This window comes from Leguminivora glycinivorella, chromosome Z, assembly GCF_023078275.1.
Source record: "Leguminivora glycinivorella isolate SPB_JAAS2020 chromosome Z, LegGlyc_1.1, whole genome shotgun sequence".
Classification (NCBI taxonomy): domain Eukaryota; kingdom Metazoa; phylum Arthropoda; class Insecta; order Lepidoptera; family Tortricidae; genus Leguminivora; species Leguminivora glycinivorella.
This window is the reverse complement of record NC_062998.1, coordinates 3507612-3579700: the sequence shown is the minus strand read 5'-3', so window position 1 is coordinate 3579700 and position 72089 is coordinate 3507612. Positions and strand designations below refer to the sequence as shown.

At 40.0% G+C, this 72089-nt stretch overlaps 4 protein-coding genes and 1 long non-coding RNA gene across 6 annotated transcripts in view; 3 read left to right on the top strand and 2 right to left on the bottom strand.

Moving 5' to 3' along the window:
- LOC125241359 (nucleolar complex protein 4 homolog) overlaps positions 1 to 4500 on the top strand; it is an 18526-nt gene extending 14026 nt beyond the window's left edge. Inside the window, exons 8-11 of the mRNA XM_048149803.1 lie at positions 50 to 213; positions 1681 to 1768; positions 1860 to 1965; positions 2526 to 4500. Coding sequence (XP_048005760.1) covers positions 50 to 213; positions 1681 to 1768; positions 1860 to 1965; positions 2526 to 2660 — 493 coding nt within the window. The 3' untranslated portion in view covers positions 2661 to 4500. The remainder of the gene's footprint in view (positions 1 to 49; positions 214 to 1680; positions 1769 to 1859; positions 1966 to 2525) is intronic.
- Positions 4501 to 24722: 20222 nt separating this feature from the next.
- LOC125241622 lies at positions 24723 to 58733 on the bottom strand. Its single transcript, XM_048150185.1, is given in 8 exon segments — positions 24723 to 25336; positions 25339 to 25566; positions 32228 to 32323; positions 37744 to 37871; positions 39197 to 39274; positions 50357 to 50439; positions 50779 to 50930; positions 58193 to 58733. Coding segments are annotated over 7 exon segments (906 nt in total). The 5' UTR covers positions 50914 to 50930; positions 58193 to 58733; the 3' UTR covers positions 24723 to 25178.
- Positions 39903 to 40443, top strand: LOC125241623. The gene is made up of 2 exons (XR_007178753.1): positions 39903 to 40125; positions 40367 to 40443. It is a non-coding gene; the product is annotated as an uncharacterized LOC125241623 (long non-coding RNA).
- Positions 58734 to 58956: 223 nt separating the features above from the next.
- On the bottom strand, positions 58957 to 68969 carry LOC125241376 (folylpolyglutamate synthase, mitochondrial-like). 2 transcript variants are annotated; one of them, XM_048149834.1, is made up of 9 exons: positions 68677 to 68969; positions 67144 to 67224; positions 65315 to 65422; positions 64829 to 65008; positions 64174 to 64310; positions 63453 to 63540; positions 63210 to 63302; positions 62486 to 62913; positions 58957 to 59495 (listed from the first exon to the last, which is right to left on the bottom strand). In XM_048149834.1, the coding sequence occupies exons 1-9, from the start codon at positions 68764 to 68766 to the stop codon at positions 59114 to 59116; spliced, it is 1587 nt and encodes a 528-aa protein (XP_048005791.1). In that variant the 5' UTR covers positions 68767 to 68969; the 3' UTR covers positions 58957 to 59113. The 2 variants fall into 2 exon arrangements, with proteins under 2 accessions (XP_048005791.1, XP_048005792.1); XM_048149835.1 differs by having other exon boundaries at positions 62486 to 62898.
- Positions 59772 to 61954, top strand: LOC125241375 (putative RNA polymerase II subunit B1 CTD phosphatase RPAP2). The gene has a single exon (XM_048149833.1). The coding sequence runs from the start codon at positions 59956 to 59958 to the stop codon at positions 61657 to 61659; it is 1704 nt and encodes a 567-aa protein (XP_048005790.1). The 5' UTR covers positions 59772 to 59955; the 3' UTR covers positions 61660 to 61954.
- Positions 68970 to 72089: the final 3120 nt, after the last annotated feature.

The window sequence follows — 72089 nt, the reverse complement described above, 5'->3', positions numbered from 1 at the left end:
GATCTAGCCAAGCTAATCAAGCCAAATTCAAGTATTATAATTTTTCCAGTCGCGTCCCCGAGACAATGATAGCGTCGTTCGCCAAACGCCTCGCCCGCCTCGCGCTCGTCGCGTCTCCTGAAGACGCGCAGGAGCTGCTGCGCCTCATCGCGAACATGGTGCACCGCCACCCGGGGCTCAAGAGGATGCTCAAGAACGACCAGCCCGCTATACGTGAGTACCTTACATGCTAGAATAGTACGTACCGTCAACCAATTGGAACCCTAGGCCACTCTACAACCATGTCAAAATGACAAGCAGTAAGAGATTTCTTACAATCTGATTTGTAACGTCACTATGACATAGCTCTACAGTGGTCGGTGGCCTACAGTTCCAATTGGTTGACTGTACAGTTCTTAAGGAGAAACCATGATGAAACTGCTTGACTCATAGTGAAATATTATTATTCGGATTGCAAAGAAAGGTACATTTTTACATTTATGCTGATATGCTGGATTAAGAAAGTACTATTTATCGTGTCGCGGAGCCATATTAGTTACTTAGTTATGCGTTACATTCCCAATGTACTCGATATATTTAAATAGATAATCGTTTATAGACGTCAACCACGAGCCCACAAAAGATATATAAAATACAGGAAGACTTTATTATTAATGATGTTTCTTCTTTTTCAAGTCTTTCGCTTACCACTTGAAAATGGTAAGAATATATTATATTCTTTTTATGTAAAAAATTATAAATATATGTTCTGAAAGTTTATATCTTTTCAATGTACTTACAGATGTAGTGCATAATAGTTTTTCTTCGTCTTTTAAGAACTGTCAAAACGAATTTTAACGACTTGTTAATATGGAACTAATATGAAATCGAATTGAGTGACGTCACGGTCAACTCAGTTACTTTATTTCTTTCTACCTGACTTAATAAATAGAAATTGGATTAAGAATAACTTTCTGCCCATGTTTTTCTTATAATTATCTGATGCTTTATTTCGTGCATGGTATAATAGTATTTTATGCAACAGGCGTTTAAAGGAGGTCAAAAAAGACGAGTGGCGTGGGTAACAATTTGAGGCGAAGCCGAAAATTGTTATTGAGACGCCACGAGTATTTTTTGACTCAGTTAAACACCGTTGCATACAATACTTTTTCTACGACCATGCACTAGTTTTTAATAGTTTTCTTGAATAACTTTCGTGAAATTCACACTGTTTTACTCTATTTTGACTCAAAGGTTTGCACTGTCAGCTTGGCTGCCCAAAGCCTTCCCGCGCACGCCCGCAGTATCGTTATAAGGCGTTGCCATGGTTACAGAGCCAAACAATGCGTTTTCAGTTTTTTCGATACTGCGCGCATGCGCGGAAAGCCGGCGGACGCTGGCTTTGGGGAATAGACCTTTATGTAGGGTTTTAAAGATCTGTGCACGATCCTGTAAATGACGAATAACAGTTCGGGAGTAGAAAAAATATTTTATTTTAACTGCAGTCAAGTTCCCTATTCTCGGTAACGATCTTATTTGTCGTCAACGTCAGTACTCATTGTACGGAGACTGACTGAAATAGCATTACACGTCCGCGAGTTTCTGTAAAAATACGAAGGGGAAACATTTCGCGCTACATCTATACAATACCTCTATAACAGACGGTTTAGGTATGCCATACTAATGTCTTGTTTTTTTCAGTGCCCCAAGATCCGTTTGAGATGGAAGAGTCCCGGGCAAATGCTACTAACGCCATTCAATCCTCGCTTTGGGAGGTCGCTGCTTTAAAGTAATTATTCCTATTATTTACTTCTCGAATTAAATCATTGATAATATATTTTTTAATTTTTAATCGAATTATTTTGTTATTTTTTTTCTAGGCAACATTTCACGCCCGAAGTGTGCGCGAGCGCGGCAAAAGTGCTTGCTCTGGCCGACAGTGGGGCTAAACCGCCAGACCTACCGCCATCCTTCTCTGACGAAATTGTACGTATACAGGCCGCACGAATGGGACGAATGAGTGAATGAAAATGTCTAAGTATGTGTGTGACAGATTAACCAATAAAATGGTCTTGACAGTTACAACTGTATAGCGATTAGCGATACAGGTGTCACTAATACAATCAAAGTTCGTTCTTTCCATTCGTGCCAGCTTTCTGCCATGAAACGACTTGTACAGTCAAGGTGTTAAATATAGATGCGGATAAAGTGTCAAAAATATTTATACACGACTTTATTCCTTATTTTTGGCACATTAAACTAACTTGATGAGTTGTAAACATATTTAAATCGTGATATGTAAAAATAAAACGTAAATTAACTTTAAATTTTACGAATAAAGAGGATAGTCGTCAACTGAGCAAAGAAATAATAAAAAGAGGTTGTCTGGAAGAGATCGCTTTTTAGCGATAAGACCACCTGTTGATACTAACTTAGAAGTTGCTATGTAGGCTGACTATGTTGTTTCCTGTACTGAGGTGAGCAATAAAGACTGTTTGTATAGTATTGTATTTTAGCGGTTATTTTAACTAAGTTTTTCCCTACAGCAATTCACAGGCGAGCTCAAGAAGAGATTCAAGACTATAGAGATGAACTTCGTGTACGTACCGCCGACCCGTTACTGGGACAAGGAGGATTGGAAGATCAACACGTTCTGGCATTTGATACCGGACTTTAAGTAGATATATTAATGTGTGGAAACCCCCTATGTTCAACGAACGGTCCTATGGGCATGGGCGTCGCTGAGGCTAGCCGGTGATGAAATATAAAAGTGCGTCTACTTATTTTCAAAATGGGTTTTACTTCGAAAATGGTCTCTTTTTTACATAAATATACCACACCCGGAGCGTTAAGTATCTCACATGTATATGCTAAAGTATTTGTCGAAACCCGAATACTTTCTGTCATCGCGCAATTCTTACTTGACCTTTATAAACTTTAGTCACTATTTAATTACACAGTTTAGACAAGCAACAGATGAAAGGATTTAGTATAATCATTTGCAATGAAAAGGTACAGATTTACTGCGTTTCAACTTTGACTTGCAGTGTGAGATACGAGATTTTTTCAAAGTAGTTTTGTTTGCGAGCAGTATTTTTAAATCGCTCGCGGCATAATATATTTTCATGAGCTCATCTATGAGATCTAGTCAATTTTATTGTTCTTGTTCGGCCGAGGGCTAGCAGAGTTGTAACGTCCGTGCCTATGGGGGAAAAACGGGGTATAACTGCGAGACGACAGATATCAGGGAGAATATTGTTTAAGGCAAGTTTTTGGATTTTGAAGGATTTGATCTGGAATAATGTCTAAAAACAAAGAGAAAGAGACTCGCAATCTTGGATTCGTTGAGGCCAGCGGCTTAACAGGGACAGGGCTTTTAAAGTTTCTCAAGAGAGGTTTTGTCGAAATACGTAACTTTTAAACCAAGCGTACAGTCGTCTTCAAATATATCGAAGCTACCAAAGTTCAATTTATTGTCAAGACGTTAGTGTGCGTGTTCCAATATTGGCAATATTTGTGAGATATTTGGCAGCTCAGATGTATATGAAGGCGATGGAGGCTGTAGAAAAGTAGTGAATAAAAAAATAAGAAAAAAAATAATCGGTTGGTGGTATAAATCCAACACATGATTTACTAAATAAATGCACCTATACCCTGGTTTTGAGCATCAACTCAGCGAAGTAAAAGTTGCGAGACGGAGTAGAGAAACAATAATCGCCCATTCTATGTTTAAATTTACTTAGATTTTAAGGCAATGTTTAATGTCAAAGTATTCCTTCGTTGTTATTAAATGTTTACCGGATATAGGGTATTTTGATGTTATTATACGTATTGATGTTTCTTGTCTGTTAGTAACAATCAGTATCACAGTGTTTTTACCATTTCTTAATGTCAGATATTCCGAATATGGGACTCCTGTCATGATATTAAGGGTGATATTCGAAAGTTAACGAATACATTTCAATCTTTGTGTATTTAATTCTATTGCATAGAAATAATAAGTTCAATTATGTTCATGACATATTCAATTTTGAAATTGTGAAGTATTTTTGACTTATTTGTTGTTTCTAAACATTATAGTTACCAAACCGATTTCATCCTGCAGTTGTACAATGTACCAACTTACCTAGGTGATAAGAAGGCTCTAATTTCTTATTGTATAATAGTTTAATCATACGGCACAGTTATTTTTTTTCTGTTATCTACATTATAAGATCATTATGTAATGAAAATTAAACCTCAAATTCATATTCATAATTTAAAAATTTCATCCGGTAAAAGGCCTAGTCAAGATGCCTTTCTTGTATTATAAATGGGCATACTCATGGCCACAGACTAGCCGAAGCGAAGACGTGGCCTACGATGGAGCTCGCCCAGAAGGTGCCTATTCACCCTTGATTTGAAGGTTGCCGGGTTATATGGATGGACCTGTAATTATAAACGCCGGCAAGGAATCCCACTCCTTGCTGGCAGTGCGCATAAGAATATAAGAAGCAAAGTGCGTCCGTGCGGATTGGCTGATTATACATCTAAAGGCAAGGGATACACATGGCGGATACCATCCCCGAGCGCACAATATGATACATCCGGAGATGGTCCCCGCCAGGTGTAAAGACTATTTCAGTGCAGCACTTTTGTGCTGCGATGGGAACTAAGGTCATAGGCTATTGTTGTGCAAGTTGGATGGACTGGATAATGGTCTATGGGGGAGACTATCGGACACCTGCCATGACAACTAGTCTCAGGATTGTAAAAGACAGGCGGTGACTCGCCAACTCATTGAGTGGGCCCTGCAAAACGGCCGCACGCACGGTGCGACAACAGAGCAACACTTGAAGTGTGGCTGAAAGGTTGTCGAGAGGTGAGACTGCGGTAGCCAGATCCCGGTGATCCGTTCAGCAGGCCGCCGGCGTTATGACATTTTACACTTCCAACCTGGAGCATAGGTCCCGCTCTTGCGAATCCACTCTGGCCGGCCGGTTAAGGCAAGCGCAGAGGCGAGGGCTAGATGGAAGTGCCCTCTGGAATAGGGGTCCGCGGTGTCGCCACTCACCGTCAGCTCGCCACAAGCTGCCCCCGCGGGGTTATTATTATTATTATACTCTTTATTTATTTTCTTTCTTAGGTTAGGCTGTTTATAATATGAATATAAAAGTAAAATACAAAAACACATACAAAACAATATAAAACACATATAAACACATTATAAAAAACCTAACCTAGGGTGCCGCCAGCAGCGGGGCAGGGCCCAAGCTGCCGGTGGTTAGGGCTGCAGAGAGAGGAACCGTCGAACTATCCGTGCTGTGTCCAAGATCACCGCCTTCTGCATCTGGCCCTTGATCCAGCCACCTAGCGAGAGTCTCTTAAGATGTTGGTCGAGACTCTTCGCTATGAGACCGTTCGCTGAAACAACTATCGGAACAATGATCGTTGATTCAACATCCCACATGGCGGTTATCTCGTGAGCCAAGTCTAGGTACTTACTGGACTTGTCCTTCTCGGCTTTCACGAGATTCTCATCATGGGGGATGGTGATGTCAACGAGCACTGCCCGGCGTTGCAGTCGATCTATTATCACAATGTCAGGTTTATTGGCTACAATAGTCCTGTCAGTGATAATAGATCGATCCCAATAGAGCGTGGCACGACCATTTTCGAGAACTGGCGCGGGTAAGTACTTGTAGTACGGTACTTCGCGGTCCACAAGGCCGTATTGAAGAGCAAGTTGCTGGTGAATAATCCTGGCTACGAGATTATGTCTGTGCAAGTACTCGCCGTTAGCAAGATGAGAACAACCGGAAATAATATGCCTGAGTGACTCTCCGGGACGGCGGCATGCCCGACAAATGTCGACCGTACCATCCTTCAGGATATATTTCCGGTAGTTGTTCGTCATCATAACTTCGTCCGCAATTGCACAGGCAAAACCCTCGGTTTCTCCGAAGAGGTCCCCGAACCGTAACCAGTTCACCGATGCGAGCAGATCTACATCGGGTCCCGTGAGGGCCTTGTAGAACCGCCCGTGTAGCTGCTTGCTCTCCCATACCGCCTTGCGGTCCGCAGTACTTAGTACCACAGGTTTGCGCCAGTTCTGTTTCGCCAAGGAGAGCGGCGTGAGGTTTCCGTCCACCGCCACCACATCACGATGCATCCCGCACTCGTTGTTAAGGAAGTAATTCCTGAGATTGTACACCTCACGGTTGTGGAGATCTTTGGCGTTTAGGAAGCCTCGACCTCCGCACTTCCGTGGGATGTACAATCTCATAACAGACGAGCGCGGGTGTAACATACGGTGTGTGGTAAGCAGTGAGCGGACCCTCCGATCCAGGGCGTCCAGCTCAGTCTGGGTCCACCGTAGTATGCCAAAGGAGTATATGAGTAGAGGCATTACCCAGGCGTTAAAGGCGCGCACTTTGTTGCCTCCTGACAAAAGACTGTTAAGGACTTTTGTCAGCCGACTGAAAAAGCGCTCCTTCACCGACCGTCTAATGCCAACATCCTCAATACCCAACGACTGTGACATACCAAGGTACTTATAGGTTTCTGATTCAGAGATAGATCTGAACGACATCGTCTCAGAAAGTTGTAAATTTTCTGAATTTACAACCTCCCCCCGCTGCACATGCATGACCGCACACTTATCGACACCAAACTCCATTCTGATGGCGGTGCTGAAAACTTCTGTGGTTTTCAATAGCACCATCAGGTCTTGGGTGTTCGGTGCAAATAGAATAGAATAGAATAGAATAGAATAGAAATATTTATTTGCATGAATACGTTACAATAAGATCTTATAAGTAAAATATTTAGTCACAGTATCCCGTCGACATAACATCAACATGCAAATAAATATATAGTTTGAGGTCGTCCATGTACAGAAGGTGAGAGATGACTTCACCCTCTCTCCGAAGCCGGCAACCTAGCCCAGAATCCTTCAGCAGCTTGCTGAGGGGATTCAGAGCTAGGCAGAACCATAATGGACTCAAACTGTCACCCTGGAATATTCCTCGCTCAATCCTTATGAAGTCCTGCGGGCCAGGGGGGCCATCCCTGCCTCCTGGTTGACGAAGGACTGTGGTCCACTGCCTCATACATGCAGCCAGGAAAGATATTAAAGCTGCATCAAGTTTATACAGCTCCAATACCCTTCTCAGCCATGAATGAGGCACCGAATCATAGGCCTTCTTATAGTCAATCCAAGCGGCCGAAATGGCCCCCTTGTTCCGCCGAACTTGTTGGCAGATGGTCATGTCTATGAGGAGGAGCTCTTTAGTACCACGGGACCCAACCCTACATCCATTTTGAGCGGGAGCCAGAATGTTGTTAGCGACAATATGCGCGTTAATTTTTGCTCTCAAAATGGATGTAAGGAGCTTGTAAAGTGTAGGCAAGCACGTGATGGGTCTGTAGTTTTTTGCTTCCGTGGTACTACCGGACTTATAGAGCAGGAAAGTAACACCAGTTGTTAGGGAAGGTGGGAGAGAACCAAGATCGAGGGCTTGTTGAAATTGCGTTGCCAAACGCGAGTGCGAGCATCGAAACCATTTTAGCCAGAAGTTGTGCAATCCGTCCGGTCCAGGACTTTTCCAGTTCTGGGCCGTACGGGTAGCACAACTTACGTCGTCGGGGCTGATGGTGATAGCCCCCATAGGCTCGATGCTCTCGCACTCGCGTTCGACAACGGTCATCCACTCACCCTCCGTGTGTTCGACGGGCACCGACCAGATGCTACGCCAGAAATCAGACATGGCAGTAGCATCCGGCAGCCGCACGTCAGACACACGAGGGTCGGTTTCCTCCCACCTTCGGTATACTTTCCTTTGGTCGCTTTGAAAAAGACGATTCTGCTGGAATCGGTCCACACGCTTTCTGTAGCGGCGAATACGGCTTGCCCATGCATAGACTTTCTGCTTCAGGAAGTCGATGCGCTCTGTGACATTGGCCAAATAGTCGCGGGGCCTGATGTCCGTCCCCGCGAACGCCTGGTTCACAAAGCGCATTACTCGGGGGCGATTATTACCCCCTCTGAAGCAGATCAGCTTTGCAATGAGAGTCCTAAACGATTTGATACGACGCTCGATCCGTACTTGCCATGCAGGGACACCTTCGGCGGTCCTAGTTGCACGGTCAGCGTCCGGAAACTTGACTCGAGCAACACGGCACGCCGCGATGGCCCCGCAGTACATGATCGAGTGTGTATCATCTAGATCTTTACTAGTCCGCATATATGGATCTAGTAAAGCATTTAAGGCTCCTATTAGCGCTAGATTGCGTCTATTCATGGGCAGACGTGGTAATCGTGGCCTAGGATTGCTTGTGGAGCGATACTGCGTAATCGCCTCTTCCAAAGACCTCCTCAGTTGCTCATTGGCAGGCTCACTCTCGCTCTGACTCGCGAAGTCCCCGCCGTCGTTACCGGAATCAACCCGCGGCGCCTCCGGTGCCAGGTCGGGTTCGGGCACCGGGTCCGGCGACATGGTGGGCAAATCCCGCCCCGAGGCAGGGTCCGCGCGAGTAGCGAGAGCCTCCTGGCGGAGCCGATCAAGTGTGGCGTCATCCAACCACTTTATTATTATTATTATTATTATTATACCAATGGATATCGTTGGCGCCGTTGCAAACGAAAAGTCCCATTCACTTTCCCTTATTAATGTGACAGAGACATGTCATTTAGCTAATCATTCCGAAATAAATAACATGGTAAAATTGGTAAATAAAGGAATATAAAGTTATGTTAGCTTTGTTGTATATATTGTTTCTTTTTTTAAAGATTAAATACAATAATGTTAATGATGAGATGACGATAGCGATAGAAATGTGTGTGAGAAAAAGATAATGAAGAATGTTGCAACTCCGTACATTACGATTGTTTAGTTGTGGCGTGTCATAATAATTGTATCTATGGAGCTTTCGTTTCATGTTTATTTTTTATTGCATTAAAATTAAGTTAATTATTTTAGTTTATTTTTTTAATTTGTATACCTTATCCTTTATTTAATCCACACAGACAGAACAGCGTGACGAGACAACTGCTTTGCCCAGCTAATGGCCAATGTAGACTTGCCTTGTTCGAGGCAAACGCTCATTTCCATCGGCAGAGCGTAATTGCTCGGCCGAGGCAGGTCCACTTTGGCTATTTGCCTCGCGACGCTGCTCGTACTGTGTGGACCCGTCTGATTACTTTTCATGGGTGGTAGGACCTTGTGCCGGGTCCGTTCGGGTCGGTACCACCGTCTTACTCCACTTTAGCAGTGCCACTTTATGTCACTGCTAGGGTGCGACGTAAGATCGCCGCTCTCACTCGCACACTGAGGCGTTCCAGCTTAGTCCTCTATATTCCCGCCTGTTACCACTGAACCTCTATAACGAGTTTTTGACGTGACAGAACATGTTACTTAATAGCTTAAACTTGACGTCGAGTAACGTAATAAACAATCAATAACTAACGGTAGATAGAACAGTCACCGGCAATTTTCACACAAAAAGGAGACTGCAAAAATATCTGGCACAATCTTATTTCTAGAGCCATAAGAGCGGGTCACATATTTTATGCAGCTTCTTTTGTACGATATTGCCGGTAACTGAACCAGCCGGCCTAGCGAAAGTCACAACCGCTTACGCTTCGTATCCACAGCTAGCTCTCTTTATCGCTCTTCTGTAGTGGCGCGACAGAGCCAGACTGCGTTTCGATTCGATCGCCACGTATAGTCACCCGCAATAATATCGTACAATAACCTAACCACAAAATTAAAAATTTGAAAAAACCCCCGGCTGCGACCGAGGGGACCGATTTTCATGAAACATGGCTGAGAACACTCCCGACTAACTCAGCTTTCAGACAAAAAAAAACTAAATCAAAATCGGTTCATCCGTTCGAGAGCTACGATGCCACAGACAGACACACACAGACAGACAGACAGACACGTCAAACTTGTAACACCCCTTCGTTTTTGCGTCGGGGGTTAAAAAGGAGGCGGCAATAATATCTGACGCAGTCTTATTTCTAGAGCCGAAAAAGCGTGTAGATTTGCGGCTTTATTTTTGTGCGATATTGTCGGTGGTTATATCGTCAAGGATTGTCACTTCGGCTAGCCCGGGCGGTAATCGGGTTTTCTTATGTTAAGGGGCTGACAACACCCAATTGCGTAAAATTGATGTTACTTGTGCAGTTTTTTAAGACAAACTATTAGTCTTAGTAAGGCAAGTAAATTATATGTTATTATTCATTATATTTCAAAGAACATGGCCGTACTCGATACACGATTTAATAAAATCGGCTCGATAGAAAAAAATTGCAAAGATTGGTCTCGAGTTGGTCATTAAACGGTTGTGTGTCGTTCAATTATTCACTTAGTTGTCTTTACTTAATATTATAATAACAAATATCTAAAACACTATCGAAACATTTTGCACAAATAATGCATCTTTCTATTCTATTTTAATATTTTTCCGCATTTTTCGTACCTATTCGCCCTTTTTTAGTGACATCGCGCTCTCACTTACTCCCGTACGATTAGACAGTGTACGGTAGCGTCAAGGCCATTGGGGTGCTGTCAGCGTCTTAACTATGTAAGTTTGGCAAGCGACAATTTAATGCCACCATAAATGTAAATTTGCAAAGTTTAACCCCCTTATTCATAAACGTACTCTAAAATTATCAAGCCGATAATGGTCGTTTGTCCCTTTCTGACGTATTGGTGTGATAGAAAAGGACAAACGAATTTTATCGGCTTGATAACTTTAGAATACGTTTATGAATAAGGGGGTATAAATAAATAAATAAATATTATAGGACATTCTCACACAGATTGACTGAATCCCACGGTAAGCTCAAGAAGGCTTGTGTTGTGGGTACTCGGACAACGATATATATAATATATATATATAGAAAACATCCATGACTCAGGAACAAATATCTGTGCTCATCACACAAATAAATGCCCTTACCGGGATTCGAACCCGGGACCGCGGCGCAGCAGGCAGGGTCACTACCGACTGCGCCAGACCGGTCGTCAAATCGGTATGTTTATAGTGACGCTTTGCCAAATGTAAAGTCCGCATGCGAAGTAAAGCTATTAAGTGCATGGGAATGAAACCGAGCTGTTACTACTGGTTCTGTAGCCAAGAATACCTACAGTCGCCATCTGACGCTCCGTAGCGTATCGATTGGTGCGACAAGAGCCGTTGCATATCCTTTAAGAGCGTTATAACATTTCGGCGTCGGGCGAAATTAGGTATTTTACCCGCCGCGCGAGCCCAATATGCCGACCCTTTCTAGCACGTCTTATCACTCGCTCGCACTACAATAATGGACAAAACAATCTTGATCCTTTCTATGGAATTTTGATAACAACCACAATCTACTATCTCGATATAAACTTTTGATTTCTAATAAACATTATTTTGTACGAAAATACTAGAATGTAGCGCAAAATAATATCAATTATGTTAAAATTTATTTAAAAAATTAATTATAAAAGTAGATCCCATCCCAAATATTTGCTTTTGTTATATGATAAGTATTAAAGTAAAGTATATATTAATATGATGATAAAATAAGTCAAATACAATTCTAATTACTAGAATATAGCGCAAAATAAATCACAATTATGTTAAAATTTATTTAAAAAATTAATTATAAAAGTAGATCCCATCCCAAATATTTGCTTTTGTTATATGATAAGTATTAGAGTAAAGTATATATTAATATGATGATAAAATAAGTCAAATACAATTCTAATTACTTCAAGGTGGTGCTCAGGGTCTGATGATGGAGCCACATGGTGATCACCAATACCAATGAACAATATGACTATACAACTTCGTGTTTGGGCTCATTGGGTTCGTCTCAACAAGACCTTTGACAAGAGGTGGTACTCAGGGTCTGATGATGGAGAGAGAGAGATGGTGGTCACCAAAAAACCAACTCGCATATGTGAATAACATAAAAAACACGAAGTGGTTCAGTTACATGGGTTCATATTGGTACCGGTGACAACCATCTGGCTCCATCAGATCCTCCGTACCACCTCTTATCAAAGGTCTTATTGAGATGATCCTAATGAGCCTAAACACGATGTGTTTTAGTCAGAGTTGGGCATAATCAATTCCTTTTGGAATTAATTACACGATTACATTCCAGTAATCATGATTCCTTATTAATCGATTACTAGGATAATCAAAATTACTGTAATGCTGTATTATGATTACCTCTGTAATCCATTCCTTTGGAATCGGTATAATATAGATTCCTGACTTATATAAGACTAGAGTCTAATAGAGACTTAAGTAATCTGAATTCCACTTTACTTCGATTCCAGGCTTATTACTTTACTTTTATATGTCACTCAAATTGTTTTTGGTTTACATGTCATTCTAGCATTTTCAATTTCACATTTCAAGTGCATATACCACGAGTATAGGTTTTCGGGTGTGCTGATTTAAAAATTAATGACCGATTTGGAATCTGACATTGCTGACTGTCACTTTGACACAAAAGTCGTCATGGGTGTCGTAAAATAGGTTTTAGGGGGTGCTGATTCCAAAATTAATGACCAATGTGGAATCTGACATTGCTGACTGTCACTTTGACACAAAAGTCGTCATGGGTATCGTAAAATTGGTTTTAGGGGGTGCTGATTCCAAAATTAATGACCAATGTGGAATCTAACATTGCTGACTGCCACTTTGACACAAAAGTCATCATGGGTGTCGTAAAATAGGTTTTAGGGAGTGCTGATTCCAAAAATAATGACCAATGTGGAATCTAACATTGCTGACTGTCACTTTGACACAAAAGTCGTCATGGGTGTCGTTAAATAGGTTTCCGGAGGTGCTGATTTGAAAATTAATGACCGATTTGGAATCTTGACATTGCTGACTGTCACTTTGACACAAAAGTCGTCATAGGTGTCGTCAAAAAGGTTTCCGGGGGTGCTGATTCCAAAATTAACAACTATTTTGGAATCTCACAGTGCTAATTGTTATTTTGACACAAAAGTAATCATGGGTGTAGTCAAATAGTTTTTAGGGGGTACTGATTCCAAAATTAATGAAATGATTTAAAAAGTAATGACCGATTTGGAACCTGACATTGCACAGTACCCCTGGAAACCTATTTGACGACACCCATAACGACTTTTATGTCAAAGTGACAGTCAGCAATGTCAGATTCCAAATTGATCATTAATATTGAGATCAATCATTAATATTGAGATCAGTACCCATGACAACCTATTTGAAGACACCCATGATCACTTTTGTGTCAAAGTGACAGTCAACAGTGTCAGATTCCAAATTGGTCATTAGTTTTCAAACACCCTCGGATACCTATTTGACGACACCCATGACGACTTTTGTGTCAAAGTGACAGTCAGCAATGTCAGATTCCAAATTGGTCATTAATTTTGGAATCAGCACCCCTAAAACCTATTTTACGACACCCATGACGACTTTTGTGTCAGAGTGACAGTCAGCAATGTCAGATTGAACATTGGTCATTAATTTTGGAATCAGCACCCCCTAAAACCTATTTTACGACACCCATGACGACTTTTGTGTCAAAGTGACAGTCAGCAATGTCAGATTCCAAGTTGGTCATTAATTTTGGAATCAGCACCCCCTAAAACCTATTTTACGTCACCCATGACGACTTTTGTGTCAAAGTGACAGTCAGCAATGTCAGATTCCACATTGGTCATTAATTTTGGAATCAGCACCCCCTAAAACCTATTTTACGACACCCATGACGACTTTTGTGTCAAAGTGACAGTCAGCAATGTCAGATTGAACATTGGTCATTAATTTTGGAATCAGCACCCCCTAAAACCTATTTTACGACACCCATGACGACTTTTGTGTCAAAGTGGCAGTCAGCAATGTCAGATTCCACATTGGTCATTAATTTTGGAATCAGCACCCCCTAAAACCTATTTTACGACACCCATGACGACTTTTGTGTCAAAGTGACAGTCAGCAATGTCAGATTCCAAATTGGTCATTAATTTTGTAATCAGCACCCCCTAAAACCTATTTTACGACACCCATGACGACTTTTGTGTCAGAGTGACAGTCAGCAATGTCAGATTCCACATTGGTCATTAATTTTGGAATCAGCACCCCCTAAAACCTATTTTACGACACCCATGATGACTTTTGTGTCAAAGAAAGTAATCAAGTCAATAATTTCAGTTATTTTGAATCGACTATGATTACGAATTATTGGTAATAGTAATTATTGTATAGATGTTTAGTGATTCCTTTACATGTAAAGGTAATTTACCGTTTCACTTGATTACATTACAAGTAATCTGACACCCAGTAGTGGATTACAAAGTAAAATCAAGTAATCGTGTAATCCGGAATCGATTACGATTTCCCCATCTCTGGGTTTAGTTATATGGTTCATTGGTACTGGTGAGTCTGGTGACCACCATCTGGCTCCATCATCAGACCCTGAGTACCACCTCTTGTCAAAGGTCTTGTTGAGACGAACCCAACGAGCCTAAACACGAAGTAGTTTACTTACATGGTTCACTGGTACTGGTGACCACCTTCTGGCTCCATCATCAGATCCCGAGTACCATCTTGATGTGTCTTATCATCTTGACCGTATTGTAATTTTCACATATTTATCATCATAACGTTGTATACTTTAACATTCAAACATAACAAAATATTACAAAAGCAAATATTTACGGATCTAGGATCAAATTCGTTGGTCGCTGTTTACACACACACCATGCGAGGATAGCCCGTGTATAAACAAGGCGTCCGACCCACACAACGATAAATATTCTCGACGTTTGCGATCAAAACTCGGAGAGCGAAGTGACATACGTCTCACCTCTACGAGCTCCGGCGCGGCACTGAAATCGCAGGCGTCCGTCGCCGGTCAAATAGCGACAGGAAGGCTAGTTTTCAAAAAATTGGCAAAAAATCATTATATAATATTATAACGACAAATGGATAACAGCAATTTAAGCAGATTGTACAGATTATTTATATACTAAAATAACTTCGATAACATGTAGATTTTCGGAGAAATGATCACTTGTTTCGATGTATTTTCAAGACAAAATTGAGTTCGTTTTACTTTCAATTTCTCAATTTCAAAGGATTAAATGATAAATATTGTTTAATGGGCCTTAAGTACAAGATATTTGGAACTTAAATTTACCTCATTTATGAGAGTGAGCTTATCAAATTGTAGATAATAAGAGCTCCGAATTCTGTGCTTCACGCGGTTTTTCCTAAACGAGTATCAGAAAAACAATCATTACTAATTGAAAAAGCTTTTTTTTCCATATGTTTTTTAATTAACCGACAGTTAATAAGATGTTCTAACTGAAACAAGTACTTTCACTGTCTTTTAGTATGAGTAAAGTGTACAATTTTGTCGATAAAATTTGTGCATTTTACAATATATCGCCTTTTTTTGTCATAGCGCTCTGTAGTTCTTAATGGCAACCAATTAGTGGTAACAGGTAGGAATAATATTAATATGATACATATATCTGCCACTTTCGGAAAACTTGTTCTAATGTTTAATTTATAAATATTTAAATTGCTCTTAAAAATAAGGTACACTAGGGTAATTCCGAAAGTCGCCTAAAAATCACCATTATTTCCATCATATTAAAAAATGCACCTTACCTACTATTATCATTTGCTGTCAAACTCGTTTTTAAAATAAGTTTGTATTTTTTGCAGTGTTTAAATATTAAGTAATATTGAGTTCATTTAATTTTAGATCAAGTTTTGATTAGTACTTTGCTTGCCTACTTTGCTGAAACTTGTCACAGTGCTAAGAGTGATGGCTGATTTCCGCTTGAAGTTTTGAAGAACCATTTTGCTGATGACCATTTAGTAGACGACTTGGTTAGTTAAATGTTCCTTTGTTTATCCAACTGCGAAATGAATGGTTACTTGTGATTTTAATGGAACTGTTAGTCGCTGAGACTTGAAAACTTTGGTAGACAGTATTTAAATTGCATTTATCAGTGAAGAATCTTGAAAAACATCGCGAGGAAACCAAGCTAATCACAAGGTCTAGTTTCCCTCTGGGTTGGAAGGTCTCTTTCGTAAAAAATGCTTTCGCCAGCTCTTAGGACTAGTCGCTAAGCGAGGCCCCAGGTGTCTTTTTATCGAATACAGGAGGTTTAATAGTCTCTGAGAGCTGCAATCGCGTTTTTCTTCTCGGTTGAAGTTTGGATCTAAAAGATGATCTTTTAGGTTGAAACCTCGGTGTGCTATAGTTGCAGCTTAAGTGTTAAAGGATATGCTTGAGATATATTTTTGACAGTTTCTTACATATTTAACTTTCTAAGGGCCACTTGCACTAACGAAAATGGTGGGTTATCCATTTGCCCTAAACGTCTGCAATCGATGTCACTAGCTTAGAATAAATTGAATTTATTTAAATGTGGCTAATTCCTGCTTTGGGTGAGACTTGTACTCATGACCTCTGGATCTTTGGTGGAAAATTCCGTTGGCTTGCTTGAGGTCTTGGTGGCTCAGATGGCAAGAGCACTGGAATATTGACCCAGAGGTTGTATGTTTTAGGTCTCATCCAACGCAGGAATTTTCCACTTTTAAATTTAGTTTCTTACTACAGTAGAACCCGCTTAAAACGATTCTGAGGGGACCCAGCCAAAAAAGCGTATTATACGGGAAATCGTATTAAACGAGAAAAAATTGTGATTTTTCATCGTAAACTTTTAATAATATATGGTTACTTTTTCTTGGAGCTTTAATGTTTTTCTTCTTATTTTTGACATCACTGAACCAAAGATGGAACAAAGAACTCAGAGACAACACCGACACTCAACACCGCAGCAGTGATAATAAGCGAAGTGTATGTAGGTAGGTACGAACTATCGCACTAACCGCTGAGCTAGGATGACAAATTACAAATTAAGCTAGGAACACACTACGCGGACGTCCGTCGTAAATCGACCGCGGACGGGAATCTGGACAATGGAAATACACATAACCGTGCAAACTATCGGTCGACGGACGCGGACGTGGCCTTGAGCGCACGGACGTCCGATCGAAATCTGGCTCTCTGGATGTTTTGTTCCGTGCACACTGATAGGTCGCGGTCGCGGTCGATTTACGACGGACGTCCGCGTAGTGTGTTCCTAGCTTTAATCTTTACGGGTGGCGCATGGCGGTGTCGCCAGAATCGCGTAATTAGTACAGTACAATTAGTTCCGATTATTGTCACCCGCATAAATAAAGTTGTAAAGTAATGCAAGGTGAGTGGTTTTAGATGGTGTATTAAGCGGGGACGCGAGTCGTATTAACCGTGAAAAAATGTTTGAAAACAAGTCTCAAATTGTAGGGACCGGCATAAAATGGCGTATAATGCGGGAAATCGTATTAAACGTGATCGTTTTAACCGGGTTCTACTGTATTATCGCTTTCTGGAATCGTCTCGAAACTGCCGGCGTATCATGCTTCCAATTTTATCACTTATCCACGTGGATAAAGCATCCGTCACGCTTTAGCAAGTATGTCAGTGTGAGAGTGACAGATGTCTTATCCACGTGGATAAGTGATAAAATTGGCAGCATGATACGCCGGCTGGTTAAAGTTATGGTTTAGCTTGTATTGTGGATCGGGAGTCTTCTAAATACTATCTGTCCATGTGTGTTGTCGAAAGTTTTTTGAAGTTACCATATGTTCTGTCCTGAGTTTAGTCATTTTTTTCGGGTGGGTATAGGGTGGGTCCGGTGAGGTTTTAACCCAGAAGATGGAAGTTCCATCTTTTGGCTTGAAACCTCATCTTACTCCGTACCACGATATGGTTTACCATTGACGTCATGCGAGTTGAATGCACGTTAAAGATAAACGTATCGTGGTACGGGGTCCGTTTCTGTCATGAATGAAAACGGGTGCCAGTTCCTTAGTGCTCGGTTTCCTCGATAGCGCTGCAGTTAAAAAAACGGTAGATGGCTGCACCGCTTTCCAACGAAAACCCAGCTTAAGTTCAAATAGCGAGGTGCATGTTTTCATACATGGCAAAGACTTTCGGCTCGGTCACGACATTGCGCTGCGTATTAAGAGTGGAATGCCCTGAGTGCTAAGACTAGTTGCTCAATCGATCACATTCCGTAGTAGTTGTCTCTCCAGGTGCCGTAGCCGAATGGAATTTCTGCGACGCGAAACGAAACGCCGCGAAAGGTAGTCTGGCTCTGTCGCGCCAATACGCAAGAGCGAGAGCGATATAGATAGGCATCTACGAGCGTTTCGTTTAGTGAGCGTTTGTTCCATTCGGCTACACACCCTGATTGATTCTAGTATTTACGCGACTGATGAGCCAGTTGCGTTTCCATCGCCACGGAACATGAAAAATTGTCACTAGCGCTTCCACTCGCCGTTCCATCAAGGCTACTAATACTCTGCGGAATGTCGAGAAGGAGCCATTCAGGCGGGCAGGCTTGCGTGTTAAAGCCTATCGATGTCCTTTGCGCACTATTTGTACCTAAGTGCGATAGCGACGCGAAGGTTTATCACACTAGTGTGCTACGCCCGCAGGCTTCGGTTTTGACGCCAGCGAGTTGCTGCGCGCATTTCACGGCTGTTCGTACATTTACCTAATAGGTGGATGGTGCATGTATGGCCAGCTTAGAACGCCCGCTCCTCACGCTAGCGTTCAGACCGCAGTCTTGACCGCCTCTAACATTTGACGTTATAGAATACGTAATCAACTAGATTATTAGTGTAAACGTTACGGGAAATGTTCACTTTGTTCATTTAACGTATCGTTTACGCTATTCAGTGTGCGTAGCCGAATGCACAAACGCTCACGATAATATCTCTTTCGCAGCTATCTCTCTATATCTCTTGCGTATTGGCGCGACAGAGCCAGACTACATTGCTGCGTTTCGGTAGCGTTTCGCATCGCAGAAATGCCATTCGGCTACGGGACTAGTACCTATTCCAAAATGCCAAAATACTAGTAGAGGCTCAGATTTTATTTTTTATTATGATTTACTTATTAAATAAATCATTTTACACGGGAACTTAAAGTACAGCGTCCCCCAAAACTGTGATTGCACTGCAGAAATGCCATTCGGCTACGGGGCCAGTATTCCAAATTGCCAAAATACTAGTAGAGGCTCAAGATTTTTTTTAAATTATGAATTACTTATTAAATAAATCATTTTACACAGGAACTTAAAGTACAGCGTCCCCCAAAACTGTGATTGCACTGCAGAAATGCCATTCGGCTACGGGGCCAGTATTCCAAATTGCCAAAATACTAGTAGATGCTCAGATTATATTTTTATTATGATTTAGTACTTATTAAATAAATCATTTTACACAGGAATTTAAATTACAGCGTCCCCCAAAACTGTGATTGCACTGCAGTTTATACCTATTATTGTTTTGTTATTATGCCCATTGGTATACCGCTTTCCGCGCGGCTCATCTTGCGCACAAAGTAAACGTTTGGCAAAACAACTTATCGCAAATTGACATTTAGCAAAACTTTTTTTGGCAAGTATTTGTTTTTGTCAAATTTCATTTTACAGTCGCCAACTATTTACAATACTGGATACTTTGTGGCAAGATTTGTGCATGTGTACAAATGTCAAGGATGACAACTTACATGTCCGGATACCTTATGTTTTCAAGAACACGCTGCGCACTGTCAACCTAACACGCTCCTCCTCGCTTCGCTCGTCGTCGCACCTAAACTGACCCTGTCACACCTTGCCCGCGTTTACAGGCGTGTTTCGATATTTATGAGCACTTTGGCCGCTCCGACACTATATCAGTTGGCAACTGTAGCACGGCACTTCGAGATTGTATCAATTTTAATTGGCTCTTTTTCTTCAAAATTAATTGTATTTTGTTTAATACTAATGTTAAGTAGGTTTATTATAGGTTTAATTTAACTGTGCCGTAGGGTTAAGCTTCCTCTATTCGTATTTTATTCGACAAAGGTATTTAAAAATACGGTTCTACTCACGTTAATAATATATCGCTAATTGCTATAAGTATGTTTCGTGTCCATTTAGAGACTCTCCGATGAAGAGTTTCGATATGACTCGAAATATGCCGCTATTAGCGATATATACTTGAGCACAATCGTATTTTAGAAAATTCTTCCTATTTTCAACCGTAAGATAAATATTAACTTAAGTAGATAATAAAATAATGTCCAATAAAATCCTAAAAATAGACACAATTGTTGTCATAATAAACTAGTTAAACTACACCACTAAAATAGCTTGCAAATCTGTCTGCATCTGACTATTTTATGTAATCGGAACTAAATGTACCATTTTCAAAGCGGCAGAAGTATGCGCCCCTGGGCCCGGGATACTTTTTTGTTCCTTTTGCGGTGGAGACGGCGGGCTGCTGGGGCGCGGACGCGAAGCGTTTTGTGCGTGACGCGGGCCGTCGACTTACACTAATGGGAGAAGACCCGCGCTCCGAATCGTTTCTGGTGCAGAGGCTGGCCATAGCGATCCAACGGGGTAATGTCGCGAGCGTTATGGGCACTTTTGCGCCGGCAAGCGGTGCGGAGCGGTATTGACCATTTACTTTTTGTAAAATTATTTCTAGTTAAGGTGCTTTTTTTTTGACAAATTGTTTTATTCGGAAATAAATAATTACTAAACATTATCTATGTTAATTAATTGTAATGTAGATCCGATTGTCCTAGCTTGAAAGTCTGAACTACAAATCGCACCTTGGCCTCATGTGTAGTGTTCACAAATACCTATTATATTAATTAATTATGAGCTTCTTAGCCGCTACGACGTACCAGCTTTTGTCGATTTTACATACTATACTATAATTATTTCATACTATTGACACAGTATAACAAAGAGTACTATCATACAGTATGGCCACTCACGCTACCCGCTGAAAGTGCCGCCCACCCCCTCTCGGTTACCTCACAGTTACCGTCAGTCAAAAACGCGAACAGTCAATCTGTCATATTTTACTAATACAAGCATGGTACGCGTTCACCTACACGAGCTTAGACTGTGTGGTAGGAACGCGCCTCTCTCATATATTTTATCGCCTATTGGCAAAGTGCGTGACTATCTTTGACTCTATGAGATTTAATACCGGAAAAGCCCACAAAACGCAAAACGAGCGCACTCCGAGTATAGCCTGGCAGACTAGATAATATGGGCGCCACCGTCTATGAAAACCATATGTAAACCGTTTTGTACGACAACTATTCTGACACTTTTGCTCGAGAACAGTTAAGTATTGCTGTGATAAAAAAATAGTTCCATATCTATTATACCTACTCTTTTTTGCCAATGGGGATGTCCCTAGTCTGGTGTATCCTTGGCATAAATAAATAGATTTCATATTTTTATAGATTTTTATTTGTCGTGACATATAGATTATAGACCATTCAACGAGGAAGGGACCTCAACAATAAATTTTACAATTCGATTTTTAAATTTTATTTTTTAATCACGTCTTAACCGTTTTTTCAGTACCAAAGTGCCTTCCAATATTGTTGAGGTCGTACAAAAATACTTTTTCCTCCATGTTAAATACAAAAGAGCGAATCTCAACAAGTTTGTACATTTGTATCACAACTTCATCACACCAAAAATGAAGATATATTATAAATCTGGGAACCAAAACCGAAAGATTCATACAAACTTCCTGAACCATTTCGACCACGTAATCCAAATGTTCAAACGTTTGAGAATTGCTCATGTAATGATAAATATTGCTAAGTGGTTAAATAACATAAGTAAAATAAAGGATATATTTGGCACTTTTAAAGGTAAAATTTTTAATTAGCTGGCAATACAGCCAACCAAAATTTACTAGAGATGGCATGGCACAGACATCTGTCAAATTTCATTTAACCCTTTTAACCCTGCTTTTAACGTTGTCAGTCATATGCAAAGTACTTTTGTCGCGTCTAATTCTATTTATTCCCTAACAGAGAACGAATAATTAAATAAATAAACGGTAGGTCATAGTACTCATAGTTTTGAGGACTTACGCGTTAAAAGGTTAAAATCAGGTACTCGCATTTCTCGTAGAACTGTTATCAAAATTTAAAAAGATAGGTAGTAACATAAAAACTCTTAAAAATAAATAATAACGCGGAAAGGCAACGGCGTGTCAGTCCAGTCATTCAGCGCTAGGACTTTTTAGTAGATAGTACCAAAGACATATATAACTCCGTATAGACGGATAGTCTAAGAAAAAAACGTACCTCAAAGCCATAGAGAAAAAGGTACGGTGGCCTAGATGGCGTTACACCTTTGGGGAACGCTCGGCTAGATGGCGCTAATATTAATATTTGACATTTTAACACATATCAAGCTAAGAATATGGGCCAAATTAAAACTGAAGTTCAAAAGTTTTAAGCTTGTGTCGAGAGATAGCACTCTATGCACTGTGATAACACATATTACTTTGACAGTAACTCTCTATAATACTCGATCCTCTTTGATAGTAATAAACACATTAACGGAACTGGCCAACATTATTCCATAAGTGAGAGCGAGTATTTAAGATATCTTTTTTTCGCTGCTTCACGTCGCGCTGTGCTAGGTCCTCATATTATATAACTATGTAATACAACAATATGAACTAGAAACCACACTAAAATATCGTTTAGTCAATTTCATTGACAATATCTTTAATATCGACCTACATAATTTATGTGGATACGTGCCTATGCATATGAGGGTCAAACCCTTTAACGCCAAAGTCCTTTACAGAAATTAACATTTGGGGCAGTGCAAGATTAGGTAAGCAGACGTATTACAACTATTTACCCATGCATGCCCGCTTGTCAGCTAAAGTAAGCAAAGCTCCACCCCACGCTTACGGAAACATTTTTCTATTAATGTATTGATTTTTCAAGTATAGCCATACCTGTACGGCCCCTTTTATACTACGTCGGTGGCAAACAAGCATACGGTCCGCCTGATGGAAAGCGGTCTAACTTTTTGCGTTTGTAACCTATGACCGGCGATGCACTGTGAACATGCAACGCAAACAGTGTCACATGCGCGTTGCCACCCCATTAGAAACTTGTACATTCCCTTTTGCTGTGTTAAGTACACAAATAAAAGTTCTTGGCAAATAAGACATTGCAATAAGATTTACTTTGGAGTGTTATATGCCGTGGCGGTCGTCACAAAAAACGGAATTTACTATAATTTAAAAACAAGCCTCATATTTACATTTTCTAAGAATGTCTTTGCCATGCTCATAAATAACATGTACAGTTTTAAAAATAATAACAGTGATATGAATTATATTCAACCTAATCAATAATATATTGCGGTAAATTTTTAGATGAAGTAGATGGCGCTGTGCAATTCTGCAAAGTATGTTACAAGTGCTGATGTAAGGCAATCTACCACTACCAGAAAATGATAAGCCATCTACTTCACCTGTCAAAATTACTATATCACAATATTTTTCAATACTTTAGGCATCTTTGCTAATATGATTTCGTATTGCTAAAATTATTACAAAGTTTTACCAATACTTGACTAAATTCGTTAAAAAAATACAGTGTCATGTTTAAAATATAAAGGTTCAGTCATATCTATAAACTATATGCAAACAGTTAAACAACATAATTATACATTAGCACCTAGATATACAAAAATATACATTTGGAACATTTTCTATATTACAATCTATTCTAAAATAATAAAATAGGTAGTCTTTACGGTATCTTAGTGACCTTGTGTGCCTAATTAGGTAAGTGTATATCGATTATAGGAAATGGCAATCGAAACGTACTGAACAGGTAAAGCAATTTTTTATGACTTACAGTATTGATATCATATTAAACTAATTTATTATCCCATTATGCTGCGTCCATACAAATGGCATATGCCTGACTACAAATATATGACTGATGTCAGGAGGGCTGTGAGGCTGTGAGCAGCGCCGGCCCGTGCACTCGATCAGAGTAGAGCGAAAGGGGCAAGGGTTGATATTTCGCAGTCGCACCCTAGTATGGTTGTGGGGCTGAACGTGGATATCATGTACATAAAATAACGAACAAAATGGAGTACTATAGTGGCCAAGTCAGGAAAGCAGACTTGAAATGAAAAAGCGAGCGCGGATTTTTTCCTAAGTAACTAAAGAGAACTGATATAAATAGTGAGCGCGAGCGAAGCGAGCGTGATTTTTTTCCTATTGACGCAATTTATTGAGACAACCCGCTAGCGGGGAAGCAGCGAGCTTTCAAGCTTTGATCAACTGCAGAGCTGCGGTCTTTGGCATATTTTAGGGTATTTTGACTTCACAGCGACTATGTTCCTTCACAGCGCTAATATTTCGCCATCACTATTATAATTAATACATTAACTGCGAACTCGATCGTCACCATCGGGATGCCCTATTTAGGTATTTTGCCACTAAGTGCCCTTCGGGATCTGAGTCCTTTGAAGTTCGCTCATCATCTGTGACTCACAGCGCCCCCTTACCAAGTGGCGCCTGAGCGGCCGCTCCACTCGACTGAACTGTCACTCCATACATCAGAATAACAGCTCTGATGTATGGAGTGACAGTTCAGTTTAGTATGAAGAAAATAGTTGTAATGAAATTCCGCAACATGGCGCGAAGTCATATATTTCTGGTCAGGCTGTATAATCATGCGCGGATCCAGGGGGGGGTCATGGGGGTCATGACCCCCCCTGGAGCCTAAGTTGCCCCCCCTGGGGCCCGGGCCTTTACCACGTGACCCCCCTGGGCACGAAGCTGGATCCGCGCTTGTGTATAATGACATCTCTAGCTATTAAAATGAACTGAAAGAGACATCACTATATTAACTATCACTATTTACAAATAGTGTAGATTATGTGTGGACGCAGCATTACCGCCGTTGGCCAAAATTGTGCGCTGCAAATAATTTTATAAAAATACTTTTATGAATCAATTTCAAGTAAATAACAAAAACTAAAATCAATAAATTCCTATTCTCATTTTTCCCATAAATTAACTGTAGAGTTTGTCCACATCCAATCTTTAGTTTTCGGACGGCACTTTCAAACACTAGCTACTTTGAATAAAAAACTAAATTCTCTACCTAATTTTTGCTCTAAAAAATGTATCAACAGTCCTTTAACAAATCCAATTTGTCAAAAATTACATAATCAAAACTATTAATAACAATTCGGGGATCAGACCAAACTCTAAACAGTACACAAAACCATTTCAAAAAGCTATCAAATGATCTGCTCCTGACTATCAGTGGGTGTCGCCTTAGCGCTGCAGCAAGTTATCTTCGGACTATCCTCTCTCACCTGTTCTGGGGTATCTTCCTTACAGCAAGAGCTAGAAGGCTGGTGTACCTCCACTTTTTCTTTACAGCAGGAATCCCTAGCAACTGGGCGTCTTCTATAGGTTCCTCCTCGTGACACCGTTTTTGTAAGGACCTAGCTTTAGCGACTTTAGAAGGGCATGTGGCGCCGAACTGGCAGCTGGGGGGTTGGTCCTGGGAGGTGCTGGCGCGGAAATAGTGGGAGGGCTGGATGCAGGTGCGCGTCTGGCAGATGAAGTAGTCGGATTCCGTGGTAAGGGACGCGTCTAGCAGCGGCGGCGTCGAGCTTTCAGCTGGAAGAGTGTAAAAAATTGGTGTGAAGGTTATTCATAACAAAATTACTTAATAAAACTACATAATGAAGTATTTTATGTAGGTAACTAGATTATAAAATGTCAATTCGTAGCTTGTCATGACACGGACAAGATACGAAGTCTCACAGAATTCAACTGGTCTTGAGTAGACATTACATAACATGCCTTTTCAATTGTGTTTGTATCAATAAAACTGGGTGAATCAACTCTTTCTTTCCTGTTATTGCCATGGTTACGGTCCCCTGAGTCACGCTTGTTTTATGCAAAATTATGCTACTGAAATAATGCAAGCATGCATTTAGTCCATGTTTGTAGGTGGCAAATTAAGGAAAGGGCTTGTTAACACCACAAAAATGCATAGTTTAAGTCGCATAATTTTGCATAAAACCAGCGTGACTCAGGGGACCGTAACCATGGCAATAACAGGAAAGAAAAGTTTATTCACCCAACTAAACGCTTGTTGTCAAATATATTTTACATTATTAATTAACATACTAAGGCCCACATGCACCGAGCGCTTAACTCAGGATTAGTGGGCTGTCATCTGTCAAATTCCATATAAAATGGTGGGTTAACCCTCCATTTTCGTTGGTGCAAGTGGCCCTAAATAGTTCTATCTTACAGTGGTTATAAGCTAAAACCATTACTAGCATTACTTACTTCCCCGATTAAGTTCATAAAAACGTTATAACCCCCTTATTCATAAACGATAAAAATCGTTTGTTCCTTTCTATCGCACCAATACGTCGGAAAGGGACAAACGATTTTTATCTTTTTGATAACTTTAGTGAACGTTTATGAATAAGGGGGTAAGTACCTAACTACCGTACCTACACATACTTTTAATTAACTGGAGTGACATTTTATTTTATTTATGGATTTTTCTAGTTTATTTATGGATGTATAATGCATAAGGCGAAAACAACTATATCAATACAGGTCAATTCACGAGAGGTGGCACGTATGGAACGAATGAGTGAATGAAAATATCTGTGTGTGACAGATTAATTAACCAATAAAATATGCAGGAGTCACTCACACAATAAGTTTCGTTCATTCCATTGGTGCCAACTCTTGTGAATTGACCTGTACCCCTCAAGCTACGTCAGACACTATCAGTAAATTTTAGGGCAAGGTTATAACTACTAAACTAAATACGTTTTTGGCTATATCGCTAAAGAATTGATAAACGTAGTTTAAACACCTTGTCAGTAGTACTGAGACCGAGTCGGTCGATTGATCTCCAACACCAAATCATGGACCATGCCTACTCTATAGCCTTGCCTGAGGATATAGCAGATTTGAAGATAAGTACGATCAGGTCAATTCATAAGAGCTGGCACGAATGGAATGAATGAATGAATGTAATTACCTATGCGTGTGACAGATTAACTAATAAAATAGTGGCTCTTGACAGTTACGACTGCATACCGATGCAGGTGTCACTCACACAAAAGTTTCGTTCATTCCATTCGTGCCAGCTTTCGTGAATCAGCCTGTTGACATTTTACTAGTGACCCATTTCACAAATTTACAAGTAGAAGGCGTTTTCAAGTAAGTATGGCAGGTTGAAGGACTTCGCTCGTAATTTGTAACTGTAGCTTCGTGGAATGGGCCACAGGTCACGAGCTTGCACCACGCGCAAGATATTAAATATTTATTATTAACACTTTGAATACCACCAACGGCTATAAGACGTGTCCCAATGTCAAAATAAGTTATGGCCTGACCACGTCGCTTCTTTCACCGCTTTTAAGCAGCGGTGTGGTCGCACCTTTTTTACCATATGTCTGATAGACGGAGGTAGACACAATAACTAAATTATCACAAAAATTGCAACTCAACGGTATTAGCAGCCGTAAGGATGGAACTATTTCAGCTAGTTCAAAGGTCATCAGCAAATAAAATGAACGGGCAGAAGCAAAGCAAAAAAACGGTACGTTCAATAGATTGTCCGGATCCGGGCCTTTAGTTGGCAATTTGGTGACCTCTGGGTACGTAGCCGAATGGCACAACGTGCACAATACGCTCATAGACATCTCTAGCTATCTCTATCGCTCTTGCATATTGGCGCGACAGAGCCAGACTAGCAGACTACCTTTCGCGGCGTTTCGATGGCGTTTCGTTTCGAAGAAATGCCATTCGGCTACGGGACCTGGACTAGTTTATAATTAATTATAAACTAATTAATAATTATAATGACGACGATTTCAGACAATAGGTTAAAGTAAGAGTAAGCTTAAATTAAGAGTTGTCTGTTTTGCCTTTACGGCAAAGTGAACTCAATTGATAAAACCTTTTGACTGAAAACTTCACATCTTTTTTTCTTATCCCCGATCTAAAACATCTACATTTCATGTTTATTATCTAGTTGTGCCTGTTCCATCTTTTCTCGGTTGTCATATGATTTAAAGTAAATGGCACAACGCGATAACAAACAATGAAGTAAAACTACTCAAGATAGGGTAAGAGGAAACTGAAAGGAAGGGGGAGGATAAGAGGAAGTTGATAAGTTGCACGAGCTAAGAGTGCTAAATTGAATTTAAACCTTTTGGGCGCCAACGACGTCTAATCACGTCGACAGAGAGACATAAATTATAATTAAATTATTGATTTATTTGTTTTAATAGTGCTTATTTTATTTATATTTCAACTTGTACCTGCGGATGGCTGATCCGTGCCATTCGTGTTATTTAAAGACGAGACAAGTTTTGGTATTATTATGATCAGCAATAAGCATGCGATTTATGACTTATGAGGGATGCATGGCACTTCTAATTTTCTAGTCCTTTTTTCAAGATATTATTTCATCCCGACCATAAGGACTTATTTATACAGAGCACAGCGAGTTAATTTAAATTGGGGACAGTAAATTCTACATCAATCACTGACCGATCAAATACGGCAATATAGTCTGTTCGGAAAGAGAAGCGTCGTGGAACATATTGGACCCCATCCATTGCACCATAGATTAAATATAAGAAGATCATTTACCATCCCATACATTAAAATGTGACCGCCTAAGAACGCGCATACATTACACCACACATAGATGGCGCCACAAAAAAATGTCTTGTAGCTTTCGATTATACTTGTAGATGGCGTTGAGTGTCACTTTTGACATAAATTTATGGCTCGAAAGTGACACTTAACGACAATCTACAAATAATCGATAGCAACGACGCTTTTTTTGTGGCGCCATCTATGTGTGGTGTAGTGTATGCTCGTTCTTAGGCGGTCGCATTTTAATGTATGGGATGGTATTATCTTCTTATACATCTATGATTTCACGACTCTTCTCTTTCCGAATAAACTTAACATGCGAGTGCTCGCACAGTCTAAGGTCACTCTAAACTTGGCGCTCAAAAGGTTAAACAGTAAACACAAGTGCAATATCTGACTTGTTGAGGGTCGTGGTGCGCGTCTGCATCTCCACTCCGTCCATGAACTTGCATAGTTTGCCGTCGCACTCCTCCCACGTGCACTTGGTCGTGTTGCAACGGTCTTGAAGGAAGGGGTTATGTTATGGTTTGAACACCAAACACATGCCAAATACGGCACCCCCACGCTTGGCAAACGTGCTACTGCCATACTGCCAATTTGCCGAACACACCTTTGATTTGGGCAATAAATCTACACCGATGACGATCACTGGCTACCAAACACAATAATCTTATTCGTCAATCTACCGGTTGTCCCTAAAACCAATGCCAAAATTAAAAGGGGTGATAGGATATCTCATTAGCTATCACATTAAGCGAATTTGACCTTAGTGATAATGTCATGGTTTTTGAGAAATTCCCACAACCGGTGAGGTAAGCCAGAAACACCCGGTATACGATGGGGTTTGTTGTTTGCTGTGTGGTAAACAGCCAAGCGTGTGGAGCCGCCATTATAGGTTAGGAAAAGGTTAGGATTAGGATTTCTGAGTCACAGGGATGAAGATGTGTCAGGAAAATTATATTTTTAACAATTCGAATGGTTTTTTCGACGACATATCGCGTCCCTGGGACTCAAGGAGTTACGCCCCAGCAAAGGGTTAGGTTAGGCAAAATAAGATTAGTATAAGCTATGCACTGTGATTACACATTTTACTTTGACAGTAACTCTCTATAATACTCGATACTCTTTGGTATAAGTAATTTAAAAATGTTTAATGAAAATAAAAAGCTCTCGACCATTTCCTTTCAGAAAATGCTATTAAGTATGTGTATGATTTTGGGATACCGAATTTGATATGAGAATTTAAATGACGATCTGTAGACCGTTTTCTTGTTCTTTAAGGTAGTAATTAATAGCAGCATGGTCGCGCGATAGACGATAAAAGATCAGGCCCTATCGCACTATTAGTAAGTGCGATAGGGACGGCCAGATGTTTTATCATTTATCGCGCGACCATAATTGCCTGCCAGGTTTTCATATAACTGTGCGTCCCAAAAAAACGCCTGTTGGGGGTTATGATCCACTCTTGCAGTTCTCGTTTCATTCAGGATGATGCGTCTTTTGACTTGGATTGTCTTGCTGTTAGACTATCAACAAATCTGCGCGTCATCCTGAATGGCACGATCCGTAGTGTGTACTGAAGGGGCATTTTCAGAATTTGGGACACCCCAATTAGGCCTGATTTATACTTTGTACTTTTGGCACTTTTTTTTTAATAAATGGCCTCAGTCAAAAAGTGTAAACAAACCGGAGCCGTCAAATTTGACAGATCCAGGGATAGTAAACCTTTTAAGGCCAGAAACCTTTTCCTGTAAAATTTAACTTAAAACATAGAGGAATAAGTAAGGGAAGAGTTGTAAATTTAACTTAAAACCAATATTTCGTAAAAAGTCATAATTTTTCGTTGGTAAACTTCAGGAGATAGACTTTTTGTTCGTCGTGACATCTATTGACAAGGGGTGATAATTTTATTTTTTACATTTTCCTTCATAATTCTTTTTATTTTCCACTACATAAAAAAAAATATAAAAAGTAGTTTTGATATGTACAATTTGAGCCCTTTCTAACGATACCCCACTTGACCTAGTAACTTGACATTTACAGTTTGCCCCTCTTCCATTTATGCCATTTTCTATAATTAATATTTATATATTTTTAAAAATAATAGTTTCAGCTTGTAGAGGTTTAAAATGTTCATAACTGTACCAAATTTCAAATCGATAGCGTAAGTAGTTCTCGAGATATTTAGAAATGTGACAGACATACTGACAGACGGACAGAGCGTCGCCATAAGGGTTCCTTTTGTACCTTTTTCGTACGGAACCCTAAAAAACATAAATATAACAATCATGAACACAAATATCAAACTCGTAACAGATGATGATGATGATGATCAGAGATCGGACAGATTTGCGACATTCTTAGTGACTTACGTCATTTTAATGACTTTTAGTATGAGATGTCGCACAAAAATCCGATCTCTGATGATGATTGATAACCAGCAATGGCAAATGTCAGACAGATATAATTAAAAATCGCGTAAGGTGTACTACCTTTATATTTTAGTAGAGTTAGTGCGTTTTCACATTATCCGATCCGATATCGGATGCAGGACCGATATCCCATACATTACAGGCGCCATCTTGGATTTTCCATCAAAATCCTTCCGACATCCGATATCGGATCGGATAAAGTGAAACCGGAGTTACACCCAGATTAAAATGCAACCATGAGTTTTAAACCTCTGCAAAATTAGGTACTTTTTGGTTGATGATTCCCTGAAGAAAATAATAATATTTAAATGTAATGACGATATGTTTGTATTCGTGAAGGTGTATAGGTTTGTCAAATTAAACGAAATTACATGTTAGTGGAATGAAATGGAAAATAGTAGTGAGCTCAATTATTTTTAAATAGAGAAAAAAAATCAGGAACCAAACGTTACCTAATAAACAACCCTCAAATTTGACAGCTCAGGTTTGTTTACACTTTTTTCAAGTGCCAAAAGTACAAGGTATAGACGGCGTACGAACTCGCATGCGATTTTAGTTACATTGCGGGCGGTTAAGGTCACATACAATTTTGCACAGCCATCAAATACCGCAATGTAATAAAACTCGTATGCGAGTTCTCGTACCGTCTAAATAGGCCCTTAGCGTAAGTTGTTAACAGAAATAAACTCGCTGTCAGTTTTGTGACGACAATAAAATTAAGCATAAAATCGGTACAAAAATTTACTTTTTTCACATTCTGAATGTAGATTATCGCTTAAAGTTTATGTAATTAACACAAAATAGTACATTACGATACAAGTGCGTAAAAAAGGAAGTTCGAAACTAGTGGCGATAAATTAAAACACGACCGAAGGGAGTGTTTTAAATCGACACGAGTTACGAATTTGCTTTTTAATTATCGTACGACGTTTTTCAGTACAGATGAGCCTTCAAAGTTTCGACCTGGCATATAATGAACCACTTCTCGCACTAGTGCGTAAATAAAACACCATCTGTACTGAAAACAATATTTTTATAGAAATTTCATGCTTAATTATCGTCACAAAACTGACAGTGAGTTAATTTTTGTTAACAACTTACGCTAATTGGGGGGTCCCAAATTCTGACAATGCTCGTAGATCTGTCTCTGTATAACAGTATAAATATGTGTACTGTAGACCTGTACATATAAGTAGTATACATACCTGTGTCGTCGCACTCCGGAGTGCATATCACGACGCGCTTTGTACGAAAACACTGCATTTGAAGACGGGTGAGCTTCGAGCCGAAGAGAAAGTAACCTGCAGAACAAAATATTGTGGATCATCCTCCTGAGACCCAGAAACAATTGTTTTCTTTTTTTAATTATAAGGGTTATATGCAACATAATAAAAAGTTCGAAATAGAGTTAATCCGCGGCAAGAGTAACGCGAGTCACGATTTTATAGCAAGTTCCATTTATTCACGATGCAAGCTCAAGTGATAATGTATCTCTAAATAAGTGTTACTTTCCCGATATATGCATAGATCCATTCATTTGCAGCTGTAGTTCAAATAAACATGCAAGGACGTCGTGACTCACGTTTGTTTTTAGACGTTATGCCTTTTTAAAAGTCGGTTTACACAGTTTTGTTTGGCAAACAAATTTACAGAAGAAACCGATAAATCTGGTGCTACACGGCGAGCGATACTACTTTCTGCCTTGGTGGAGGACACGTTCCGCATCGCTAAGGACTTAGTGTCTCCGGACAATCTAGATTCGATCGGCTATACGGACCTTATTGCGAAATTAGACGGCCATTTTGAAGCTAAGCGATGTGTTTTCGCGGAGCGATATTTATTCTACAAAGCGGAACAGCGCCCGGGAGAGGAGTTAAGTGACTGGGCGGCGCGTGTGCGCAGTTTAGCACAATATTGTTCGTTCACTACAGAACTCGATTCGGCGTTGAGAGACCGTTTTGTGCTTGGTTTAGAAAACAGAAAGGAAAAAGAAAAACTTTTTGCTGAAGACCCAACTTCGTTGACGTTTAGTAAAGCATTGCAGCTGGCTCAGAGTGTGCGCTGCGCCCGGCTGGCCGTGCATGGCAACAGCGGCACGGCTAGCGCCGGCGCCGGCACGTCTACAGGTGTGTTCGCGATGCGCCCCGCCGCGGAAAGTGATAAGAAGAAAACCAAGTGTAGTGCGTGTGGTTATCACGGACATTCCAAAGATCAGTGTAAATTTACTCAGTATTCGTGTAAAAAGTGCGGAGAGAAAGGCCATTTGAGCCGAGTGTGTAAATCTAAAGTTAAGGCCACAAATTTCTTAGCGGAGGATACTGATGATATTTGCGAAGGTATTTATGATTTTTTTCTTATCCGTTCTGTTAATGGGAAACCTATGATGCAATCGGTATTGATTAATAACAAGTCGATTTTGTGTGAAGTTGATAGCGGCAGCGCAGTGTCCGTCTTACCCGCCCATGTTTACACAAAAACATTTAAATCAAAGTATGCTCTGTGTAAGTGTAACGTAAGGCTCAATTGTTACGATGGCAATAAAATCACACCTGTAGGTTATATCTTATTACCGGTTAAGTTTGATGACCGTACAATTGAAATTAAGTTTTTTATTATTGCTTCGATTGATTCACAAATGGCACAGTTACCATTGTTAGGGCGTGATTTTATTAGCAAGTTTGACCTACATTTATGTAACTTTAATTGTCATAACATAAAGGAGGATCAGATATTTAAAAACTTGTACGAAAAGTATTCGCAAGTATTTTCGGAAGAACTTGGCACTTTTAAACCTTATCAAATTCAGTTAAAAATTAATAAAAATGCAGAGTTTAAGTTTTTTAAGCCTCGAACGGTACCTTTAGCGTTAAAGCCTAAAGTTGAAGCTGAATTGCAGAGATTACAAGACCTGGGAATATTGGAGAAAGTCGAGCATTCCGATATAGCTACGCCGATTGTTCCCGTGTTGCGTTCGGATGGAAATATTCGTATCTGCGGCGATTACTCAGTAACGTTAAACAAAATGTTATTTATTGACAACTATCCATTACCGCGGATAGAAGATTTATTTTCTAAATTACATGGCGGGGTAGAATTTTCAAAATTAGACCTGTCCAGAGCCTACAATCAGCTGGTACTAGACGAACCGTCACGCAATTTAACCTGTATTAATACCCATAAGGGGTGTTTCGGTATACCCGTTTAGTGTTCGGTTTGTGCAACTCGCCGTGTATTTTTCAGCAATGTATGGATAAACTGTTAGCTGGCATTGAGGGCACGTGTATTCTTAGATGATGTATTAATTACCGCGCCAAATAGGGAATCACACGTAGCTAGGTTAGAACAAGTTTTAGGCAGACTAAAGGAGGCCGGCTTACGCGTTAAACAGGAAAAATGCGAGTTCTTTAAGGATTCCGTAGAATATTTAGGATTTGTTATTGACAAAAATGGGTTGCACAAGTCTAAAAAGAAAGTAACTGCTATTTTAGAATGTCAACAGCCTAGGAACGTGTCGGAATTGAAATCTTTTCTAGGTATGCTAAATTATTATAGGGCATTTATTCCCGCTGCAGCGAGTGTGTTAAGTCCCTTAAATTTGTTATTAAAAAAAGATTACAAATGGCAGTGGGGCGATGCTCAGAACGACGCGTTCGAAGCAATTAAGAAGGAGCTGGCGTCTGACAAAGTATTAGCTCATTACAACCCTGATTTACCGACGATCGTCACAGTGGATGCGGGGCCCAAGGGCCTAGCAGCTTTACTGGCTCAAACGCAAGCGGATGGTAGGGAGCGCGTCGTGGCCTACGCTTCTCGTTCGTTATCAAAAAGTGAGCAAAATTATGCTCAAATTCAAAAAGAAGCGGTTGCAATAATTTTTGGAATAAAAAAATTTCATCATTACTTGTACGGTAGATCAGAGCCTTTTATTTTAAGGACTGATCACAAGCCTTTAATTTCAATTTTTGGCAGCAAAAAAGGCGTACCGGAGTTTGCGGCTAATCGATTACAACGATATGCTCTTTTCTTATCAGCGTACAATTTTAAAATAGAGTACATTAAAAGTGCAGATAACGTAGCTGATTTTTTATCACGCGCAATACAAGATTCGCAACAAGTTGCTAATGAGGATAGTTTAGTAGAGGATGAAGCTTTATTTATAAATTTTATTCAATATGACATTCATCCTATTTCCGTGCAAAATATACAATCAGAAACGCGAAATGATCCCGTTTTGAGCTTGGTATCTAAACATATTTTGCAAGGTTGGCCAAGAAAAATAGTTGATAGCAAGCTTAAGCCATATTTTAATTGCCGTTTGCAGTTGTCTATGGAAAAAGGCTGTCTGATGAGGGGCCATAAAATCGTAATACCAGTTATCTACCGGGAACGTTTATTGAATGAACTACACAATTCACATTTCGGGGTGGTTAAAACAAAAAGCATCGCGCGTAAATACATGTGGTGGCCAAATATTGATAAACAGATCGAGGAAAAAATTGGTTCTTGCAGTATTTGTTCCTCGATCCGCGCTGCACCGCCACGCGCGCCGCTCGCGGTGTGGCCCCGGCCGCACGCGTGCTGGCAGCGCCTGCACCTGGACATGGCGGAGCTGGCGGGCTACCGGGTGCTCGTCGCGGTTGATGCACACTCCAAATGGGTGGAGGTTTATTTTATGTCGAGTACCGACTCAGCGAGCGTTATAGCGAAACTATGCGACATGTTTGCTAGGTTTGGTTTAGTTAAAACGTTAGTTACGGATAATGCTTCGAATTTTACTTCTGCGGTTTTCGAGGATTTTTGTAAAAGTAATAGCATACAGCACGTAACAATTGCGCCTTATCATCCTGCATCGAACGGTCTCGCTGAAAATAGCGTTAAATTTATTAAAAAGGGGTTGAAAACAATCTTAGCGCAAAATGTATCGAAGACTGATTTTTATAATAAAATAAATTATTTCCTTTTTGAGTACCGAAACTCTGTTCACGCTACGACTGGACACTCGCCAGCAGAGTTAATGCTAGGGCGGCCTCTGCGCTGCCGTTTTGATTCACTCGTGCCAACATCGAACGACTCATCCGACGCCAATTCGTCAGTATCCTCGGCTGATAAAATTGTGTTCCAAAAACAGATCTTACAGCGTAAATACTACGATGGAAAGAGGCAAATCCAATTTAAAGTCGGAGACAGAGTACTTATTAAATCATATTTTAAAAACGGTACAAAACATGCGTGGTTAGAAGGAACAATATTGAGTACCATTGGCTCGTCAATGTTCAAGGTTTACATTAAAAGTCTTCAAGTAACGACTAGAAAGCATGTCGACCAGCTGCTTATGTACAAAGGCAGTAGAGATTTGGAAAACGATGACTACGATGACGATGTACCCGTTCTACAATCCACTGAGCTCAGAGAGGTGGAGCCTGCAGACACCGCAACACCACCGCCGGCGCCGGCGCCGCAGCCAGCAGCCGCGGGGGAGGAGGACGACGATGCCGACACCTCCGATGGCTCATTTTCGAGTGTTGTCTCGCCAACGTCATCGCCGCGACTACAAGGTACCACATCTGTGCCGGAGCCACCAGAGGTACCGACTTCTCCAAGTACACACCTCGCAGGAAATAATGACGAGCCATTGGAACCAGATGTTTTTGTACGACGTTTTCCTCTAAGGAGTACAAGGAATCCAAACCCCGATTATTAATTTAAAAAAAACGTCTCTTTTGTCTTACTTTTACTATCAATTTTTATATGAATAGTTTTGAACTATTGGTGGAGGGATGTAATGTTTATAATATAGGGTAGCTTAAGAAACTAGTGACGTAAGTCAGTCTGTAACCGACCAGTACACGCTATACTAGTACTCCCGTGTTTCATTCTGGAATATATCCTGAAACCTTTCATAGGCACTATCGGTTTCATAGGCAGAATTCCTACCCACTAAGCCAATCCGTTTGTTAAAAATGGAAATTGTATATCAATATTAACATTAACCTTTGAACCTGTAAAAAATAATGAAGAGCGTTAACAAAGGACCAATGTCATTCAAAAATTCTGGTGAATTAGTCGAACATTATGTTCTGGCCGACTAGCCGACTAATCGGCCACCCAAGCGCCGACTAGTCGGTAGTCGGCCAAATCAATAGTCGGTACATCCCTAGTTACCATAGCTGGGCATTAACTCGTTAATCCGTTAATCGTTAATTAACGAAGTTAACATTTCGATTAACGGATTAACTTTTAAGTTAACTTTAAAAAATGTTAACGGATTCGTTAACTTCCGTTAAATTTCATAGAGTCCGTTAATCGTTAATCCAGCACCCCAAGCGGCTCGCTGCGCCGCGAAAACCACGTTGTTACTGCTACTGAAAAAGCTCATAGTACGGCAAAACCTAGGTTTTATCGGTAAAAGCAGATCCGTCGGTTATAAAACAGTCTAAAGACCAATTGGCGACTTTGGATCACTTATTCGAGATCTTCTCAATCTTATTAGGCGTGCTAGATCGATCACTAACCTGGGAATAGAGTGCAATCATCAGGCATGACAGACAAATCGCGCATTAACCGACGCATCGAGAGTCCGGCGCGGGCCTTATATTACTCTACCAGTTACAATATATCTTGGAACATGTACATAATTTGTACACGAGGATTTAAGAGGTTATTAAGGCAGTACAGTATAATTAGAATATTCATAGATTAAGTGGTATCATAAGTTTCCTACCTGTCATCATACCAAGCACCACTGACAAGAGCAGTTCCACGTTGTAAATCATTACTGCCAACATCAGGAGATAGCCCACGGTGTTGTGGAGAACAAACACGAAGGTTTGGTGCGTGTTCACCAGCATTCTAAAAAAAATGAAATTACCCTCTTATTAAATAATTTCTAATACAAAAATTGTAGAGGGGTTGCAGTATGTCTGTATTGCCTGGATCAGCCCTAATGAGGCACTGGTCACACCAAAAGCGAGCAAGCGATCTCTCGCTCCGCGTCAGAAACAATAGAAAAGCGCCATCGAGAAAAGTTTAGATAGAGAGTTTAATTAGTGTTAGGCCTTCGTGCACGCTTATATTGGTTGTTGTGCGGGGCGGGGCGTGCGGCGTGCATGTGAAATAATTGAAGCTCATACAAGTGTGCTGTCCACGCTGCAGGGCGTACACAAGGGCCACCCCTCCCCGCTGCACGCAAAGTCGAACATAACGCTCCAAGAGGCCACTTAGGCCTTACACTTAGACAGAAACATTGTACAAAGCAAAGACATATGTAACTCCGTATAGACAGATAGTCCAAGAAAAAAACGTACCTCAGTACCATACAGAAAAAGGTACGGTGGCCTAGATGGCGTTACACCTTTGGGGGACGCTCGGCTAGATGGCGCTAATATTAATATTTGATATTTCACATTTTAACATATATCAAGCTAAGAATATGGGCCAAATCGACGACAACAACGTACAAGGCGAAATCTGCGATTTTTTTTTGTAGCAGATAGCACCTTGTACGTTGGTGGGTAAGGTGCAATTTTCTGAAAAAAATAATTGCAGTTTGCACCCTATACGTTGTTGTCGTCGAAATTGTCAAAATTAATGTTTAAAAGTTTTAAGCTTGGCAGTCTAAGCACTGTGATTACACATTTTACTTCGACAGTAACGCCACAGTATAATAAAGAGTACTATCGTACAGTATGGCCACTCCCGCTCCCCGTTGAAAGTGCCGCCCACCCCCTCTCGGTTACCTGACAGTTACCGCCTGTCGAAAACGCGACCAGTCGGTACGCGTTCACCTAACGAGCTTAGAATGTGTGCTAGGAACGTGCCTCTTTCATATATTTGATTGCCAGTGTCCGAGGTGTGGTAATATAATACTCGATCCTCTTTGTACAAAATAATACAACATACAATCACGCCTGTATCCCATAAAGGGGTAGGCAGAGCACATGAAACTACTAAAGCTTCAGTGCCACTCTTGGCAAGTAAGGGGTTGAAAGAAAATGAAACTGTGACATTGCAGTGACAGGTTGCCAGCCTCTCGCCTACGCCACAATTTAACCCATATCCCACAGTCGCCTTCTACGACACCCACGGGAAGAAAGGGGGTGGTAAAATTCTTAACCCGTCACCACACAGGCAAAGTAATGTGACCGAATAAATGAAATACTAGTAGTTGACGTTACCTGGTCCAAAAGGACGCCCATCTCCCGACCTGTCCGTGACTGGCGTTACGACTGGTGCCAGGCTCGACGGGGACATCCCTGGAAAATAATAGGATCACATAAAACCGCGAATCTGGTTGCAAGGATCGGAAACATTTGTGACCTATTGCACCACAGAGATACTTGACACCATAGAATAAGTAAGGGAAGAATTGTAACTTGTAACTCCATACATCAGTAAATGCGGGTTATTTGTATAGGCATAGTTAAGTGACATCTAGCGACAATCACGCGTCAATTACGCGTCAACTAGCGTAAATTATCAGTACTGCTACTTGTCAATAGATGTCGCGACGAACGAAGAGTCGATTGATAACCAATTTTTAACTACTATTACAATTACAAAGTTAATGCCACCAACCTCCCGATTAAAACTCCATTCGTCCGGCCCTTTATCTACGAGTATGTCCACAAAAATTTATAATCAACTCCCAGAAAAAATAAAAAATGTAAAAGAAGAAAAATCGCAGATCAAAACCAAAAAAGACGTAGGCGAGGTTGACTTGAACAATATACAAAAACTTTAGATACACTATTATTATTAACAGAGACGTTATTTTATCAGGTTATAAACCCAATTTCAGACAAAGTGTGGAAATTAACTGTAAAAGTAGTTAAAGTAGTGTAACTATCTGTAGAGTCATTCGGGGTAACGGAACGCAGTGGGTAAACGTACGCAGTAGCCCGATCTCCGACAGCGGGGAAAGGGAGCGAAGCGTATGTTGGCAAAATTAGGTGGCGCTTGTGTCGCCGTTTAGGAGCCACGTGCCACTCCGGCGCAAAATCAGTACTCGGTGCGACAGGTCGCCGAACGTCTGAGATGCAATAATTTCGTTCCATATTTGTTCTCGGGAAAAGTGTGTTGTAGTTGAATGGATAATTACCTGGAAGTAAGTTTACTTTCTTTCTATTGTATATTTATTGTACTTATTATGAGATCATATATATTTTCTTTAATGTAACTAACCAGTGTGTTGTGTCAGTTGATTTTATAAATTTCCGGATTGGGGTAAGAGTGCGACTTTAAAAGTACGCAGGCGTACTTTTACCCACGACACGTACTCATGCCCCAACGCGTAGGATAATAACAAAAAGTGTTTTTTTTTATTAGTAGTTTTTTTATTATTTCAGAAAAGAGGAGAGGTGAAGTTTGACCCTAAGCCTAGACCATCAGGAACCAACAAAAAATGCAATACAACTATTAAAAAGAAACAAAATAAAAAGATTATGAACAAAAAAAGTAAGTTAATAAAATGTCCCATTTGTGACGAAAAATACCAGGAACCACCAACAGAAGATTGGATCCAACGCTTAATTTGCGTGGACTGGTTGTATGAGAACTGCACTGCTTATGAAAATGGAATATTTCGATGTGATTTTTGCAATGAGTAAAATTTGTAGGTGATCTAAACTAAACTTTTGATCTCAGTTCTCAGTTGACTTAGATTTAACATAGTGGGTCATCAATCAGCGTTTTTAATTCTATTAATGCGTAAGATGCTGAATATGTTGACAACAAATTATAGTAAATGTTGATTATTGCCAACCTTTATTTTATTCGAGTACCTACCCCTAGAAACCTGAATGCGTACGTTTACCCCTTGCGCGTATTTTTACCCTAATGCGTGCGTAATTTTACCCACATATCGGGTCAAGAGGACGCATTGGGTCTTTTTTGCTTTAAACGTATGTACCAAGCAAGCTAGTGAACATTGATGGAAAATTTGCCTAATTAATGATAATGTACTTATATTCGACCAACTTTATACTTAAATAAGTCAAATATCTTATTTGGTATAGATTTTAGACGCCATCAAAAATAAAGTGCGTGCTCTTGACCCGAATGACTCTACTGTAGCAGGGTAACGTAATTGATACTGCTTTTGTCAACCCTTCGTAAAAATTATCTAAATCAATATTAGCTTTGATATGACTATTTAAAGTCCAACGTTTTACGTCCATATCAAACACAGAAAAAGGTCATCACTCACGCGCCCAAGGGCTATTTGTTACAATACTGGTATTTTCGATCAGACTATTTCGCGTCAAGCGAGCGCGGTTGCAAGCGAGACTCCTGAACTCTGAACTCTTTTTAGTGAGTGCATTTGAGGATACCGATCGCTCGGTAAAACTAGCCTAGAAGATGAAAAGTACGAGCGCTGTCGATTGCTACTACACTGGACGGAGGTATCAGTCGATTTCTTCAAGTCAGTCATTTGACTCTTAGGGTAATCCATTACCTAATCCAAAACCCGATGCGACGGATTTCTACTTCGTGCAATGAAGGTCGACAGCGTAGACTGAGAGGTGACGGCCGTGTCGCATCGCTGGTGGTTGCTGAACACGTCGTGGTAGCAGGTCAAGGGATGAATTAAAACACCGCCACACATGCGCGCTTTGAGAGCGTAGGCGGAGCGCAATAATGGCGGTGCACCGCACAAACGCTGGCGTTGCGCCCAGTGGGCGCTAGCGGGAACTAACGAGCGCGGATTGCGAAAGCAACGCGCGCGGGACGCGAGCGGAATGCGCGCGCATTCAGCGCGCTGATAGCGTAGCGTTAGCGAAGCGGAATGCGCTTTATGTGTGGCGGAGGCTTAATACGTACCGTTGTACGGCGTAATGCAGGGCTCTCGCAGACGAAGAGGTACGATGACGGGCGAAGCAGAAGAAGGCGAGGTCACCGAAGGTCACTTGGCTCCCAGGGGGTGCATACTGACCTCGTACGACAGTCTGTTGGAGTCAGCAGTTACTGTCGTAGTTACTCGTAACAGAAGAGATGTAGTCCTGCCATCGTACAGCATAACATAACATACAACCGAACTGTGCATAGCATATAGTGCTATGCGAACCTTAATCCGGCTGCATGTCACTTCAGTCGCCAGCGCCACCGCCTGTTGAAGATTATTTTCCATCGGAAGAGCTTTACTTCGTACAATGTTACGATTATTGAAGGTCTTATCGGGCTGCAGATGCAAGCAAAACAGGAGCGATTGGCCTACAGCTATCGGCAGCTGTACGAGGTAATGCTGGAAACTGCAGCGGTGCAACCTTCCTCTGTAGACTACGAAAGTTGTGAAATTGATGAAATCAGGTTCTACGATCGAATCAAGCACTATTAATTCAGTATAGTCGAGCCAGATGATAACTACTGAAGTCCTCCTGAGTTCCTGGCCCCTTTCGCTTTGAGCTGGAACCTCAAGTTCACTAAGGCGAAGCGGGTTTATTTTTGCCAATTTGTTTATTAGAGGCTCGGCGAACAAGTTCATCTCTCGAATGGACAGGGGGCGCCATAAGCCTCCGGGAAATCTTCGTGTACTTGGAACCACCGCGGCCAGATTACCGATCGGTTTTGGTGTCCGCCCGGTAAACAGACGCACGCTCAGGATGCAGGACGCTGGCTCGAATTCAGATCTGGACATTCTGAAAGAGATTTTTTTTTTTTATTTCGCAAACCTTTACGATGTCTTTGACCTACACAATGAGCGATGTACAGGAACCACAGGGTCGTCTCGCGAGGCGCCTCTCCGATTAGATAGCTCGCGAACATCGTCAGGACACCCTCGCAGCAGTGCGGCTCCTCGTCCGGTTATTGACGTCTTACCTCGTTCAACTATGGGTGGCCAAGCCACGTTAGGACGTAGCATCTTTAGAATTTATCTGTTCTCACTTCGGCGACGGAGGAGTCCTTGGTCAAAATAGAGTGTAAATACTGTCAAAGTACTTCACGGGAACTGGAAAGAGAAGAGTGGATACCATAGTGTACGGGATGTCAGCTGATAGCGGCGCCCGGCGTCACATTGGAGGGTAGTATCAGCCTGTTCAGCAACAGAGTCTGCAACGATACCGTAGCAGACGGAGCCTGGATAGTCGTGGTCGTGGCACCATTGTAGCGGAAGACAGTGTTCGCGGTGAGCGTGACATCAGGCGCGACGGCAGCCGCCGACGTCGGCGTGGCGGCCAGCGACACCAAGGGAGCACATCAGCAATCTTACCAGCTTGTCACTGCAGCAGACGGTGTTACGTTCGGCGGTGAGATTGAGACGGCCGTCGTCAGCTCGAAAGGCGTCTTCGATGCCCCTGTCGCGTCACGCAGTATCGTGCTCGGTGGCCCTCTCGAGGTCGCCGCCGTCAGCGCGGGAGGCACCGGCGCCAGCGTGGCAGTCAGCTACATCGGTGAACAGCATCGACAGAGTTCGCGGCGTCGTCACGGCAAACGCGGCAGGAAAATTAGCGACGCCTTCGCGGCAGCCGCAGTATTGCGCTCGGTGGCGCGATGAAGGTCGCCGCGTCTGCAATCTTACCTCGTGCGATCGAGGCGACATCAAGGCGCCAGCATCAGCGTGGCGGCCGACGACACCGGTGGAAAACTTCAAGTAGCTTGCGGCGTTGTCACGGCAGACGCAGCAGAAGGATTGCGACGCCTGTGCAGCGGTTAACAGTATTACGCTCCGCATCACCACTGAGGCGCCAGCATAAGCGTGGCGGCCAGCAATACTGGTGGACAGCTTCGGCAGGGTCGCGGCGTTGTCACGACAGATGAACGCTCTACATCACCATCGAGGCGCCAGCATAAGCGTGGCGGCCAGCGATACTGGTGGACAGCTTCAGCAGGATCGCGGCGTTGTCACGGCAGATGAGCGCGCTCGCGCTGCATTACCATCGAGGCGCCAGCATAAGCGTGGCGGCCAGCGATACTGGTGGCCAGCGATACTGGTGGACAGCTTCAGCAGGATCACGGCGTTGTCACGGCAGATGAGCTCGCTGCATCACCATCGAGGCGCCGGCATAAGCGTGGCGGCCAGCGATACTGGTGGACAGCTTCAGCGGAATCGCGGCGTTGTCACGGCAGACGAACGCTCTGCATCACCATCGAGGCGCCAGCATAAGCGTGGCGGCCAGCGATACTGGTGGACAGCTTCAGCAGGCTCGCGGCGTTGTCAAGGCAGACGCACGCTCTGCATCACCATCGAGGCGCCAGCATAAGCGTGGCGGCCAGCGATACTGGTGGACAGCTTCAGCAGGATCGGCGTAGGTGGCTGCGCTGGTAGCCTGCGTATTGACGACTGATCACTAACGGCGCTCAACCCTTCGTAAAAATTCGTGTCGGGGCAGCAGCAGACATACTTACAGCGTCGCACGCGACGCCTATGCGGCGGCCACAACGTTGTTCGGCGGCACCGCAGAGGTCGTTAACGAGGAAGCAACTTCTACGCAACTTCGGCGGCGCCGACGCGGCGGACAACACTGCCGCGGTCAGTGGCGCTATCGCAGCGCTACAGTAAGTTTCGGCGCCGACACGTGTCCGCCGTCCTCCGCACCGAATCGGAAACCGAACATGTTCTTTCTAAAATAATATGAAGCTGCTCACCCATTCGTCGGAGAAATTCAAACCTCCTTGGAGCGCGGTATTCCTTCCCCGCGCCCTCCGCCGCCGCCGCCGCAGGCCGCAGGTCGCGCAGCCCGCGGTCGCGAAGCACGTGGTCCCCGGAGCACGTGGTCCCCGGCGGAGCAACTTACCTACGTTACCGCTTATATTCTCGCGCGAAACTTTTAATACGCGGATAACACTTCCTACTTTAGTCTCGGAAATGCGAATAGTTTAAAAAAGAAAACTGATTAACGGTAACGATTTTTGCAGCATGGAACTTTCTTACAAAAAAGTGGGTAGAATCATAAAGCACCGCTCGTTCATTTCTATCGTGAGAACCCCGAAAGACGAATAATGATCGCTAGCGAGGCATAATATATCTCATTATTCAAGACGAACGAGCGTAAATTAAAAGGGAAGAAAGAATTGACGGATGAATTTAAAAATTTCATAATTCCGAAATGTTATAAGCCACTTTTTAAATAAAAACACGAATAATTCTGGTTTGACCAGAAGTAACGAGGAAATAGAAACTAAAAGATTAATTTCGAGACACCATGCTGTAAAAATGTTCGAACGGAATACGCGACAACCGGTCACTTCGGCGTTCGACGAAACAATGAGGGTGGCTGGTGGCGGGTCGGGGCGCGAGGAGCCTTATGTTGCAGGTGGGGAAAACGGGACTACCAACATCGCGGCGGTGTGACGCCGGAGCGACTTACAACGAACGATGGCGCCATCTATCGGTCCGATGCGACGTCTACGACGTACTCTCTCTATAAAGACCTCGGATATACAAACGGCACAAATAATACCTATTTGTACGCAAATTAAAAGAAATGCTTACAAACAAAAGTTTTTACTCTGTTAAAGAATACTTAGACGATAAGTTCTAAATATTGTGAAACTATTTAAAAAAAAATGCTTATACATTATGTTAGAAATAAGTTAGATTAAGAAAAATTGCTATGCCCTTGCAGGGCTCATGTTTGAAACATTATTTGTTATAATTTTTATACCTTACATGATTGCAAATAAAGAACTTGAACTTGAACTTGAGTATTAATCAGTATTCTGTTTTCAATTCCTTCTGCTTGTAATATAAGTTGTAAACTGTTATAATATTAAAATTTTGGCAGACGACACACTGTTACCACCTAGTATCGAGTGGTGGTACTGATAATTCACGCTATTTGATGCGTGATTGTCGCTAGATGTCACTTAAATAAATAAATAAATATTATAGGACATTCTTACACAGATTGACTGAGGTCCACGGTAAGCTCAAGAAGGCTTGTGTTGTGGGTACTAGACAACGATATATATAATATATACATACTTATATACATAGAAAACATCCATGACTCAGGAACAAATCTGTGCTCATCACACAAATAAATGCCTTTACTGGGATTCGAACCCGGGACCGCGGCGCAGCAGGCAGGGTCACTACTGACTGCGCCAGACCGGTCGTCAACTATGCCTATACAAATAACCCGCATTTACTGATATATGGAGTTACAACTCTTTACTTACTTATTCCTCTATGTTGACACTGAAGCTGGGAACATACTACGCGGACGTCCGTCGTAAATCGACCGCGACCGCGACCGATCAGTGTGCACGGAACAAAACATCCAGCGAGACAGATTTCGATCGGACGTCCACGCGCTCAAGGCCACGTCCACGTCCGTCGACCGATAGTTTGCACGGTTATGTGTATTTCCATTGTCCAGATTCCCGTCTGCGGTCGATTCACGACGGACGTCCGCGTAGTGTGTTCCTAGCTTGACTTCTCTGTGCCTATTTCTGGGTTAACATTATTACTCAGCGTCAATATTTCTTTGTCGAACAGGCAATGTACCGCGAAGCGTCACTGTCGGGCGACAATGTGCGCGTGAAATAACAACCATGTGTGACACAGATGTTTACACTGCGAAATCGAACTCGCGAATGTGTGTCGGAGAACATTGTATGGGAAAGAAAAGAAAATGTCTAGTCACTTTGACAACATTTTGAACTATAACGGTTTTTAATGGAAGAATGACAGTAATTAGCCATACTATTTACGTGTGGAGGTGTTTTAAAAGTAGCCATTTTTTTATATAAGGTACAGCGGGGCAAATCTAGACTGGGGGGCAATTGTAACAAATCCATTTTTTCCATTATTACACTATGATGGTGATTCTACATGTATCCACTGAACACGCCGACCATATATAATCTATTTAATAATGCAAACATTGTAAAACATGGAAAAAATGGACCAGTTACATTTGCCTCCCAGTCGAGATTTGCCCCGCTGTACCTTATGTATATTTATAAATACAACGACAATAGAAGTTGTAACTAATAAAAAAAAAACCTTCCATTTTGAGATTAAAACCTCATTATTTCAAAAAAACCGGCCAAGTGCGAGTCGGGCTCGCGCACAAAGGGTTCCGTAGCAGCAAATATAATAAACCAATAACTTAACCAAAATTACAGTTAAATCAACCTATCTCAAAAACTATAAGAGATACTTTGATCAAACCAAAAATCGTTGAAAGAGTTAATTAGCATGCATCACCTCTATTTTTTTTAGAATTTTATACCCCGTAGTTATAAAAATAGAGGGGGGGGGACATACTTTTTACGACTTTGAGAGCTGATATCTCAAAAACCGTTCACTTTAAGAAAAATGTTTTTTAGAAAACTTTATATCATTTTAAAAGACCTTTCCATTGATACCCCACACGGGTATGTACATCGAACCCTAAAAAAAAAAATTTTCATCCCTCAGTTACATGTATGGGGGGCCCCACCCCCAATTAGACGTGTCTGTCTGTCTGTCTGTCTGTTTGTCTGTGTTTTTACTATTTAGTGTCATAATTTTGTAGCGGTTCATACAACACATATTCCCATCAAATTTCATCACTGTAGTACTTATAGTTTCCTAGTGAGTAAATCGGCTGTGACAGACGGACGGACGGACGGACGGACGGACGGACAGACGGACATGGCGAAACTATAAGGGTTCCGTTGATTTTGCCATTTTGAGATTAAAACCTCATTATTTCAAAAAATGGACTATAGACATGTTTTTAACGTGTAGGTATATATATAGGTACTCTTCTTTACAAAGGACTCATTCATTCTAAATCCTTTCTTATGTAATGTAAGCAACTAAGCAAGATATGTAGGTACAGAAATACTTTTTCCCCGGAAGCACAGTATAATAAAGAGTACTATCGTAAGTATGGCCACCTTCGCTCCCCGCTTAAAGGGCCGCCCACCCCCTCTCGATCACCTCACAGTTACCGCCTGTCAAAAACGCGACTAGTCGACCTGTCATATCTCACTCATACAAGCTTGGTGCGCGTTCACCTACACGAGCTTATTAGAATGTGTGCAAGGAACTAGGAACGCGCCTCTTTCATATATTTGATCGCCAGTGTCCGAGGTGTGCCGGAAGTAAGAATGAGATTTCGAATGGTGGGTCATCTCAATTCATCATCCTCTAAAACTGAAGTCTATTTGTGTAAAATACTGTTGTCAGTATAATGTTTCCCAAACTTACCTAATTGTTTAAATTAAACATCTACTGAATGAATAGATAGTTTAAAACGCTCCGACACAACGTTTCGCTGATAACACAATCAAACAAATAAATTAGCACTAATGAGTCAATCGGGCGTGAACAGGCGGAATTTTATACAGCTCATTTGTATATCGAATCGATTGGGGAAGTCGGTTGAAAAAACCAAGACTTACGAGTATTTACTTAATTTTATGTACATTGGTTTGAGTACATTGACCTTACAGCTTGAAAAGAAAATTAAAACTTACAAGAAATCTATAACAGGAGAATAATTTTAAATTCTGATAAATTCAATCTACACTTTTAGAGACCTTCTCACTTTACTTGTTTCATACATTTCTATGGGCTTATTTCTATGCAACAGCCAATTTTTTTTTTCGCGATTTCAGCATTGGTCCCATAATAAAAGTTGTTCATTATGACTTCAATTCAAAAGTCACTATGCAAAGTTTGGCTAGTACCAAGGATTATTTATATAGGACTATAGCTTTTGCTCGCGGCTTCGCTCGCGTTAGAAAGAGACAAAAAGTAGCCTATGTCACTCTCCATCCCTTCAACTATCTGTACCTAAAAAATCACGTCGATTCGTCACTCCGTTTTGCCGTGAAAGACGGACAAACAAACAGACACACACACTTTCCCATTTATAATATTAGTATGGATTTACAATTACATACTTCATACTAAGAATCGTACCTCGATTTTTTAGAGCCACCTATTAAATACTATCATACGAGTAACTACACTGATGATGACTACAAATTTATTTTTTCAAAATGTGTATTGACATGATATCATGATTTTAAAATAAAGAAATATGTCATTTGTCCTTATAAAATATAAAAACACGCAGAAATATTTAGGGATAATATGATTTAGGACTACGGAACCCTAAAAACAGGCAAAAATATTTGGGGAACAGCGCCATCTCCAGGCTGCGAAAGCGCCTAAAAGGCCCATACATTTCAGGGGTACGCTTTTTTGTATGGGCTTTGTCAGTCCAGTATTAAATCGTTCTTGCTAATACTTACAAAATCACCCCCCATATGATGTATACGAGTCGCGTTAGTCTTTGTAACCGTTTCTTAGTGCATCCAGTATATGAATTAGTATGACATTGCTAACTTCTGCTCATAAACAGCGTGAGAAATGTACCTAGTACTTTACCTTTCGGCTCTGAGTCATTGTTTTATAATAGGTGCAATTGTTTAGCAGTAGGCATAACCATTGTGTTCAATATTAAAACAATCGAGGTACCTATGAAGTATAGGGAGTCGGTTAAATATAGACCTTTCATGTGTATCTGAAATATCGGAACAAAATCAGAAATGTCCACAATTTCACTTTAAAAGACGGTTTTAAAAGGGGTAAATAAATAAATGGACATTCTTACACAGGTTGACTGAGTCCCTCGGTAAGCTCAATAAGGCCCACTTGCACTAATCACTTAACTCAGGATTAGTGGGCTGTCATCTGTCAAATTCCATATAAAATGGTGGGTTAACCCTCCATTTTCGTTGGCGCAAGTGGCCCTAAGGCTTGTGTTGGGATACCTTAACAAAGATATAATTAATATACATAATATATGTGCTCATCACATTTATCCACGTGGATAAAGTATCCGTCACGTTCTGGCAAGTCAAGTATGTCCGTCAGTGTGAGAGTGACAGATGTCTTATCCACGTGGATAAGTTATAAAATTGGAAGCATAATAGCCGGACTGCTTACCAATATTAAGTATATGAAGCGTTTAAAAAAACAAAGCGTTTTAAGCCTAGCACATGAAAAATCAAATGAAATCGTTTCAAGTGGCCCTTAATGACATAAAGACGGGTAGTCTATCTCGCGGCGACATACTTTCGCGGCAATCATGTGCTAACCCTGCAGAACAGCAACGGGTTTCGCAAGCAAATCCGTATACAATCACAAACTACATAATTATTATAATGATACAATATAATAAGGGTATCCCCTTCAAACCCTTCGAATGGGATACCAGACCGACCCAGCATTCCTGATTTGTAATACTTATTGCACATCAGGATCTGTAATATGTAATTAATTACGAATATAACGATTGTCTATTGTTCACAATGATTCTGCCCGGATACCTACAACTTTGTTATATCAACTCTATCTTTCCATTAAGGTGCAATAAGTAAGCTAAACTTACCGGCACAGCAGATTCCGTCGCTCGTCAGACCTGTATGGGTACAGCTGTTTTTGGGCGGCACGCTGCACTCTCGCCAGGTATACCTGTGAAAAGATGTAGTTTTATCGCAATTTTGAGTCGGTACAATGTTGCTTAATAATAACTACCTTATTTTGTATCCCATAGTCCAGTATTATCCACACTTTCATCCAATAACCCATATTAATTTTAGATTCCGTTAACTCTCAAATAGTCCTTACAACTAGGCGGGTGCTGCCTCTGTATGCGTGCCATGATACGGGCAAGGGCAAGGCTCGCTGTACTCCTTAAATGTTATTAGTGTCAAAAGAGTGTCCTCGGTGTGTTAGTTTCGGCTCCGCGCACGGACTATAATACTCGTACATATGGTTTTCGAGATGGGAAAGACATACAAATAAGAGTACCTTAGAGGCCTCAAACAGCACCGCGACCACGAACAGCACTATCCACGTGACGGCGAACTGCCAGCGCGCGGTGATGTCCAGCCCGTTGAACAGGAAAGGCCCGAGGTCGTAGCCGAACCACATCCACATATGCATGGCTGGTGGTTATGATTCTGGGAACAGAAAAAAACATATAAAAAAACTAAACGATTTAAACGATTTATTTGTTTTCCCCTCACTAGCTCGGAAACACGTATTTTGTCCTTTAATACCAGCGGGTAAAAACGCATTTTATCCACTAGTGGGTAAAGTAATTTGACCTTGAATAAAGTCAAATTAACTGCTTTAAAATTGATAAAAGTAGGTGAATCTAGTAATAAAGACGATTTACCACCTGTGGAACTACTGGAAGCAGTGATAAACGCATTTTTTCACGAACCACTCGCTTCGCTCGTGGTTCAACTATAGAATCCTTTCACTTGCTCGTTTTTCAATTCCACACTCGGCGTTAAAATACAACTTTGCCCCCTTGTATAACAAATAACTATTGTAAACATAGGTAACAATGTTGGTACAAAATTCTGCCAGAGCGCTATGCTTCGCCGATAGGCATACAAAGTATAATTGGGTATACACATTTATATATTAACATGCAAACATAAAAAAAAATAAACAACAAACAAGAAAATGGTTGATATACATTAAAAATCATTACATTAAAATCCAAATTAAATTGAAAGTTGATACTACAAGTTAATTGAATCAAACACATTACATTATAATTATTTAGATTAAATCAATTATCAAATATAGTTTTGTTAATATAGTAAGGGTACAAATTAAGCGCAATGTATGATTCTGAGGACAGTTTTTGTTAAACTAAGCGACAATTCGTCACTACTTTAAAAAAAACTAGTATCTTCGTCTGTCAATGAAAAGAAAATTGTAGTAAGTATGTATGAAATGCATATAGACTTACTGCGTTTTAACTTTGAGGAACACCGTGAGATACGAGATTTTTTAAAAGTAGTGACGAATTGGATGGTTGTAAATTTTGGAACAAGGGGTAACAAAGCCCTTAGAATTGGTCAAGGGCGCCTAACCTTCAGAGATAACATACAATAGAGAATTTTCAACGGGTACGACGGTGGTTGAGGTAGGCGGTAAGCACATCAGCCGCGATAGAGACCCGTGACAGTGGGCTTGACCGTTTTTATTTCCTGTATGGTATTTAATTCAATTTATAACTGGTATATAAGAAACTTTTCCCCTCACTAGCTCGGAAACACGTGTTTTGTCCTTTAATACCAGCGGGTAAAAACGCATTTTATCCACTAGTGGGTAAAGTAATTTAACCTTGAATAATGTCAAATTAAATGCTTTATAATTGATAAAAATAGGTGAATCTAGTAATGAAGACGATTTACCACCTGTGAAACTACTGGAAGCAGTGATAAACGCATTTTTTGCGTTGTAGTTTCCTCGCTATAGTGAGGGGAAAAGTTTTGTGTTACACTCGGGTGCAAATGTATTTTACTTCTCGTGTGTTAAAAAACTCGCAAGTTCAGAATTATATTCTCGAACCACTCGCTTCGCTCGTGGTTCAACTATAGAATCCTTTCACTTGCTCGTTTTTCAATTCCACACTCGGCGTTAAAATACAACTTTGCCCCCTTGTATAACAAATAACTATAAAATCAATTATCTCAATTTATATTTTCGACGACAAAACAGGAGTTGATTTTACTTCTGGCTTTAAAAAACAAAAAGAGATGGCTATTTTTCTACGACTGCAAAGAAATTAAGCCTACGCTACTGGACAGAATAGTCTCTATGACGGTTTTGACCTTAGGTATGCATATTTTATACCCGGCGCCCCGTAAGTTGATGCCGATACCTACATTTTGTCCCGCATAGGTACGCCACAATCTCTTTTATTTTAAACTAGCTTTTGCCCTCGGCTTCGCTCGCTTTAAATTCGAAAATTTCGGAATGCTCCATACAAACTTCCACCCACCATGTTGGGGAAATGGGGGGGTTAGAAAGAGACACAAAGTAGCCTATGTCACTTTCCATCCCTTCAACTATCTCCACTTCAAAAATCACGCAGATTCGTCGCTCCGTTTTGCCGTGAAAGACGGACAACACACATACTTTCCCATTTATAATATTACTAGCTTTTGCCCGCGGCTTCGCTCGCGTTAGAAAGAGACCTAAAGTAGCCTATGTCACTCTCCATCCCTTCAACTATCGCCACTTTAAAAATCCGGACAATTCGTCGCTTCGTTTTGCCGTGAAAGACGGACAAACAAACAGACACACACACACTTTCCCATTTATACTATTATTTATAATATATAATATTATAATATTAGTATGGATTATGGAATTATGGACTACAGGTATTTTCGCTAAGAAGGTATTTCCTTATGGCGATAATACAGATAATGCGTGACACAAGCATGACGTGACGTCACGAGATCAGAGCGGTCAACCTCAACAATAGATGAGCTATACCTATCCAATAACAACGCGCGGGTCAAAGGCCGAATGTTTATCCTATTACTGTGTCTTATTCGATTGGAGTAATCCACGATAACTATGGTTAATATGGTTTTGCCAAGGGACTGTTACAAGTATAAATTAACTTATTTTTAGGCTAGGGACTGTCTCATGAAAACTAAACTTAAGTCCTATCTATTAGAGGACAACCAGGAGTTAAGATAATTTAGATAATTAAAGTTAAAAAAAAAGTTTAAATTAGTATTAAGTTATGCTTTTGTTTTACATCAAAACTGTATTTAAGTACCTATCTATGTCTAGAACAATAAGCGCCTCTCGCCATCAAACGTTACAGTTTGGCGAGGATTCCTGTAAACTGTTAATTATAAGTTTTCTATTTTGAATTTAAAAAAAATCTATTTGAACATAAACTAAGAGAATCACGTTTTTTGCCTTACGCTAGTACTTTTAGCACCCAAAGGAGAATAATAAGTCGTTTTTTTTTATTTACCTACCGACAGTTAAGTGAAAATGGAATGATCGAGACTGAGATCGAATAACAACTAACAAGGACTACAAGGAACAGAGCGGGTTAAAGATCGAATGATTATCTTACGGTATCCTAGTCCAGACAGGCAAGCATGGTCACGCGATAAATGATAAAAACATCAGGCCGTCCCTATCGCACTATTTGTAAGTGCGATAGGGACGGCCTGATGTTTTTATCATCATTTATCGCTTGCCTGCCAGGTTCGGCGGTACAGTAGTCATGAGATATATCGGAGCTACAGCAGTGATCATAAATAGTTGAACTCACACGAAACGACTTGACAATAGAGTTGCGTTTATATATTTGTTACCGCCTTAGCGGAACCGATATAAATATACCTCTAATTACACATAACATGAAAACTTGTAAGTTGTTATCACTTATCAGACATCGCAACTTTTCCAGCAATTTCGGTGCAGCATAGTAGAAATAAAGGAACTCATTCACGTGTTTTCTAGGTCAATTACCTAAGGCTCATGTTACTGTTCTTAATCTTAATTAACTATTCCAGCTGGCTTCGGATATATATGTCGCAGTAAGATAGATAAAGCCGTTATATAGTTATAACCCTAGGAATATAATTATACGTCGTAACATAGTTAAACGAAAGCGATTAATTGCTATCTTACTAGGAATATAACTATAATACGTTACTAGTTTAGTCAAATAGTTATATGACTGGATTCAGTTTAGTGAAATGATTGTAGACAGGAGTGTGGTGGTGCGGCGGAGGTATAGTTATAACCCTAGGGATATAATTATATGCGTTAAACAAACAAACCACAGTGAAGAATTGTTAAGGGCAAGAATTTGTTAATTATTTCCAATTCAATGTGCTTATTCTCTCTAAACACACAGACGGATGGACAGAGTCGCGACATAAGTGTTCCTTTTGATTTTTATGGTACAGAACTATAAAGAACCGGGACTCCCGGTTGCAGTCCCACTTAGAGACGTATTATAATTATATCCGTAGACTAAGTTTAATCCAGTGATATAATTATATAACTAAACTAGTACCTACCGCATTATAATTATATTCCTAGTAAGATGGTTAGCTAGGGTTATAACTAAACCTCTGCCGCACCGGCGCACTCCTGCCTACAATCATTTCACTAGACTGAATCCAGTCATATAACTATTTGACTAAACTAGTAACGTATTATAGTTATATTCCTAGTAAGATAGCAATTAATCGCTTTCGTTTAACTATGTTACGACGTATAATTATATTCCTAGGGTTATAACTATATAACGGTTTTATCTATCTTACTGCGACATATACATATATTCCTTTAACGCGACAATACTGCACCAAAATAGCTGGATAAGTTACGTCTGCACGGCAAGCATGGACGCGCGATAAATGAAAAAACATCAAGCCGTCCCTATCACACTATTTGTAAGTGCGATAGGGACGGCCATATGTTTTATCATTTATCGCGCGACCATACTTGCCTGCCTGGTTGTTATATGTACAACTGACTGACCACCTAATTGAGCTTCCTAAAACTGGTGATTTCTTCCCGCGGGGTTTCTACTTTGTTCAAAAGTTTACATACCCACCTCTGTTCTAGTCGATTGAACTAAGGGCGTGTATAATCAACAGATCCGGACGCTGAAAGTTATGACATCACAAGATTTCTATTGTGCGGCAGGCACTTCTGGACCGAACGGCCAAATGACAACAATAGAGATTATCGAGCTATCTAATAACAATGACTAGGGACTGAGGTCAAAGACCGCGTGTTTATCTAAAGCCTGGTGTCCACTTAGGCGGAATCGAATCGAGTCTTCATACATTTGAATTTGAATGCAATTCGACGCGTAGCTAATGCTATCATCTGCGTCCAGTTTCATAAGAAATGCATCAGAAGGCGAATTAATGAGACTCGATTCGGCGAGCCTTAGTAGTTACAGTTGATTGGCGTAAGCTAAGTACATTATCGTATCCGTTGGTTTGGTCACCTTGAAACAATGGTTATAGATCGGGCAGTCAAACGGGCCTACTTAGGAAGACCGAATGGACGCCGTCCTGCTGGTCACCCAATATATCGTTGGGCGGATACCGACTATGGCCTAATCCTACGACTAACACGAGCTCTTCTTGTTTCTGCGCTTTCAAACGCTTAGCGTCTTGTCTAAGCTGCTATATTATGTAGGGAACTCTTCGTGTTAACAGTCCTCCTCTCTGCCTAGACTTGCTCCAATCATTTGGAGTCGGCTCTACTAGGCCTTCTGCCCCGTGTCGTCTCATACAGTCAACCAATTGGATCCCTAGGCCACTGTAGAAGTAGGCCAACCAACTTCATATTTAAAATCCTTCAGGGTTTTCCACAAATACAGATCATGCTATTCACGAAGATGTGTGCCTTAATCACAGAGAACCTCCTATAGAGTAGAAATCTTGTATGTTTTGTTCGCGATACGAGTCACCAGTGTTTGGGGTGCGAGGAGCGGGCGGGGAATGTGTTAAGCGCGCTGTGATTGGCCGTTTCAAGGACGGCGGGCAGTCGCGCCAGATGAAAAGGGACAGAAGTACGACTGTCCCTCTACTGACGCGTAAGTGGCCAATGTAAGTTGACCTATGCCGGCTCTGAATAAATTATAAATATGACTTATTTGTGGAATGTAATGCCGTCTGTTTTTAAATTTGAGCTTCTTGTTACCTTTCCACACCATTTCACACTACAGGTGGACATCTTTAAGGCATCAAAATACCCTTTTCCAATTTTTTAGTGCGAAAAACACGCGCTGCTTTCGGGTCTGTTACTTGGTCGATACTGATCGGGCACGGCGAGCGCCCGCGCTTATATCAGTGCAAATACTAGGAAGGCTGGCGACCGCGAGTCGTCTTGTAATGGATGTCTATAGGGGTTGGTCTGTGGCCTTAATTCATGTCATGTTGTTAAAGGTTATATTTGAGAAAACTGTGTGTCACTGTTGATGACACAAACTCTTAATAAGGGATTAAAATATTAAGGAAGACAAGTCATGTGACATAATATCTGTGTATTATCTATATCTCGTAAGGCTTATCAGCTCATGTCCTAAAGCTAGCAACAATGTATTTAATCTTAATGATATCTAAAATCAACATAACATTAATTAATATACAGGATGGAATACAAACATGTTGAGAAATAATTTTATTCTTTTAAAAATGATTTTGTACTTGATGACTTTAAAAATGGAATTGTAGTTCTGATTCTTAGAGATCCTGGTGAGATGCATGCACACTTTGGCAGCTTTGATATATTTGATGGTGCATACAAAATTCATTGTAAATATCATAAATATGTTTATTTTTTTTTACACCAATTAATTAATAAAGCATTAGGTTCTCAAGGTTGGGTACACTCGCCTCTTTATTATTTTTTTATAGTTAACCCCTTTTGTAATAAACATAACTTGTACTGGTTAATAAATTCATATAGTGTCTTGCATGAATGCACTTCATAGTCAAGTGATGAAACATGGCTCTTTAGAATTTTATACCAAGTATATCATGTTTTGTTCATTTGGCATTTACTCATTAGTTATTGCTCCAAAATATAGTCATTTCATCAAAAAAAATCTATCTAAGTCATTGCCTATTTCATGTAAACTCATTTACTGTTTTCTATTATTTATTTATAAAGCATGAGGAAAAGCATAGCTTCCTTAAGCCCAAAGTCCTATATGTAGTACTAATTAAATTAAATTCAAATCATATAAAATTGTGAAAATGTACAGAGTTGCATTTTTTTTGTTTTATTCACTTTTCAAACAATATAAACAAACTCTATATTCACACTATAAGTTAAAATTTCAGAAGGAAATATTCTTACTTTCATACTAAAAAATGTATACATATATTATTCTATTTGTACTATGTATTTTAGATGACCAGGAAAAAAAAACAGGGATCATAATAAATTAAATAAATAAAAGGTTTCAGATTTTCACAATAAGCAACCCAGTTACAGGAAAACCTTCTAACAATACTGAGTTCATTTACAGTACAATGAAATATACTTTTAAATAAACTTATTACATAATGAGTGTTTAAAAATGCAAATATTTATTTATATGAACAATATTAGATTTGTTTTACACAATCGGAACAATAGTAACAAAGCCCTATAGTTTACTGAGGTACAGCTTGGACCTATAGCTTTGAATGAATATGCAATAATATCACATTATATTCAGTGCAAGCAATTTCTCAAGTTATTAAATAAAATTATACATATTTAACATCTAATATAAACCACGACTATTTAGTATGAGTTTTTATATACGTATATAGTTTGCAAATACATAGTTGTAAATTTAAAAATACATCAGTCACTCTAACTTCAAGGATATATAAAAATAATAAATTTATATTAGAAAGCCTACCTGCTTGTATCAATTAAAACTCCAATATCTTCTGTTTACCATCAGCACACTTCTTATCACAGCCCTACATCCTTATCAATACGATAAATAGAAAATAAATAGTATAATTTACAAGATATCTCTATTATACTTTTTAAGTTATTTTAGTTAAACAACCATTAGCGAAAATTGTAGCACTGAGCAAGGTAGGAATTCGAGCCGCGTGATATAATTTAAATCGCGACAATAAGGTGAAAGTGAGTTTTTCAACTAAAATTCGTATAGAGAAAGGAAGGTCGGACCGTGCGAAGAAAAGAAATAAATTTGAATCTGCCATATGTCAATGTGACGTTTTGGAGCGTTAACGAGGTTGGCTTCGGACAAGAGTCGGTATGCAAATAATAATCGATTCTACAAGATGGCTCAACGGTACGGTACGACCACAAACTACTAAGAAGATACTACGTATGGTACGACTCAGGCAATATAATTGTGGGGCCTTATTTTATTCTCTCTCGTAGCTGTGGTATTTAAATCGTAGCAGAGTCTGTTCGGAAAGAGAAAAGTCGTGAAATAGAAGGGGCCCAAAACATTGCACGACTTCTCTTTTCGAACACTTTAAAATTAGCTTGGTCTGGCTATCAGCAAATCATGTTTTAATAAATTATAAAAAACATAATAAGCGTGTCATTCAATAATTAGATAATGTGACTAAAGTTTATTTTATGAGGTCATATTTTTACCCCCAATGAATGTATGGCGAAGGGAATGAGAAAGACTACAAGTAAATTATAAATTGATTTATTAGTGTAGTTTTTTTCTAAATTAATCTGCATTAAAAAAATATTATCCATGTCACTTTTGCTTACTTACGTATACTATACGAGAAAAACATCAAACCCAACTATGAAAATTTCTCATAATATTTGTACATTTTGTATGTTAATCTCTAGTTAGATTTGGGTCAATAATTGACAGAGCCGCACCAACTAAATATAGAGAACCAGTAAAAAGAACAGAACTTTTATCAATAGAATTATAGGAACGCTTAATACTTATTAATGCTTCAGAAACATTTTCCTTAATATGTACTTCACAATTTTTGACATAATTTGCCTTCCATATCTCAGCACAGCTACGACATCTTTCAACCAACTCCTTCTGTTCCGTTATTGAATAGTTGTCATTTTTCTTTGTAATATCACTGTATGCTGTTGGTATGACGAAATACACTGCATTAAAGTTCAACATCTTCAGTGGCTTCAGAAGGATTTCAGCATCTCGGTCACCTGTCACGCTAAATATGAGAACTCGGTTTTCAGACCTGTGAACAAAAAATCGTTTCTTGTACTTATCACACATTTTATCGATTTAATTATCGAATTCGGATAGGATCGGATATTACTAACTACATTCCTACCTGTCTCTATAAACGACAAGATACGTTCAAAAATTTTATGGTTAGGAAATCGAATAATGATAAAATTCATGACATCAATTTCATCATGTAATTAGAATAAAAAAGCAAAGTCGATAAATAAAACTCTACAATAAAAATGGTAAGATCATTTTCAAAACATTATAACAGTAATGAAAATAAACAATGAATAAACAATGAATACGATTAATTTTGATTGTTTCTAAACAGACAGAAAGTGTCAAACCTGCACCATCGTGATTGGTGATTATTTTATTTTTTGTGACAACAATTTTAAAGAAAGCGGAATAAGTTTACTCCTTAGATCTCAAAAAATAATTGCTACTTGTTATTTTTTGACATCATAATGGAATCCCCCGCAGCAAAACCTAAAAAGAAGCCAACCAAGATCGATGAAATGACTAAGGAAGAAGTTCGACAAGCGATCCTTAAAAAACGTGAATGTAACGCAAAAGCCCAAACTATCGTGGAAAATTTGTTAGAAACCAATATTTCTGAAACGTACTTAATGGAATGCCTGCCCGACATCAACCAGAGCCACTTCGAGGACATCATAGAAGAGAGATCCATCCTACACGTCTGTGGTTACCCTTTGTGTGACAAGCCTATCTCTGAGAAAGATATTCCTAAGCAAAAGTACCGAATATCGGTAAAAACGAACAAAGTTTATGATATAACTGGCAGGAAGAGCTTCTGCAGTAACCACTGCTATAATTCAGCAATGCATGTGAAAAAACAGATGTTGACAAGTCCGTTGTGGTTTAGAGAGTATGAGGTTATACCAAAGTTCTGTTTGCTACCCTTGGACTCGGTAGGAAGCATGGGGCAGGAGATAGATGTGTCCATCATAGAAAAAGTTAAGACTGTGGAGCGGCCAGCCTTCACATCTATCAATGACTTTGCAAAGGCCAGTTTGCAGGAAATTGGAGGCAATCAAGGTAAGGATAATGATGAACCTGAAAAGAAACAATTAGAGACCGAAACTGAAGTGAAAAATAGCATTGAAAACACTAACAATGTAAATGAAAAATCAGGCTCAAGTACAACAGAACCTGTGCAAGAAATAACAAAAAGACCTGGAGTTGTGAAATCAAAGCCTACTCCAAATCCTTTAAGTATTGTAGGAGAAATCGTAGAGAGGCCCGAGCGGAAAATAGACCCCATTCTCACAAACAAACCCCCAGAACTGAAAACTCAAGTGTCACAGACTAAGAAGGTGCATCAGAAGAAGCAGCCAGCCATTAGTGCCATTACAATTGAAGTAGAAAAATGCTTGGCCGAATGGTTCACCATAGACACCATGATGTTCTTATTAGGAGAGGAAAAAGTAAGAGAACTTGTCACAGATAAAGGTGAATGCATCAAGGAATACATGAGTAACTATGCCCAGAGCATATTCTATAACTCAAACAACTATGATCAATATCAAGCTTTATGTCGAAAGTTGAATATGCTCGAGCTTCAAGACAAAAAGATTGACGCTAAAGCAAAGAGGGAGTTAAAACCGTTGCCTGACTACTCAATACTGCAGGAAGAGAGCAAACGAATGCAATTAAAAGTAAAAGCATATTTAGAAGGCACTATGGATATTCCGGAACCAACATCGACAGACCCCACAGAGACCAGTGAAGATGCAAAGGTAACACAGTTACCGTTAGTTGATAAAAACGCACAGAATGCTTTACGTAGAAAGATAGTATGTCAGCATTTAAATAAAGTGCTACCAGACTTGTTACGGTCGCTAGGTTTATCAACGTTTTCTGTAGCTGCCGAGTTGAAAATACTTGTAAATACTTTCAAGTTAAGTGCAAATAACATTATGTTTAAGCCAATACAATGGACTCTAATAGCAATAATAGTGTTGAAGCTGCTTTCGTTGCGGGACAAACGGTTGGAATACAACTTGGAGCAGCACACAGCGTTCCAGCACCTGCAGCTGTTGCTGCTGAGTTACCAGCAGGACGGTGGCTATGTGGACCGGCTCATATCTTGGCTGACTGACATTGACAGGCTACTCGACAATAATGACACGCAAATGACCGTGAACTGAAACTGTTTTTTCAGTACAGATGGTGTTTCGCACTTTAGTGCGAGAAGTGGTTCATTATATGTCAGGACGAAACTTCAGAGGGCCATCTGTACTGAAAAACGTCGTACGATACACGTGCAAAAAGGAAATTCTTAACTCGTATCGATTTAAAACACTCCCTTCGGTCGTGTCTTAATTTATCGCCACTCGTTTTGGAACTTCCTTTTTTACGCACTTGTATCGTAATGTACTATTAAACATCTTAACTAGCGCCATACTGTTGTATGTGATTATAAATAAATTATTTTGCAAATAATTATGTTTTTTTTTACACAATAGATGTGTCTGGAAATTCGAAATGATGTTGATAAAATTTGCCATTATGAATAATTTGCACACAGCGATTTTTATTTGCGACCTATTTTATAATATGATGCAATGAGAACATGCGAATTGTTACTTTGTGTTTTTCAATTTTTTGATCGCCGACAACGGCCGGCTGCGCTGCTCTGCAATAATATCCTTCTCTCCTACTCGTATGTTTGCCACGCAAGCACACTGCCTCGCGACCTGCCTCATTCTGTGCGGATAGCCTAATAACATACGTGTGGCGATCCATAATCATGGATCATAAATGGTAAAGTTTTTTTTCTTACTTGCATTTTTTCGCGGTCCTTAGTTTATTACTATTCTAGTACCTATTCAGTTCTAATCAACATATAAAACTCATGGCGCTATTTATTTAAGTTTAACCACTACAGACAGATTTTAAACTCATCTCTCATATTAGTTTATATTATTATGATGGGATTTATGGGGATGGACCTTACTAATAAAAAATAGCTACCTGGCAGTATCGCCGAACCACTTAGCGCAAATGTCCATAGACTCAGCCGTATGTGCTCCATCCAAATAAAAGGTCGCGTACTCCGCATCTATTTTGTGATACCTCCCCGGCCAGTGGCACTCTTTTAGCCCAACTACAGTTTCCACAGGAATAAACCCGTCGAGAGACTCGCTAATTTTTGTATTCTCAGTAAAAATGGCGTCGATGGATATAGAGTTTAGAATTTTTCCGCCAATTTTTTCTTTTTTCGAATTTTGTTTTTTTAATAGTGCGTTTTGTTTCGCGTGCCGGAGCCACGCGTGCGCGAGCTGTATGGCGAGAGAGGCGTTCGTCTGGTATGCGGGGAGGTTTACTTGGAGAATGTCGGTTGGCAGATTGTATGATGTGTAGGGTGGAACGACGGCCAGAGGGCACTGTAACAAAAAAGACTTGGAAACATTCATACACACTATTGTGTGAGAATCGAAGAAAAAGTCGAACATTTTTTGACAGGTACATTTCTTAATACTGACACAGTGGGTGTGTCAGAATAGCTTTAAATAGTGTGGGGCCCTCGTGCACGCTCACATTGGGCGTTGTGCGGGGCGAGGCGTGTGTGCATGTCAAACAATTGAAACTCATACAAGTGTCTTGCGACCACGCTGGATAGCGTACAACCCCGCTGTACGCCTGCCCACCGAACGTCTACAGTCTACACCAATAACTGATTTTTTGTGTGTGTTACCTGTACATCGCTAGCGACGCTTTTAAGAACCTCCATCGCTTCGTCCGACTGTTGCACCGTGTACGCTTCGCAACCCCGCTTCATGATGCCTGCCTTCAAAAAGAAGTTTTATTATAATATTTTTAAGTGAGTGATGAGGCAAGTCAGGTTTCAAACGAAGCCCGCAGAAATTTGCCAATGCATGATTTTCTTCAAAGGAAAATTAGGAAATTAAATACTTGTCTCAATAAATTAAACACAAACCTTTGCCCTCGCGATCTCTGCCAACGTGTACCCAAGGATTGATGTGTGATCCAGTCCCAACGTCGTTATGCCCACTACGGGGACATGTCTGCAAAAATAAGTACAACTTGAACCCACACACACTTGTAGATGGACGCACCTATTAGGGCTATAGCGTAATTGTACGCATCATTTTCACGTCTGTGTTACAACAATGCGAACGACCAGAGACTTGTGGCATTACGCATGCTTGCTTACTTTACTGCTAGCCTTTCACAGACGTTTTGTATGGTTGCCTTTGGCATCCCCCTCTCCCATATTTCTCTGTTTCTCTGTCTAGAGCTTTATTAGCATCACGCATGCACACGACGACAACAGGCGCGTCTTACGTCCTTCCTATACAAAATGTACTGAGGAGACGTTTTTTAAACTTCACTCAGGCGGCGCGGCGCTGGCGTCCGTTCCGTATCTTACGACGTGCGTCGCCTGTGTGTAGATAGTCCCTAAGGGAGTATCCAAAAAACATCTCAGTACATTTTGTATAGGAAAGACGTCAGACGCGCCTCAAGCGACGCGACGACGCGATACGTCCGTCGGCGGCTTGTCCGCTATGCTCTCTAGTGTTATATGCTCTGAGGAAGGACGCCACCTAATATGACACCTATTCCTATGCCAGGTTAAAATCTGGACAGTAAGATACGATATGTATTGCAATATAGACTTAAAGACCAGTATACAATACCTGAGCACATTCGTGTAATCCACGACGCCGCCTATTCCGACTTCGACCACAGCGACATCCACCCGTTCCTCGAGGAATATGTTGTACGCGAGCACGGTCAGGAAGGCGAAGTACTTGGGCATGTCTCCTTCGAAGGCCTGCGATAAAATGATACATTCAACCTGGGTGCAACAAACATGTTTCATTAAATCAATTGTTTAATTTTATTTTTATTGTTCTCTTTATTTTCTCTCCTTTTTGTTACCTAAGTTTCGTGACGCATTGGTTTTACTGTAATGTCATGTGAACATGTTTTTACTAATAAATAAATAATAAATGTTACAGTTAGTTAATTTTGCTGAGCGATTTTCACAAGCATATTGTGCCCATTTGTCGTGAAACTATTTAACTAAAGTTTTACCCTGTGGTTTTAACACTTTTAACCCCTTATTCATAGACGTTCACTTAAGTTATCAAGCGGATAAAGTTCAGATTCCGACGTATTGGTGTTATAATAAAGGGACAAACGAACTTTATAGTCTGTAAAACAATTTAGTCATTAGAAAAAGGGCGCCATATTATTTCGCGTCTACATTTTTTAAATTCGCCGCTTTTATATAGTGAAGGCAAAGACTTGACAGACATTAAGAGATTATATACATAAGTCTCAGTGTACCTGTGTGTCTGAGAGGGCATCGTACACGCGATGGCAGTGCGCAGCAAACTGTTCGCGCGACAACACTCGCCCTGAGAGTCGCACTCGCTCACGCACAGAGCACAAATGTGGCGACGAGTAGAAGCCTGTGCGGTGCCCGTGTGCGCGCAATATTGATTCGCACATTGCGCTTGTAGAACCCTGGGTGACAAAAAACAAATGAACTGTATTGTTTTAAGTGGGTAAGAAATGTTTATCACATGACATCATGACATAGGTACTCAGAAGGAAGACTGCTTTTACCGAACAATCCTAACTCTTATGCATATCGTCACTACTTTGAAAAACTTGTATCTTCTTCTGTCAATGAAAAGAAAAATGTAATAAGTATGTAATGTATGGAATGCATATAGACTTACTGCTTGAGAGCAGTGTGAGATAGAGATTTTTTCAAAGTAGTGACAATATACTAGACTTGACCAGACTAAGTAGGTGTAGGTACCGCACCTTCCCCTTAGTCCCAGCGACGTGTATGACTGACAGCTCGTCGAGACGGTCCAAGGACACCCCCGTTCTCTGCAGGTAGTTCGCCATTTCTTCTATATTGTTGCATTTCTGAAGAATAAATATAAACCTATTGTTACACGTAAATGTAGTCGAAAGATAGAAATAAGACAGAAGTTTTGTTAGCCGGTTCCACACAGAGCGAGGCACGTCATTAGGCAATGTGCTCGCGCGGCAAACGTCCAATGTAGGCGTGCCTCTGGCGAGGCAGGTTGTCGAGCAAACCGCACGCACTGCTTCAACCGAGGCACGTCTACATTAGCACGTTGGCCGTACTAGGAAATTGGTCTGTGTGGACCCGCCTAAAGGCCGAGCCACACCGGATGCGTATGCGTAAACGTGCACGTGCGCGTAACGCTGCGTTGTATAGCACGTATGATTCAGATTCAGATTCAGATTGTTTATTTGCATAAAGTACATGTACATGCAAATACAGGTATAGGGTATTTACAATTATTACATTATTTACATCATGAATTTCAAATTTATAAATATAATTACACTGGCATAAAAAATAAAATCATTATACAAAATCAATGTCAGGTACTAGAATTAAAATTATATAAAAATAAATAAAAATAGCCAATACAATAAAATGTTAATAAGTCCATTACAATCAAATCAATCCAGTGCATTAGCAAAGTATTCATCAATAGTGTAAAATGGTCTATTAATAAAATAATCTTTTAATTTTATGTCAAAGGATCTTAAATAACTGCATTGTTTTATGTCAGTGCTTAATTTATTAAAAACTTTAATTGCAATAATGTTCAGGCTATTATTAAAATGTATAAAGTTAGATTTAGGTTGGATCAATTTTGATTTATTTCTTAGATTGAAATTATGAATTTCTTCTGCTTTTTTGTGATCATTTTGATTTATATAAATATACACACATACTCGATATAAATACAATGCCGTAACTGTAAAGATTTTATGGTCTATAAACATATTGCGATGAGTTACTGGTATTCGTTTAGACCCAGTGATAATTCGTAATGCCTTTTTTTGCATGAGTAGAATAGAGTCTATGTTCGCACCGTTACCCCATACTTCTATACAATATCTGATAATACTCTCGAAGTAGGAAAAGTATATAGTTTTAAGTATGCCTGCGCGTTGCACGCAAGCGGTGTGACAGGTCTTATGAGAGCTCGGCCTTAATGACAAATCAGAAAGGCCACATAAAGGTAGCAAGAAGAAGACAGAAGTAGGATTGTTAAGAAGATACTGTGACTTGATAATCATAATCACTGCTCAGCCTGCAGTTGTATACATTACGAAGAAATTGGTGTTGTAAAAACTAGTGCCTACGCCGAATCTTGGGATTAGTTGTCAAAGCGGACCCCAGGCTCCCATGAGGCGTGTCAAATGCCGGGATACCGCAAGGAGGATGATGATGGTGTTGTGTAAATTCACAACTTTCTTAGGGACCCTACCTTTGCTAATTTATGAAGTCTGGGTACACAAGTACGAACAATATTTAATATAGACAGTACCCGAGTCCACACAGAGCAAGGCACGTCCCGATGCACTGTGCTCACGCAAAGCAAAACAAATGAACTGCCTCTTTCTACATAGCCCGTTCCGCGCGTGAGCACATTGCCTCGGGACATGCCTCGCTCTGTGTGGACCCAGCTATGCATGATATCATAATCTTGTGACTAAAAAAAGGCGCGAAATTTCTAATTTTCTATGCAACGATTAACCTTTGCCCCTATATTTTTCAAATTTGATAACTATTTTGTCTACATAAATATAATTTAGTTCACCTCGCCAGTTTTAATATTCCTTCGTATCTGGTCTATGGTTGACTTGTTGGACTGCAACAGGTTCAACTTTCGTACCGCCTCCTGCAACATATCAAATAATAATATTAGTATAATTAATTAATAACTCTTAAAATAAAAACAATAATACTAATCATAAACTAAACCTTAATCTAAAAATAAATACTTACCCAAGTAAACTAAAAATATTAAAAACTAAGTAACCTCCTTAGGCATGGTGCTGTAGACACTGGCAGCATTTCCTCGTATCGCAAGGCTTATTCTTTGGGCGGGGAAGCTGCCAGCCGTCAGTCACCGCTGACGTCTGTCAGTTTTTTCAAAATTTTCTTAAATAAATTTAAGGCGTTCGAACCCCACAGCCCAAGGGTCTCAACGCCAATTGGCACGAAATGGTATTCGGCGCCAAGACCCCTGTATTTGACTTTAATAAACAATTTATTTTATTACATAGATATAGTAGTAACTGACAAATTACTAACAAAATAGGTAGTAATCATGAATATATCATTCAAATAATATTCATTCCGACACAAAAATGTTCAAAGTAGTTTTGGATGACAGTTCAGTGATTTTACGCTACAAAAAATTCTTAACAATGTTTGAAAACTTCCTTTAACATCATTCATACTTATGCAAATCATTGCAGGCCTTGACTGTGTGATCTCTTCATTAAGATATATTAACAGATACACTATGATACATATATGTATGTGTGATAATAGATCATAATTTATATTTAGATTGATCATTGAGCCAATTTAGCTTTGTCAAACTGGGCCTCACTAATGAGAAATAAGTTTTATATTTAGATAAAGCTTATTAATAATCAATTAATGTAGGTTTATTTTTTGGTAGCTTTCCTTTGGCATAAATAAATAAATTTTTGAAAAGCTTTAAGTAATTAGAATAAATGAAGAACAGGGATTGTTTTAACAAGGATGTTGATATAAGTGATATGTATAGAATGAATAAAATATATTAGTTAAAACTTTATAATGTATTGAACAAAACACAGCAACATAATAGGCTAGTTTCCTACTAGTCAAATCAGCTCCTTTTTAAGAACTGTCAAAACGATTTGCTAATATGGAATTACTATGAAATACTGAGGAGTGACGTCGCGGTCAATTCATTTACTTTATATATCTTTGTCTTTGACTTATTAAATAGAAATTATGTTTAAATATCACTACTGTCCACATTTTTCTTCTAATTATGTGGAGCTTTATTTCGAGCACTGCATAAAATATTTTATTTTAAGTATAGGTAACTAGCCTATTATATCTCTATTATATTTCATAATATAAGGAAAATACACAAACAACTAAGGATATTTCTAAAAGTTTTGATCTAGGTATATTAGGTATAATTAAACCGATTTAAAAGTTATTAAATAAAATCAAAAACATTACATTATTCAAAACACAGTAGATATACAATAACAACAATGTTTAAGACAAGGTAATCTTGTAAACAAATATTAAGGGAGTAAGCATTTATTTAAAACAAACATACCTCATAAGAATACTTAGACGAAGACATCCTTCTCGCGAAACGGATCGAGCCTAGACTGGCAAATGCAGATTTACATGAGTTATAAATCATCAGCTGAATGCGTGGAGCCCAAGGTTAATTATAGAAAAAAAACACTGTTTGCCTAAACGGAACAATCACATGGTGCGCGAACGTGGCTCGAGCCCCCAAGCTTATCACACGATTAAACTGACATCTGACCTCTCACATCGTCATAACTAGAAACCGATTAATACTGGAATGCACAAATTGAACATTGTTTGAAATTTCATAACATAACCCAAGAATTTTATATATATCTCTGGATAGTGCGTGCCGACCAATGAGTTGAAGCCAGGTTCATTCACCTTTACTCCTATGTTCTATCTCATTCCAACACTGTGATGTATTGCCAGATAAGTTAATAAAAAAAACGTATAAAACATTCTTCAATCAAATTGACTTACTTTTCTTTGTATTATACAAAAAAAAAACTCAATCAAAAACCTTATTTCTCCGGTATTTACCTCCTGCGTACTATGGGAACACTAATAATAAAAAAATATGCCCGATATGTCAGAATTGTCAAAATTCATTCACCGATTCAGAGATTTATTTTGCAAAATAAACGTTTTTCGACGATTTACTTAAGTTCTGAGCTATATATTGCATAGTGAACCATTGTGGAAGTAAATGGAAACCGAAATCCGACGTAAAATTTCACAAGTAAGTACTTATTTTACCAAAATGTTCATAAACCTCACTGGCAATAAATTTTCTTCTATTTTGCTTGTAATCTTGGTTACTTCTTATCATTATATTGTTTTCATTGTCTCAAATTATATCAAAATTCCCACGAATAGGTTTAGAACGATAAATATGACCTTTAAAGAAAAATAATGCTATGTGTGGTTTTACGACTAGGGTGACCAATCTTTTTTCTTGCATGGTATTTACTCTTATTGAATGGAGCTAAATCTATCAACTTGGTACGGTTTCTATGTTCATAGTTCATATCACAGTATAATAATACCAACTTTATATAATTTATGTCTTTACAATTAACATGAATAATATTAAACTTTTCAGTGTTCCAAAAGATGAAGGAAGGAGGCAGCATTGGCTGTTGGCTGTCGATTGTACCGATAAAAGGAAATGTTTCAGAGCGTTCGACAATTTGCAGATTTGCACTTTAAGCCTGAAGATTATGACACAGAAAGAAATTTAGAAATTTTACCTGTCCTAACTACTGGGATTTCCCCCACATTGTTAATTACCACACCGGGGGTTGATAGCTACTGGGATTAGTTTTCCCAGTAGTTACTACCAAAATATTATTGTGATGGTTTAAAGTGACCAAAACACTAAAATATATATTCCATTGCATGCTTTAATAAACACAGGTGTCAGTTAGTAAAAGACAAATACTTATGTAACTCCGTATAGACAGATAAAGTCTAAGAAAAAAACGTACCTCAAAACCATACAGAAAAAGGTACGGTGAGCTAGATGGCGATACACCTTTGGGGTAGGTACGCTCAGATAGATGGCGCTAATATTAATATTTGACATTTTAACACATATCAATATCATATCAAGCTGAGAATATTGTCAAAACGGAGGTTCAAAGGTTTTAAGCCTGTGTCGAGAGATGTAATACGTCAAATTCCGCGGGATATCCCTAATGTATGCTTAATCATGGACACCCTAAAGAAAGAGATGCAAGACCGGCGTGACGTAATTCAAGGTCAAATTTTCTGGCTTCAAAGTAATGTTCGGCGTGCAACATCCAGTATGTATATAAGATTCTTGACATAACCTCGAATTGCCGCGTCAGCCGCGTGTCATGTTGACATTGACAATCAGCTGTTTACTCATTATTTCGGAAATGGACTAAGGAATTCGTTTTTAGTACCTAGTGCCAAATACGTGTAAAAATTAAAATAATCTGTAAAAAGCAAAGATAATGTAAAAAGAGCAATATTTGCTGCTCTTTTAGTATATAAAGGTTTTTCTAAAGGATCAGCAACGCGCAAGTAACACCTTTGGAGTTGTAAGCGTCCATAGGCTACGGTGACTGCTTTTATATAAGGCGGGCCGTATGGTTTTTTGTCACTATGTGGTATAAAAACAAAACTCTTAATTTGCTGAGAATAGTTTATGGCTTTATTGGCACGTTTGGTTTATAGGCTTTGGGGGCGTCCATTAATCACGTCATACTGTATAGGGGGAGGGGGTCATGGAAAAATCACCAAATGTCACCATGGGGCACCGGGGGTCAGTAACATATCACGCGTATTTTTTTTTGTTCCTGTGTGATACACTGTGATATACAGTGTGAGTCTTTCTAATGTGCACATCGGAAAATCCGAGAAACTACGACAAATTTTATCGACGAAAAAAAGGTTAAACATTTTTATTTTGCTTTTACTATTTTTTTATGATTTTTCAAAGTTTTTTTTCGCAATTCCATAGTACATGTAAAAAAAACGTAACTGCTCCTAAAGTAACTGTTAAGGTTTGAGGAGTTTCCTCATAAATTCCTCATGAATCCGATTATAAGAAATCGAAGCTTGACAAAATTTTACTTGAAAACTCAATATTCTTAACAAACATAACTAAATAAATGTCAGTGTTCTGAACTTAAATACATGCTATTCTTCTAAAAATAGCAAAATCACTATAAGTGTGTCGTCCAGATTTAAGGAAATCCGATCTGATCTTCATCAGCAGTTCCACTGCACCAAATGTCACTGTTCTGGACGTAAGTGCATGCTGTTCTTACAAAAATAGAAAAAGTCACTATAAGCGTGCCGTTCAGATTTGAGGAGTTCGGTTCTGACCATCATCAGCAGTTCCACTTCACCAAATGTCACTGTTCTGGACGTAAGCGCATGCTGTTCTTATAAAAATACCAAAGTCTCTATAATTGTGCCGTTCAGATTTGAGGAGTTCGGTTCTGACCATCATCAGAAGTTCCACTGCACCAAATGTCACTGTTCTGGACGTAAGTGCATGCTGTTCTTATAAAAATATCAAAGTCACTATAAGTGTGCCGTTCAGATTTGAGGAGTTCGGTTCTGACCATCATCAGCAGTTCCACTGCACCAAATGTCACTGTTCTGGATGTAAGTGCATGCTGTTCTTATAAAAATAGTCTCTATAATTGTCGTTCAGATTTGAGGAGTTCGGTTCTGACCATCATCAGAAGTTCCACTATAAGTGTGCCTGTTCAGATTTGATTTGAGGAGTTCGGTTCTGACCATCATCAGCAGTTCCACTGCACCAAATCCGATCTGATCTTCATCAGCAGTTCCACTGCACCAAATGTCACTGTTCCGTACGTAAATGCATGCTGTTCCTTAAAAAACACAAAAATCACCATATGTCTGCCTTTCAGATTTGAGGAGTTCCCT

What these genes read in the sequence shown, in the direction of transcription:
- LOC125241375 (XM_048149833.1), top strand. Translation starts at nt 59,956, where the DNA reads ATGGAATCCCCCGCAGCAAAACCTAAAAAGAAGCCAACCAAGATCGAT.
- LOC125241376 (XM_048149834.1), bottom strand. Translation starts at nt 68,766, where the DNA reads ATGATTTATAACTCATGTAAATCTGCATTTGCCAGTCTAGGCTCGATC. An exon ending in CAGAGATCGCGAGGGCAAAG is followed by an intron (nt 63,303 to 63,452) that starts GTTTGTGTTTAA and finishes TTCTTTTTGAAG; the next exon opens with GCAGGCATCATGAAGCGGGG. An exon ending in GCGTCGCTAGCGATGTACAG is followed by an intron (nt 62,914 to 63,209) that starts GTAACACACACA and finishes AATGTTTCCAAG; the next exon opens with TCTTTTTTGTTACAGTGCCC.